Source organism: Mytilus edulis, chromosome 2 (genome assembly GCF_963676685.1).
Source record: "Mytilus edulis chromosome 2, xbMytEdul2.2, whole genome shotgun sequence".
NCBI classification, from domain to species: domain Eukaryota; kingdom Metazoa; phylum Mollusca; class Bivalvia; order Mytilida; family Mytilidae; genus Mytilus; species Mytilus edulis.
This window is the reverse complement of record NC_092345.1, coordinates 72,961,806-73,019,160: the sequence shown is the minus strand read 5'-3', so window position 1 is coordinate 73,019,160 and position 57,355 is coordinate 72,961,806. Positions and strand designations below refer to the sequence as shown.

Here is a 57,355-nt window from a genome sequence, read left to right as displayed (position 1 = left end):
AATATAGTAGTCTTATTTATACAGTATCAGAAAAAACAGATCAAAACACAAAAACTTAACTATAACCAGTGAACCATGAAAATGAGGTCAAGGTCAGATGACACCTGCCAGTTGGAAATATACTTCTTGCAATCCTTCCATACTGGGTACACCAAATATACTAGAACTATTGCTTATAGTTTCTGAGATATGGACTTGACCACCAAAACTTTACCTTGTTCACTGATCCATGAAATGAGGTCAAGGTCAATTGAAAACTGTCTGACAGGCATGAGGACCTTGCAAGGTACGCACATACCAAAAATAGTTGTCCTTTACTCATAGTAAGAGAGAAATTAACAATATAATTTTTTTTTTCTTTTTCCAAGTAGTCCCTGAACCATGAAGATGAGGCCAAGGACAATGGACATGTGATAGATTTAAACTTCTTAACATAAGGCATCTATATACAAAGTATGAAGCTTCCAGGTCTTCCACCTTCTAAAATATAAAGCTTTTAAGAAGTAATCTGACACTGCCGCCAGCCCCAGATCACTATCTCCATGTTGAGTTTTTTGCAACAACAAGCAGGCTTGACATAAAAGATGGCTAATGAGACAAATCTCCACAAGTGACCAAATGACACAGAAATTAATAACTATAGGTCATTGAATGGTCAAAGCCCATACTGCATAGTCTTTTATAAAAGGCCCCCATATGACAGACACAAAACAATGCAAATGAGAAAACTAACAGCCTTATTTATGTACATAATAATGAACTAAAAACAAATATATAAAATACCGCTGGATTGACAACAACACTTTAGTGAACTGCAAATTTATTGTGCTGACTAGTTTCAATTATTGTAAATTATATAAAATATGTCCTGAAGACGTCGATCTAGTAGGCACAATAAACTTGCAGTTCACTAAAGTGTTGTTGTCAATCCAGCGGTATTTTATTTATTTATTTTGACAACCCTGCATACCATCGGGTATCCTCTTAAGTGACTACCTTCACTTCACCACTAAGGCATTGGTTCAGCAGCTTCTTATTTCTTATCTTAAAAACAAACATGTAACTAACACAGCAACAAAAAACATCCTCTGAATCATCAGATAAATACAAATACATCTAAAAAAAATCTCAGATTAGTAGTGGAACAGTTCATGTACATCCCAACAACAAAAAGACATCTAGAGGCGAGTTCATGAATAGGAAAGATTTCATTGAAAACATTATTTCAATCCATATTTAGAAACACAACCATCATAAATAGTTCATAGACATCACTGACAAGTTTTGTTATACTGATCAACTCTACCATCTTATACACTTGATGTGTCAATAAAGAACAACTATAAATAGTTAATACATTTATTGTATAACAACTGCAAAGCACAAGTAACAGAAGCAGTGTAAATAATATATGATTTGATCACAATATTTTAGATTAACAGTTGGTTATATGGGCAAGGTAGATTCAGTATGTAAATTTGATACCTTATATAATCCCTAACATGTGGATATGCAAATCATCTAAAACAACTAGAAACAGATGATGGTACAACACAATATGTTATGGATACACCTTCATAATCATTATGTGTACCAAGTTTGAGAGCTCAAAATATCCAGTTAAAAGTTTAAGAGTTTAAAGGATTCGTTCAAAAATTCCAAGTATCAAGTTTTGAGTTTTATAATACAAAGTGTTAAACTTTTAATCAAACTATTTTGAACTCATACCACTTGCTGAAGATTGATAAGTTGATAAGGTTTTTACTTGGATCTTTGATCACTTTACCATGACATTTGTTTAAGATCATCCTCCTTTCCTGGTGATTATAAATACTACATCTGATACATTAATAGTTAGTTACTGTGTATTCATTACTATTCGTTGGATACCAATTTTTTTGGGAACAGGTGAACCACAAATCACATATTTTCAATAGGCTATGTATACAGAGATAATCAGGAATACAAATTCAAATATCCTTGAATATGCAAGCGTTCAGCAATCCATGAAAATTGCATCCCATGAAAATAAATGAATCCAAAGTATGCCATTTGAACTCCCTCAATTGAATCCTGCTTTATTGGGATATGTAATAGAAATGAAATACTCTCCTCTGATGTGGGAGGGTTATTCAATCTCAATTACTATTGCACTTCTGATTACACATGTGCAATACATATTTTTTTTTTACATCAATTATTGTCGATTTGTAAGCAAAGATGAATCAGCTTATTTCTGAAAGCAATTATATATAAATTATTATAAAACATGTGATTTTTTTTAAGTATCATCTTTTCTGATGGTTTTAAATTGATACCCACAAAGTTAATTTGTGTATAACAACCAGGTTAGATGAATGTCTAGGGCATTTGTATATTTAAAGACATGAACTCTGTATGAATGTATCTATAATACTAAAATTACGAGGTCCAATTTGTTAGCCGTCATCACGTAAAAACGACGAATCAAAGAATTCAACTTTATATATAACTAATATAGTACAAAGGTGTAGATTAAAAATTACACCACTCCAGGCCCTTTTGTTTTCCACGTAATTAATATTGCCAATAATTAAGAAGTTCCGGGTCGAGTCCGATACCGATACCAATAGTATATTCACCTGTTACCGATTACCTTATCTGTACGTTCCGCATCTGACAGGCGCACCACCAAACGGTGTATTCAGGATTAATATGCTATAAAGGGGGTCTCATTGGGGGGTTCCGATCCCGGATCCCGCTTACTGTTTTGTCAGATTCCCGTATCCCGCTTACACTATGTACGTAAGCAATTCTCATTTTTTTGTCATTTCCCGGGTCCCGCTAGACCTCATTTCCCGTTTTCACGACACAATAATTTGACTTTCCCATGTCACGCTTACCAAAAATGGGCAATCCCGCGTCACGCTTAGACCCCAATGAGACCCACTATATAGTATTACACGGGTCATAATCACAGGGTTGACACTACTTAATTTTCAAATTGTTACCTATTGTAGTATTTTAATCAGTGAGACTTTCTAAGATAACAATACGAATACTAAAAATCTGAACTAAAATAAGGCGTATAGGTACAGTTTTCAATTTGTTAGCGGGCATGACGTAAAACAGCGAATCAAAGAATTCAATATTTATAACTACTTTATTAATATAGGACAATGCTGTTGATTAAAAAATACTCCATTCCAGGACCTTTTGTTTTCCAAATAATTAATATTATCAATAATTGATAAGTTCCAGTTCGACGGGTTCAAACAGAAAGATTTGAAAGCAGAGAAAACTGTGTATCTTATAATGATTCAGCATGACTTTATCAGATGACAATACTAATACTAAAATAAGGCTTGCGCATAGTTATATACTTTAATTCAGTCACGGACCCGCGATTTACGGGTGTGTTCTAGTGTTACTTTAAAATGTTCAATGTTAAATAACATAAGTTTCTACCAAGCTATGATATCACAGTTTGCTGACAAAATTGATCAAAATAAACTCATCCAAAAGGTAAAATGATAATCCATTTATTTAACAAAACTCATAAAAAGATATTTTTCATAACTGCACTGAATGTATATAAAAAGACATTAAAACTTAATGTATGAAATTATAAAAATAAGGAAGACATACTAAAATGTTTAACAGATATACAGACATTGCTGTACATATTTTAACATATTTGCATATTTAATGTTAGAACAAAGAAGTCACCAATAAGAATTAGCCATACTTTCATATAAGTATTTTAATAATAGCCATTATCACAATGCATCATAGTTTACTAAACCATAGACTTGATTAAAAATACTTCTTTCTTGATCTAGGTATTAGTATTCTTCTGACTTCAAGATTAGCAGATTATAATTTTCAACCAAAATTTGAAAAAAAACAGGCAAATTTCCATTGGTTTTTAAAATTAGATAACATCTTTTTACAAATAAACTACCGGTATTTTCTATATTTTTTGGTTATAACAAGTAAGATATCTAACTTGAATATCAAATTTTAGTTTATTCAAACCACACTCTTTAATTCCAATGCCTATAAGTTGTTGGAATCCAGGAAATCTTGTAAACTTTTACCCTTGGAAGTTCTATACTTGACATAATATACTGGTATGGTTAAATTGTAATGCTTTATAACAAATAATGACAGAAATGTAAAAACAAAAGATTAAAAAAAATCAACATATGTTTTAAGTAGATAAGAAATAAATAGGGATGATGTGTATTAGGTTACACATTCATGTGATGAGGTCATGACAGCCCAAACAGCCTGTTTAAAAATAAAGTCACTTCTTATTAGATATGATCAGAGAAGGAATGGTTCATGCTCTTAAAAACGATGTTATTAAATATCACGATTTAAGATGTCCGCTTGGTTACTTAATAGACATGACTACATATAAACTAGCAATGCTTGGTAAATGCAGATGTCAGATTGATAGTGCATTATGTAGGCAAGTTTTGGCTAATACAGGATATATAATCTCAATGTAATACAAGTGTTGCAGTGAAGGATCTTAATGGCATCCCTTTTTTATATAATTTTACCCAATTCTATGATTTTTTTTCTGTAATGGTTCACCTCTTTCTTTGTCATACTTATATCTACTGTGAAAAATATAACAGTTTAGAAGGTAATGTTTGTGTCCTATCACTTAGAAATAACAAAGAATGCATGTTAAATATATCAAAATACAATCTATCATGTTAAAATAAAACAAAATAAAAGTAACAAAGATATTTAAAACAAAACCTGAGAGAATAGTATTAAGGGTACCATCAATAAACCTTTTGATCATAAATAAAATATTTAAAAGAATATGTGTTACATCAAACTAAAGAAAATTCACTGTACAAGTAAAGGAAACACACTGTACAACTAAAGGAAATTATTGTACAATTAAAGGAAATTCACTGTACAATTAAAGGAAATTCACTGTACAATTAAAAAATTCACTGTACAATTAAAGGAAACTAACTGAATATGAAGATTTGAATGATTTGCCATTGATAAGTAACACAATGATTAGACAAATATTTGATCTTATCTAAATAATAACATAATATACTGTATGACCACAAAAAGCATACACTTAGCTTTAAAGGTATTACAAAATAAAAATAAAAAACCAACAAGATGTTACAAAGCACCAGTAAAATATAAGCGAACATAAATTAATATCATAAAACTTAACTAAAATAGAAAAAGTAAATTATAAACTGTTTGATAAAAATGACACTGGAGTGACATCAAGATCTACTCCAAATGCATTTTTCCATGGTTCTCTGACTGCATTAATTAATGAAAGCACTCCTGAATCTGTTGTCATAGCTATGTGCCAGCAGACCTCTTGCTGGGATTCCTCATTGAAAAAGGTTAATCTAATTTGAGTTGTATCGTCCTCACAGGTCTCCTGAAAAAAAAATCATTTTGAACAGAAAAGACTAATTTTCTTCACACAGCACTTTCATATTTTGATTTTGTTTTTCATCCTAACATTTATTAAGTTTCTCATCATTTTGTTTGTACATGTATTATGTAAACAGTCTGTTTATCTTAGTTGAAGGGTAAGAACACTAAAATCTTATCAACAAGTACTCTAGTTGGTCATGAACAAACAGTAAGGACTTGTATAAGAGCTGAACATCTTCAATCCAGGCAATTGAGCATTACAATTTTTTTATCCCTATTTTTGGAATTAAGATCAAGCATTATCTGTCATGTAAATCAATCCTAAGAAATATTCTGAAATGTTTGCTGCAAATAACATCAGAGGCGGATTTAGGGGGGGCCCTTTTCTGGAAAAAATTTGGTTGATTATATAGGGAATCACTGAAGCTTGACCGAAGTGGGCTCCCTCTTAGGCAGTCAGTGGACCCCCACTTATGAACATTTCTGGATCCACCGCCACTGATCATCTGTTTTTTTTTATATTCAATAAAAAAAAATATCTGAATGCATTTTATTTAAAAAAAAAATTTCAATAGTTTTCAAGAGAAGATGCTATCTTAAAATGTGAAATATATAAGCTGTTTCCAAACACTTTCAGTTTATCGAACTGATATAAATAGTCAAAGCTAAGTCCATTTCAAATCAGAAATTTAAAAAGCATGTGAGTAAAATTCATGTCCTGTAGAAGAATCTGTGCAAGTTTAGTTGAATAGACCACTTTCGAGTTCATCCGTCACCGGAAAAAACTCGTCAATTATATGCGCCTTTATGACGTCATTTACCAGATAGAGGGGGTCGCCTGTATCCCTACACTATTTACGTTCATCAAGCGTCTTGGTGATCGTCATTGTGCAGGATAAACTAGAAATAATGGTTGTTCTGTAGGTACTTAATGGCAATTCCCTAATGACATCAATTCTGATTGTCAATTTTGAGAATTCAATTTGTCGTATAATTCGTACAATATAGAATTATAGTTTTCCAACCACTCGCTCAACATTGGAATGGAAGTGACGATGCCCCTAAACGCACAAATGACGTTCACTAAAACCAGAGTTTTTGACGGAAATGCATCGAACTCGAAAGTTGTCTATTATGACAAGTCATTTTGAAGGCCATGCTGACTAACAAAGTGTGAGGGTTAATCACACCATTGAGGCCATTCTAACATAGTCAGTTCCCTAATGGCATAAGACTTAACAGATGATCTCAGATATTGGTCAATAATAAAAAAAAAAAAAATAGTGCAATGAGATGAAGACATTGAGTGTTGATTTTTAGGGTTGAATTTGAGATACCGGGTACCAACTTTTTACATATCAGGAGATGTGGTAGAAATACTGCTTACTTTTTTTTTTCAAGGAGGAACAAAGTGTAATTAATTGTAGATAACATAGTGTTAAAGAGGCTGTATTTTTGTGTGATCATTTCACAATATTCAGTGTAAAAGAAATTCAAGGCAAGGTATATATAATAAAACATACCACAGTTGCAATATTGTTGATTTTCTGACAATCTCTTATTGTAAATTGTTGACCTTTGAACTCTGCATCTAAGGGAGCCTGTAACCTAGGCAATGGCCACTGGTAGTTTTCAGTGACAAGTATTAATTCATCCTCTGTGATAGCTAAACCAACTGAGACTCTGATATCCTCTGAAATTGTATGACACAAAAATTATTCTTGGAATCAAGGATGAATTTTTATTAATTATCATAGTTTTACTTTTTTTATACTTAGTGTGAATTTTGCATATTTTTTTAAAGTTTTAGTTCAGTTTGTATGCTTTAATGTTGTAGCTCTGCTTGAGAGTATTTATAGTGATGTTATTGTGCATGAATATTCATTATCTTGTTTTGTGTGTGGGTATTCATAATATACAACTTTATCAGTAATTTGATAGTATCAGTACGTAATGCTACCTTAAATAGATATCTTGAAACTTATCTTGCGGAGTAGTTCTCAATCATATCACATTTCTGTATTTTTTTGTTTAAGTGATTATTTTGTTCAAACAGTTTTATAAAGGGTATATATTTATACCTTCTTCAACCAAAATACCACACAGATATCTGACTAACTCAAATTGTCCATCCTCTTCCTCATCACTCTCTGCTATAGTTGATGTCAAATTCTCCAAAGTTTCAGCATTATATTTACTGATTCCCTGCAGTTTACTGTTCTCACTAAATGCTGTGTCCTGTACAATACCTGCAACCCAAAAGAACAACTTTTTAGTCATAGCACTGGCAAAATAGTTTTCTAAATACCATATAGAGTAGTCATGTTTTGTATGATTTGTTCTTACTACAAGGGTATAGCTTTCAGGATAAGAATATTAATTCACCTATACATTTTTATTTCGTTCTTTCTGTATGGGTTTGAATACTTTGTCTTTTCTGTGGGGGTAGCAGTATAGTGTTGTTTCACGGTTCACCTACATTTTGTTCTTTCTGTAAGGTTAACAGCATTGCTTTACTTATACTTTGTTCTTTCCGTAAGGGCAAGTAAGTCTTGTTTAACTAATATTTGGCTAATTTGCTAATATCTTGTTCATTTAGTAAGGATAACAGCATTGCTTTACTAATACGTTGTTCTTTCCGTAAGGGCAAGTAAGTCTTGTTTAACTAATATTTGGCTAATTTGCTAATATCTTGTTCATTTAGTAAGGATAACAGCATTGCTTTACTAATACGTTGTTCTTTCCATAAGGGCAAGTAAGTCTTGTTTAACTAATATTTGGCTAATTGGCTTATATCTTGTTCATTTAGTAAGGATAACAGCATTGCTTTACTAATACTTTGGGTTTTTTCTGTGAGGCTCCAAATTTGACTCTATACGCAAGATCTTCATCATAAGAATCTTCTATTAACATCTGATAAAATTTGTGAATGTTTGACAAGGTTTAAGATGTCTAAAAAATATAATCATAGACTGAAACTTAATGCTGATATAAAAATCATTACAATGATACAAGTGTTCAGTAAACAGGAAGTTGTTGAGTGATGCATCTGAAAATTTATGTAAACCCTGAATCCAAATTTCAGAAATCCTTGTATTGTAGTTCCTAAGAATAATGTAATGAACTTTTTCAATTGGCTATCATGTGTAAAATGATACAAGTGTTCAGTAAACAAGAATTTGTGAAGTGATGAATCACACAGTTTAGCTGACTAATATAAACCCTGAAATCAAATTGCAGAAATCCTCTTAATGTGAGAAAGATGTGATGGAATATTTAAGGGAAGGACAGATGGGCTGATAGAGAGGGACGGACGGACTGACGGACAGACAGAGTTAAAACAGTATACCCCACTTTTTTAAAGTAGGGGTATAAAAATGAATAATTCAGAAAAACATACTAGTGATTAGATTGATGAAGTATTTACACCTTCCTTCATCTCGTATCAAAAATGTGAAACTGGAACATTCAGTGCTGAACTCAAACCTCAAACTTTGGTAACCAAGACCGATGTCAATGTACTGCAGTTCTGTGATTGGTTGATTTTCTATACATTTCAAGCAGCTTTCATAATCATCACTGAAAGAGAGTTTACATTATGTAAAATTATTTATAGAATTAAATTCTTTTAGATATTAACTTGGAAATTCTTAAAACAAAAGATCTCCTGTGTGTCACTTATTCAGCTGGGCTTCCATAGTTATCAAAATATATAAGCATCCCAAATTTAACAAATCAAAAGACAAAACAAATGCATACTATTATAATACTTAAAATTGTACTGTGTTAGAGTGATTTAATGTATTTAAATGTAGTTAACATTTTTATTATTATATGTCTGTTTTTGAGATATGGTGCATGTTTAATTAATTTGTCAAAAATTGTATATATATCCTATATATAAGCTGTACTTGCTTTTGGAATAACAGTATTATTATCTGTTATTTCATGGTTGTTTAGCTGGTAGGAAATCATTTAAAAAATAGCTCTATATCTTATTGAAATCAAACTCAAGATTAAGTTCAGCAAATTTGATAAATCAAAATTGCTTCTTCTCCTTTATCTTGCCATCTTTTTAATTTTTTTTTTATCAAATTTTACAACAAGACAAAAAATGGACAAATACACATGGGGAAGCAATAAATCTTATTAAAAATGTATAGATTTTTGTTAAAAAAGTGAGACATAAGTTATATGACATTTTATAACTTTTAATAATAGGTGGATGTACATGAGATTTTAGCACACAAGATTAAAATCTCATGAAATTAACTGTTCATCATCTTAACAGAAGATGCAAGTGGCCAATCTATCTATATAATAACATTGCAATAACAACAAGATCCAGCTGGACAAGACTTAACTTTAGTGGCCAATCTATCTATATAATAACATTGCAATAACAACAAGATCCAGCTGGACAAGACTTAACTTTAGAAGCCAATCTATCTATATAATAACATTGCAATAACAACAAGATCCAGCTGGACAAGACTTAACTTTAGTGGCCAATCTATCTATATAATAACATAACAATAAACAGAAGTTACTTACCAGTCTTCTTTGTCAGTGAACTTGAAGATAAAGATTCTGTCAGTAGACACAACCAAGTATCCTGTGAACTCCTCTGTCTCCATATACTGTACTATATCGACCTGTAACAGGAATATCAAAACCTTTTGTACCCTACATGTAAATTATTACATAGCACAGAACAATGAGTACTAATAAAACAAGAAATTCGAAGAAAAAGAGGCACTGTGTGTCAGTTTCTTCTTGATAGATTACTGCCATAAATACATATATAATCATTACCTTAAGAGCACACTGAAGCTTTTCTACGTCATTTTCTTCTAGATAGGTCATGGTTAAAAACAGCTTTAATCTATGATCAATGTTAGTAAAATCTGTATCACAGAAACTCTTTAATACACTATCAGCCTCCATGGAAACATCTCCAGAACCATAGTCTAAATTTGAATTATCCATTGCTGTCTCACTTGAATTTAATACTTCTACAGTCAATGAACTTTCCCTGTTGTCAATTTCTCCTTTTGTGTGCATTGAATTAAAGTCCTTATTATCATTGGTTACAAAAACATCATAAATACTTTCTTCATTTCCATTGTGGTTATCATGGAAACCATTATCACAATTTTTATACGAGTTAACAGTCTCTTGGTGTATATTTTCAGTACTTGGAGATGTAACAGTATTTTCATAAACACTTGAAACCATGCTAGAACATATACTACTTGACAGAGGAGACCCCATAGGAGTAACCACTGCTGCTTCCTCAGATATTTCAGTTAGTTTCCGTGAGACAATATCTATTTCACAATTTTGACTAGAGTTCAAACCAGTTTTTCTGACTGGAAGTGTTAAATTATGAGCAGACTTAGCTTCACTATTATCACTGAACACATCTAGAATTCTATCAGCTATCATGTCATTACTGGACTCAGAAATGACAGCTATACTACTACTTTCATTTGTCGACTCAGAAATGATTCCTATACTACTACTGTCATTAGTCAAAATTGTGATATCACTATCTATTGAAGATCTTTTTAAAACCCGGTGCGAGTTAGACTTTTTAACTCCTGACCACGAACTATTTCTTATATATTCTGGATTTTCATCATCTGCCTGTAGTCTGTCCATATCACACATTGCTGTTCCAGTCGAGTAAGATTTCTGTATAACTGTTTCTCTCTCTGTTCCACTGATCATAGCTGAGTTAGACATCACTGCAGATGGTTCTTTGTTACCTAAATAGATTAATGGTATTGATTTGATGTCAATATTTACAAAATTAACAAACATAAAATGTTCCATAAATCAAGGCTATTTGCCAATTCCCGTAATTGACCCTGTAATTAGAGATCCCTCTTTCAGTTGTCTCCCTTATGAGGGACATTAATTTTCAATTATAATGGAGAGCTAGCAGACAATCAAATTTACCTGTGTGTAATGTGAGTAATCTTAAGGTTTTCAAATCTTTTAATTACATTTATTTGTTGTTAATCTAAATACTTTTGACATCAGAAATCATTTTTTATGAAAAATTAATTAAACCGCCGATACATCACTTTCAATTCATCATGCTTTGCATTAGCAAATGCCAATTTTGTCCAGTATGGAATCAGTCTATGAATGACAAAGGGAAGTAATTTGTTAAAAAAAGTGTGTAATAACAGAATCAAATCGGTTTAAACTATGTTTAGGTAGTATAAATGTAAGACATTCAAGTGCTTCCTTTTTATTTGAAAGTTTCAAATGCATTTTACATGTGCTATTATTTTTTGAAAATACAACACAGGAAGTCGCATAACAATGAGAAATACATAATTTCATATGTGAATTAAACACAATTAGGTGATTAAATTTTGAATGCACTTACCAATTATTTTACATAGTAGTATGAAAAATAAAGAAAGTACTGTTGTTGTGTTTTAACATTCTATGATGACAAGTTAAGTAGATGATTGGTTTAACAGATGCAGTAATGTATTTATAAAGTGAATACTATTTAAATGAAGAAAAGCTCATCACAATTCACGAGTTGATTTTTTTGTCAATCACGAAAATATAAACCTCATTCATTGTTTTAATGCCAAAATAGAATGATACAGGTCAACAGAAACCAAATTTATCATTAACTACTACAAAAATAGATAGGTGCTATGTACATACATACTGATGTACACACTAATATAAAACCTGGTATATCATGGAATTTTATTTTAAATATTATATACATAATCCATGCTGTCTATAACTTTGACTATATTCATATACAAACAGATTACTTCAAAACATATAGAAATAATATTTCCCATATAATCTGCAAGACAATAAAAGTAACATAATTGTTGCTTTCCTTACGATTAACCTAATCTGTTAATGGTGTTGGGAAAGGGGACAATTACCATTATATTCTGACTCATCAGTATCATATATTCCTTTCTGTTCCAATTCTTGGAAACTTTTTTCTCTGTTCTTCCTATATAAATCATGTCCTTCAGTTTTTGGTCTCAACTGAACATTATCTTCAGCATCAGAAGTTCCCTTCAATTCTGGTAGCCGGAAACTTCTATTTCTTTTGACATTATGAGAACTTTGTTCCTTTGTTTTTGTTCTCAGCTGTACTGTGTCTCCTTCTGTATAAATATAAAATAACTACTTTTAGAACTAGGGGATAAACACATGTTATCTTTAATGCCATGTACTTGAAAAATAAAGAACAATAAGTAAGCAACCTCCAATATATATCCATATTTTGTTCTTGTGTTATGCTGTTCCACCAGTGTCTAAGGTGAATGGGAAGATTGAGTGTTCACAAACATGTTTAACCCTGTTGCATTCTTTATGTGCCTGTCCCAAGGCAGTCCTGAGCCTGTATTAATGTGGATTTCCTTGGTCTTTCATATTTATTTTTAGTAAATTGTTTTGTTAGAAAAAAGGCTGTTATTTTTCTTGTTTGAATTATTTCAAATTTTTTATGATGGGGCTTTTATAAGATTACAGGGTATGTCTTTTCTCATTGTCGAAGGCCCTACGGTAGCCTTTAATTGCTTAATTCCATTTTTCAAGTTCAATTGCTAATTCCATTTTTCAAGTCTCACATCCCAAGGAGGAAGTTTAGTATCCTAAATTAAAAATAAATTGTTTCGCTGAGCGATGCCTGATACGACTGCAACAACTGGGGCAAATTTGGACACAATATTCAAGCTCGATACTGTTTGAATTTGGATTGTGATCAAATTTTTGACATAGTATAGGTTTCTTACACAACATTAACGTCAATATCTTACAAATGTATTGCACAATAATGTGCAATTAAAGATTCTTCTTGAAATTTTACCAAATTTGATATTTGAAAAATTTTGAAAAAAAATTTGAACCCCCAAACTTTGTGAATCCCCCCTTTTAGCAATTACCCCCACACTCAATCCCAGCATTTCTTTTGTAGTATGGAACCTTGTAGTACAATTTCAGAGAGATCCATACTCTTAAACACAAGTTATTCTGGAAACTAGAACCAGATGCTCCGCAGGGTGCAGCTCTATACGACTGCAGAGGTCGAACTCTGAACAGCTGGGGCAAGTATGGACACAACATTTAAGCTTGATACAGCTCTGAATTTGGATTGTGATTAAATAGTTGACACAACATAGGTTTCTGACACAGAATGAATGTGGTCTAAGAACTTAAACTTAAAAACGTAAAAATTTTAAATTCGACATTTACCTATTATGGTCTAATATCCAAAATCTAAATACATGGTTCGATTCAGCATATCATAGAACCCCAAGAATTCAATTTTTGATGAAATCAAATAATGTTCAATTTTAGACCCTTTAGACCTCAATGTAGACCAATTTGATAACCGGGCCCAAATATTAAAAATCTAAATACATGGTTAGATTCAGCATATTGAAGAACCCCATATATTCAATTTTTGTTGAAATCAAATAAAGTTTAATTTTGGACCCCGATTTGGACCAACTTGAAAACTGGGCCCATAATCAAAAATCTAAGTACACGTTTAGATTCAGCATATCAAAGAACCCCAAGAATTCAATTTTTGATAAAATCAAACTAAGTTTAATTTTGGACCCTTTGGACCTTAATGCAGACCAATTTGAAAACAGGACCAAATATTAAGAATCTAAATACACGGTTAGATTCGGCATATGAAAGAACCCTAATGATTCATTTTGGCTTTTCATCAAAGTTTAATTTTGGACCCTTTTGGCCCCTAATTCCTAAACTGTTGGGACCAAAACTCCTAAAATCAATTTCAACCTTCCTTTTGTGGTCATAAACCTTGTGATAAAATTTCATAGATTTCTATTTACTTATACTAAAGTTATTGTGCAAAAACCAAGAAAAACGCTTATTTTGGACCTTTTTTTTGCCCCTTATTCCTAAACCGTTGGGACCAAAACTCCCAAAATCAATCCAAACCTTCCTTTTGTGGTCATGAACCTTATGTTAAAATTTCATAGATTTCTGTTTACTTATACTAAAGTTATTGTGCGAAAACCAAGAAAATGCTTATTTGAGCCCTTTTTGGCCCCTAATTCCTAAACTTCTGGGACTAAAACTCCCAAAATCAATTCCAACCTTCCTTTTATGGTCATAAACCTTGTGTTTAAATTTCATAGATTTCTATTTACTTATATTAAAGTTAGAGTACGAAACCAAATGTCTTCGGACGACGACGACGCAAATGTCATACCAATATACGACCAAAACATTTTCAATTTTTGCGGTCCTATAAAAATGCTTGTTTTTGGCCCTTAATTCCTAGACTGATGGCATCATAACCCCCAAAATGTATCCAAACCTTCTACTTGTGGTATAATTTCAGAGCAATTGAAATACTTTTTTTTTTTTTTATTTGTTTTTCAGTAGTCAGGCTTTTACAATCCCTTTACATCACCACCTGACTATGGTGTTAAGGGGTTTAATATATACAACAAAAAATTGACTACATTTTTTTTTTTTTCTTCTACTGTGAATATATATTATTTGAATATTAACATTATAATAAAAAGGGGAAAAGAAAACACACACACATACACACACACATTCTCGCAATTGCATTAACAAAACATATATATCAACTTGTGTATTGCAAAGAAAAATGTTATCCTTGTAAAGATCTGCTCTTTATAAATTAAGTTTCATTTTTTTTTTTATTTTATATGATTTGAATCAAAAGTAATTATTACTAATCAGTAAAAATGTAATCTACTGGGGCCCAGAATTTTTGAAAATAAGGTGTGGTACCATTTTTCTTTGCTATATAATGTTCATTTTCCTGATATTTTCTTATTTTTGCTAAAAGTCCTATAATACTTGGTTTCTTTTCATACAACTTACATTTGTATATATAGTTCTTTGCAATAATAATGATCAAATTCAACAGTAAACTCTCATTTTGAAGACCAAGAAAAATATGCTTCTTAGATAATGTAAAGTTCACAAAATATCTTTTCAATTTTTGTGAAAAAGATTGCCATATAAAATGTGTTATTGAACATTCATAGAATAAATGCTCCATGGTTTCATCAGAAATCTTACAAAAAGTACAAAGCTTTGAATCTTTAAGTTTAACTTTATACAAGAAAGTATTTGTTGCAATTATTCTGTGTAAAAATTTGTATTGAAAAGTCCCTAAATAAGTGTCTTTACATGATTTTCTTAAAATAATATAATATTTTGACCAATCTGCAATTTCAATACCTAGTAATTGCTCCCATTGTAAGAACTTTTCTGTTGGCAGTTGCACATTTCTGTCAACAAGATCTTTGTATACAAACTTTGCCTTTTTATTACACAATAATCTTTCCAAAAAATTATCAATACAGTTAAAAGTTTCAAAATTTACATGAGCAATGTTTTCTTTAATATGTTCTCTCATATACTTCGGAATCTTTGCAATGAGACCATAATATTTTAAAAAATTATTTGTTTGAAGTCTTGGTCCTATCTGATCAAAATTACAAAAGTCCTTAGTCTCTAAGTTAATAAGGTCAAACAAAGACTGCACTCCCCTTCTCTGCCACTGAATAAAGTACGGAAAATCTACTAGAGGTGCAAAATTTAAAATATCTAATGACAAAATATCTTGAACAGAGATATTGGTAGCAGGCCTTGCTACATGAAAGCTAAAAAATACATCCTTCCAAAAAGGATTACTAAGACTATCAGAGATTTCTCTGAGTTTCTCCTTTTCAAAATGCAATACTCTTTCTCCACCATACTGTTCAAGGCTTTTTAATAACAATGATTGCCAACTACCATATAAATTGGATGAAAACCTCTTTATCCAGCCAATCTTAAGGTATATATTAAAATAATGGATATTAATCATATTTAAACCTCCTTGTGGAATATCTCCAATTAAAGTACTTCGTCTAATTCGATCAGGTTTTCCATTCCATATGAATTGAAAGAATAAAGTATTCAATTCATTTAATTTTGACTCTGGCAAGTTGGGTAGTGCAGTCAACAGGTGAATTAATTTTGGAAGTGCCAAAGTCTTAATAACAGTAATCTTTCCCATTAGGGTTAATTTTCTATGTTGCCAACTCTTAAGAATGCCTGACACTTCCTTTATCTTTTTGGAGAAATTAATTTCTGGCATACTGTCAAGATCTAAAGAGAATTCAATTCCCAAAAGCTTAAAATTTGAAGAGCACCACTGAAGTTTTAAATCAGGACAAAGAATCAGATCTGAATACTTTTTATTCCCAACCCACACAGCTTTAGTTTTAGAAGAATTAATTTTTAACCCAGATACTTTTTGGAAAGAGTCAAAACAATTTAAAGTCTCTCTCAAAGAGGTTTCAGTTCCATCTAAAACAAGGAAAGTGTCATCAGCATATTGACTCAAAAGGGATTCATTTTCATGAACAAAAGTTCCCTTTATTTTGGGGTTTGACCTTATTTTCATAGAAAGTAGCTCAACGCCTATAATAAAAAGGTAAGGGGAGAGAGGGTCACCTTGTCTACAGCTTCTCTCCAAATTAAAGAAGCTTGAAAGATGGCCATTATTTATAACACAACTTGATGCTTTCAAATAAAATACTTCAAACCATTTGCATATAGATGGTCCAAAATTGAAACTCTTCAATGCTTTTTTCAAAAAAGACCATTCAATAGAGTCAAAAGCCTTTTCAAAATCTACTAGTAGTAAAAGACCAGTTTTGTTATGTTTTTCTAAATAGTGCATCAAATCATACAATAAACGTGTATTCTCACCCATAAATCTATCCTTTATAAAGCCTTTCTGATAGTCACTGATAATAGATGGTAAAACAGGTTTTATTCTATTAGCAATCACAGCAGAAGCAATCTTGGTGTCAGTATTCATAAGGCTAATTGGGCGCCAATTAGCTAAATAACGTCTATCTTTATCTTCTTTTGGAATACATGTAATGACACTTTGATACTGAAATTTAGAAAATTCCCCATTTTCATAGCCAAAATGTAACGATCTAAAAAGAAAAGGTCCAATATCTCGCCAAAAGACTTTGTAAAATTCTACAGTATACCCATCTGAGCCTGGACTCTTTCCATTTGACATAGATTTAAGTGATTCTGCACATTCTTTAAAAGAAATATTACCCTCACACAAATCCTTCTCATCTTCTGTGAGTTTAACATTGTGCTTGAAAAAGGATTCATCATCACATTCCAGATTTTTACTTGAGTATAATGTTTTAAAAAAATTCATTTCTTCTTGTAAAACTCTAGATTGATCTGAGATATGTTTTCCTTTTTCGTCTATGAGCTCAGTTATCGTTTTTTTAATAAAATTTTTCTTTTCCAATTTACAAAAAAACTCTGAACACTTTTCCCCATTCTCTTGCCAGTTAGCGTGGGATCTTAAAAAAACACCTTCAATTTTTTTCTCTCTAATATTTTCTAATTCTAACTTTTTCTGGTTTAAAGCTGCATGAATTTGACCATCAGGAGATATGTTCATACAATTTTCCAAATTTTGAATGTCATTTTCAAGTAAAAGTGTTGCAGCTTTTTCCTCTCTCGCTTTTTGAATACTGTAACCAATAGTCAAAGATCTAATTTTCATTTTTATCAACTCAAAAAATACTTGATCATTGCATGAGAGTTTAACATTTAAAGGATCGTCTATGTTGCCTGATTCATAATATTCTAAAATACTCTCATTTATACATGTTTTAACTTTTTTGATATAGTCTAAATCTCGTAACAGTTGGGAGTTAAATTTCCAATATCCCTTTCCCCGCTTTGCTAAACTGGCAGAAAAGGTGAAAGTAATAGCAGAATGATCTGTCTTATACCCAGGAATAATGCTAGTATTTTTCATGAGTGAAAACAGATCCTCTGTGACTAGAAAAAAATCAAGCCGACTTTGTTTTATGGGTGAGCATTGACGCCATGTATATTTTCTATCGTTTGGATAACAAGTCCGCCAAGGATCTAATAACTCAAGACTTTCTACTATTTCTTCAATCTTTTTTCGTGAGTTTGGGTTTCTATTATGAATAATATTGTAAGTGTCTATGTTTGTATCTTGTACAACATTCCAGTCCCCACATAATAAAAAGCTAGTATTTGAAAATGTTGCCATTTTCTTATATATTTCATTAAAAAATGAAGGTTCATCAGTATTAAATCCATACAAACAAACAAAAGTAATGCGTTGACTTGACAAGGATAAATCTAAAATAATATAACGACCATCTATATCAATAATAGAATTATGCACTTCAAAATCAAGACCCATTTTAAACATAATACTGACACCTGCACTTTTGTTACTATGATGACTGAAAAAACATTTATTTCCCCATTCCTCTTCCCATTTTTTTTCAATATCTTTATTACTATGGGTTTCTTGAAAGCAAATTACTGAAGCATTTTTGCCCTTCGCCCAATCAAAAACATCTGTTCTCTTTTTTGAATTAGAAAAAAGACCCCTTACATTCATAGACAACACTGTTACAATATTATCCATTGTCATATAAAACAAAACAAAATTTCAAAATTGAGCAGATACATTGTAACTTAAAAACAAATACACAATCATAGTTTATACAATCATACACACATTCAACAATAAGATGACACTTTGGCATAGGTACCTGTAAAGTCATTTTTGTACAACAAAATTTCATTTACAGTATGGCATTTTAATTATTTACGATATAAAGATAGTTGGCCCAAGACCACAATTAATGACCCCACTTTTCGTTGTTCACGAATATAGTTCCCTTTAATTAAAGTGTATTTCTTCTTAAATTTTTTTCTTTCCTTTTCTCAAACATTTCTTAGCTTTTATAAGGTGGAAATGAAAGAAGAGAGGTGAAATAAATTTTTAGATGTTTAATTTTAACTGATTTTGATATGGAAAGAGTGATTAGGTCAGGTGCAAAAAGGTGATATTTACAGTTTTCGGAACATCTCTTGACTTGTCCATAGGGGTATGGATGTGTATTGGCTAAATTTGTAAGTTGTATATGTGCAATTTTTCTGAAACTTGGACATATTTTTGGACTTGTACTGTACATTACACACACAAAAGATCTGCCAAAAAGAATAGGTCAATTTTTTTTAATGAGACAAAACATTATAAAGAACTAATAGAGGAATTAATTGTGGTCTCGGGCCTAAGAGGCTGATTCCCAAAATCTTGAAAATAAAGAATTGACCAACTTTATTGGCAGAAAGTCACTTCAAATGATAAATACTAGTTGATTATTGTATTTTTAACTTATATATATCATGATTCTGGGATAATGGGCACTTTGGGGGTATTTTTGGCCATTTTGATGCACTGAAAAACCTTTGACCCCTGTTTCAGCCCTTTCTGTCAATTCTGTTGGACCCCTTTTTATTTTTAGAATATATTACTACTCTTATGTCTTTCTAAAACAATATCTTCAAAATGGATGCATTTTTACAAAAATATAGACAAAAACTGAATGATAGCTCTGCACCTGGCTATAATGGGCAGTGTCAAATTTGGACAGGTTTATGTACACCTAATGGCAAATATGGGGTTATAAATTGTAAATTTCCAGATGCCAGAGGGTGGAGACAAATGCATGTGCACAGGCTTGCCTACATGGTGCATCATCAGAATATTTTTATTGATAAATCTTATGATGTTTCGCACCTGTGCCACAATTCTAAATGTATTACTGTCGGGCATCTGTCGTTGGAACCTCATGGCTTCAACAACAGCCGACAGTCATGCGTTTCAACCTGTTCCTGCTTGGGCCACCCAGAACCCCTCCCTCCCTGTAGAGTGGAGTTGAAAATGGATAATAATAATTTGGGTAAAATATTAATTGGGTACATTTATTTTTATAACTATCCAAGGGAAGGGCTGGCAAAAAAATTGAAATGAGGGAGAAAAAGAAAAGAAATTTCAAGACTGATGTACAACAAATTCAGATTCTTTTTTTAATATTTGTGTGGCCCTTAAAAGGACCTTTTATGATTCTGTTTGCTGTTGGTCTTTAGGTGGATCAGCTGGTATCTCAGTCAGCAGCAGGTCTTGGATTGAGCTTCGGTTTACAGTAGCTGTCATGGTCCTGGAAATGTAAGGCAGGTTGTGGATCTAATTGGTCTTTGCAGTAATAATCGTGCTTTTTATTCATTTCCCTCCATGTTTTGTGTTCGGCTAACTTTTCTGCACTCTGCTGTAATCTCCTTTCTTGAACTGCTGGTCTCAGTTCATAATCCTGACTGTATTTGAAGTTGGTGTCCATTTTCTTCAGGTAAAGTTGACTTCTAGTTGAAAGGTCTACTCCTAAATTCTTACATTTCAGTTGGGTTGAAGTTCCTGGCATATTGTTATTTCGATGCACTCCTGAGGCAAGTCGTCCTTCCATATTTTTGGAGTAAATTACATTTTTTGGCAAATTTACACTCATTGCTCTGTGAACTCCTTCATTTTTATTTGTATTATCATACAGTTTCATACTTTTAACAGCTGCTTTTGTTAGTTTCATTTTCAGGATTTCTTGTAGTAAAAATTTGTCTGTTTTATCCATTTGCAGGGCAGTGATTTGGTATGTGGACAAGTAATGGGAACGACTCCACCAGTTAAGTGCAGCATCACCTTTGCAGACAATGGAATGTTCCTGACACAGGGTGCAGTCACCATCATAGCAGCGAAGAGTTGCATCTAGAACTTTTGGTAAGTCTTTACTCATATCGTGAATGTTTTTGTCGTACTTTTCCATCAGTTTATTAATTATCATGGAGCATCTGCACTTAATATCTTTGCTAAACACTGTCTTTAGTTGTCTATTTTCTTCTTTTGTTTTACCATGGAACATTCCCGCACTGTATTGAGCACGATTAGAGGCCCTGAATTGAGACTGCCCCAAATGTACTGGATCTGCTAGTCTTTCTACCTCCCACATTGGTTCCAGAGCTTTAATAGCATCTTCAATACCTCTAGCTGAACGTCCATCTCCATCTGTGGTCACATACCGTACAAGAAATTTCTGTAGTCCTAGCTGGTTCCCCATCTCTTTTCCCAGCTCATACTCTGACAGGGCAGCAGCTCTGTATAAATTTGAAGTACATTCTTCATGACCAGGACATTCTATTGGAAAGCCTTTCCCTCTAAGCCAAGCCCCTCTCCAGCACATCTTGTTCTGCACAACTGCAGCTACAATAAACTTTCTGTCTGTCATTGTTTCAATACCAAGTGCGAATGCTTGAGTGGCATTCTGACCCGGCTTCTTTTTACTAACAATTGTATTGCTGTTGTATCTAGCATCCACAGTTATGTTGATTTCATTTTCTGGTACACCTCTCTTTCTGTTCTCTTCTTTTACTAGTTCAAGTTTCTGTGCCATGTCTGTTTTGTTGAGATTGACCATTTCAGCTGCTACTCTGTTAGATGTGCGTTGCATACTGCTTCGGCATGGTGGTGGTGTGTCAACTCCTGCAAGTAGTTGCTGCACCGTGGTATTACCAATTGGGCAATCCTGCAAAGCAGATGCAAGGGCTACATTTGGTTGTCCTGGGTTGGGTCCTGGTTTGCCATTAGCTATTTCTTTATACATCTTCATTCTGTCTCCAATAAAACCACAGGTTTTGCATTTCAGGGTATACTGCCAGCAAGTTCCCCACTTTTTCTGTTCATGATAGTCCACATTCATCCTAGGACAGGATGGTGACTCCACTTTATGTTTATCATAAGTAGTGTTGATCAAGCTGGTTGTCAGTTCACTGTCTATCAATCTCATACCAGAATGTAATGCGTTGTTTTCTTCTATTTTCAGGTTAGCATTCGCTTGCGGTCGAAGAGTACAGATGTGACCAGTAGCCTTTTCACAGTCAGGAGATTGTAAAGTTTGCCGCACGTAGGAAGTACTTGCACTAGCTGAATCAGGGATCTGTATTGGCGTCCGGCTTCTGCTTCTACCACTTGTGCCTACAGGGAACCATCCAGGATTTCTTGGAGAGTTGTCTTTCTTTGACCTCTTCTTGCCTTTGCTGTATGGGGTATAACCTTTAGTGAACATTTTAAAAATTTAACTGGATCCGTAATATCACAACTTGGACTGATAGCATAAACTTTGGACATCCTTATATTTATAATCAAGCACTGTATGATATCTGCTTTGATGTACATGTTTTCTTTTGATGCAGTCTGTGACATGGATTTCAAGAGACCACCTTCAGAGGCAACTTTGAATTAACAGAGTTTTCTTAGCAGTATCCAACTAAGCCAATTAATGTACTATTAGGGGTCCAGATAAAGATTGTTTTATCCAAATCTATTGAAATAGGTTACTTAATCATTTATTAAGAGATTAATTGAACAAAGAAGCATATTTATTTTTTTTATTAATGTTTTAGATAATTTATTTCTCAAAATTCAGGATAATTTTTAATAACTGTTTTTTTTTACAGAAATCTGTTAGAAAATTAAATTCTTTTTATCTATAAGGATAAACAAAACAGAAAACTTCACTAAAAAGTTTATTTTAGAGGAATATTTCAAGGAATAAAGAAATTACACAAGTTTGAAATTGTCTTTACATGTAATCTGACCTGATGTTACACTTGAATATTGGTACCTCAGGTAAATAGGCCAAGTACCTGTGAACTATGACTAATTAGTGTTTATGTTATATTTTACTTATTACAGATAAGATAAGCAATTTTTTAAGATAAGTTTTGAATGTAAATTTTCTTTTTAAATATTTTAAATGGATTTTTTTATATCTAGTGTTGGTATGTTAGCTAAATTAAAAAAAAAAATTTTAAAAAAAATTAATTTCAATTGAAAAAACATATTTTTTTATAAATTTTCTTTCAGATTCTAGAAATATAACCATTTAGCTACTATAGACATTTTACTTTTTTAAGATATCATGTTTAACAAGAAAGTTATTAAACTTTTACTTTTCCTAGTAGTTTCATGTTTTTATAATTTCAAGCCAGAAAATACCTACAATTATCAACCTGAGGGTAGTGTTATTAAAACTATCAGAACTGCCATAAAACTTGTCGGATTGATTTGATATTTGGTATGCTAGTTGGATATAGAATAAACTTAATGCGTGCCATTTTTTGGGGCATTATATTGAAGAAAAAGGGTCTAATAGGCCCAAGACCACAATTAATGACCCCACTTTTCGTTGTTCACGAATATAGTTCCCTTTAATTAAAGTGTATTTCTTCTTAAATTTTTTTCTTTCCTTTTCTCAAACATTTCTTAGCTTTTATAAGGTGGAAATGAAAGAAGAGAGGTGAAATAAATTTTTAGATGTTTAATTTTAACTGATTTTGATATGGAAAGAGTGATTAGGTCAGGTGCAAAAAGGTGATATTTACAGTTTTCGGAACATCTCTTGACTTGTCCATAGGGGTATGGATGTGTATTGGCTAAATTTGTAAGTTGTATATGTGCAATTTTTCTGAAACTTGGACATATTTTTGGACTTGTACTGTACATTACACACACAAAAGATCTGCCAAAAAGAATAGGTCAATTTTTTTTAATGAGACAAAACATTATAAAGAACTAATAGAGGAATTAATTGTGGTCTCGGGCCAGTTGTATTCTAAAGACAATGTATTAATTAGTATATTTAGTTGAGAGATTCATGACAAGTAAAAAGAATAAAAGATTTTTGTTATCTCCCTTTGATTTGTAAAATAATTTGAGTTATCTCCCTTTAATAAATATACATTTATCTTCAAATTAAGGAGGGTTCACAAAAACAAAATAAATAGAATTATATAAAAAAAAAAGTACTTTGAATCAAATGTGAATTAAAATTATTTAAATCAAATTCAGAGAGAGTCACATAAGTAAATAGATTGATAATAATGCACAGCCCAGATTTTTTTAATTGTATTACTATCTTTCAAATTTTTTACAGTGATGAAATATTAAGCAATGTATCAAATAAAGAAATGAATGTCTAATGACCTTTTTTGTTTTTGTTTTTCAGTTTTTGTTCAATATTGTCAAACAAGTCAAATCTAATTCTACTTCCATCCTGTTGCTTGGCATAGACATTGCAATTATAGAACCAGACGTTTTCAAAAAGTTCACCATTTTTTAATCTTGTCATAAGTCCTAGGTTACGCTGTGTAATATCATCATGGAACTTGATGTCATTTTTTAGTCCTCTCTTCTGTCTCATAATTTTAATTTTCAGTTCAGTATTGCGCACTTTAACAATGATAGGTTTTATGTGTCCCTCTTTCCCTGGAATTCTGTGTATTGCCTGTACATCATCAGGTTTAATATCTACCTTCAACTCTTTGTTTACCATCTTAACAAACTCATCTCTCAATACCTCATGGGGCCTTTCTGGGTAGTTAAGCATTCTGATGTTATGCTTTCTACTATACTGTTCATTATAGTTTCCAAGCTTTATGGCATCAATTGCTCTATTGTTGTTATCACTTACTTGTTCCTCTAATTTCTCTATAGATTTATCTTTTGCCCTCACACGTTCTCTCAGGTTTTCATTGTCTATCATCAGAGAATCCATCTGATCTTTTAACTTTCCAGTTGTCTCCCTTACTTTTGCTTCAATTTTCTCTGACAAATTCTTTTCAAAAGTTAATAATAACTGTTTAACAATGTTGGTAACAATATCTTTTAAGTCTTTTTGTTGAACCAAACAATTAATTGCACTACTTAAATCATCTTTAGTAACTGTTACCTGAAGGGCCTTTTTGATTTCACTAAGAGTAGTTTGAATACTAGTCATACTATCAGTACATTCCAAACTTTCATCTGCTACATCTGAATGAGTTCGTTTGTTCTGCTTTGGTGGTTTTTCTTGTGAAGATTCTTTAGCTCCAGGCTTTTTAGCTGCCAACATTGTTTGTACAGTTTTAACAATTGAAATACTTATACACAAGTAATAATCCTTAAAGTAGAAAAATGCTTGTTTTGGGCCCCTTTTGTGGGCTCCTAATTCCTAAACGGTTAAAACCCTCTTGAAAATTTCATAGAGATCCATTAACTTAAACTAAAGTTATTGTCTGGAAACCAAATGTGTCTTCGGACGAAGATGACGACATCATACCATTATACGATTCCCAAATTTTTTTTGTAGTCGTATAATTAACCAGTCCTTCCCCCCTAGAAGAAACTAATTTTATTCTAAAGAGAGTTTTAACAATTGAAATACTTATACACAAGTAATAATCCTTAAAGTAGAAAAATGCTTGTTTTGGGCCCCTTTTGTGGGCTCCTAATTCCTAAACGGTTAAAACCCTCTTGAAAATTTCATAGAGATCCATTAACTTAAACTAAAGTTATTGTCTGGAAACCAAATGTGTCTTCGGACGAAGATGACGACATCATACCATTATACGATTCCCAAATTTTTTTTGTAGTCGTATAATTAACCAGTCCTTCCCCCCTAGAAGAAACTAATTTTATTCTAAAGAGATGTCCAACCCATGAGAGTGTAAGTTGAATCCAAGAATAAAAACTTGAAAAGAGAAATGAATCCAAGAATAAAAACTTGAAAAGAGAAAGACAAGTATTTAACCCTAAGAGAGTTGAATCTATTGGAATAAAAAATCCGTTCCATCAACCAAAGAAGAAGGTCAAGTCATCATCACAGGGAAGAAGATGCCTCTCACACCATAAAGAATAGTCCAATCTAACAATCTACAGTACAGTCCAGTCTTCCACCATTGGAAGAAAATTTAGTCTTTAAGCAGAAAGAGTAGAAAATAAATATAAAACATACCTGTAGTTCCATCTAATTCATCCATACCAATATTTCTATTATCTTTTTCCTTTTTTGGTGAAGATTTGGCTACAGGAGAACCTGATATTATGTTACTGAAAAACAACATTCATACAATGAATTATAAACTATATGTGATGTTTTATCAGACTTATTTCCTAAAATGACAGTTTTTTATTGGTTAATACAATGGTAACTTTTAACTCGTAACACATGGCCAGCTGTTTCAATTCATTTATCGTAAATTCTCTTACTTGTATAAGCAAATGGAAGGAAAATTGGCATTACAAAAATTAATAATCAAAGAACAATAATAACAGATAAATATAGGAAGATGTGGTATGAGTGCCAATGAGACAACTCTCCATCCAAGTACAATTTATAAAAGTAAACCATTATAGGTCAAGGTATGGCCTTCAACTTGGAGCCTTGGCTCACACCAAACAGCAAGCTATAAAGGGCCTAAAAAATTACTAGTGTAAAACCATTCAGACATTTATTATTAAAAATTAACATATTTATATGTGGTATGTTAAAATCTATATTAAGTACGGTATATTTACATTTCAAAATGTATAACAACCCATCTGAATATGTTAAACTAGAATTAATGGAAATTTCAGTCTATTTTGACAAGGTGATATGATATTTCAGCCCATGTTATCTTTATATATGGTGATATGATCATCAATTCTAAATTTATTTCATCCCAGATATTTTAAGGAATGTTTATATAATGAATGGACCGCTGATTAATATCCAGTTGCAAATTGAATGCATATTCAGAACGAGAAAATGCTATAGTGATATGAATATGAATCTTGCTTTATACTAGACAGACACTCTGAGCTGTTTTTTTAATGTGCTAGTTTACAAAGTAATGGTTCACAGGAAGAAATGTGACCCAACATGGAAACATTATTCTGACTCTGAGCCAAACAGTCTTTGGTGTTACTTCTAAATGCCACATGCTAAGCAGAGAAGCAGCAAATACCAATTTTAGTCTATAGTTTTTCAAGCTCAAAATTTTGTACTCATAGTATTGAGTAAGTTTCATGACTGATGGCACTGGCGATTATATGGTTATAAGATGCTCTGATGAATAATAGTAAAGTTACCCATTTATAAAGCCTTTGCTGGGCGTCCCTAGGAAATTATCACCAGATACATATGATCCTATTGGTGTGTTCTGTAAAGATGTTGGTAATTCTTTGGTGTCCAGTTCCACCACCATTTCACTTTTACATTTTGGACATATGTACTGTGTTGAATCTCCTGGAAAATTATATAAAAAGGGTATTTTTATTTGAATGTTTTGCAGATAAATAAATAACAGTATTTTAATGGAATGAGAAATACCATTTTGAGCATGAAACTATTAAGAAAACAAGAGGTTGTCAAAGTGAAGGCAAACCAGATTTTTTAACTTTTATTTGTGTCCTTGCAAGGGCCATAACTTCTAAAATGTAAAAAGTGACAATCATCAATATTGAACTTGACCTCCATTTTGTTATCAGTAACAACATATCAAAATTTGAAAAGCTTTGCTTGAATGGTCCTTGAGTTAAAGCATGGACAAGACTGGAAACACCATTTTTTAATTTTTCAACAACCACATTCGAAAATCCAGTTTCTAAACTAGAGGCTCTAAAGAGTCTGTTTCTCTCATCTTTGTAAATGTGAATGTTCAACTATGGCCACTCTCAAACATTGTAGTCAAGATAAAAATTCACATCACTCAAATATCTTATTTGTTGATTTTGTCTTGCTGATCCTTTTTGCTGTTTACGGTTTTTCTATAATCACTAAAGTTTTCCCCCAAAATGTAAACTGATGGTGAATTTTGTGCCGTATCATAATATAATATGATGTGCAATTTTTAAAATTCAAATTTATTTCTTGACATTATACTTAATATCAACTTACCTTTACTCATACTAGAGTAGGAATTAAAATGTTTTTTATCAGGAACCTGAATTTTTATCTCTGCGGTAGATTTATCAAACTGATTGGAGCATTTCAAACACTGTAGCAAATCTTTCATCTGTCTCTCAACATCTTTGGCATCAACAAAGGGTTGAAGTAAATTTTGAAATTCCTAAAAAATATTAAAAATCATATTGTAAAACACTAAAATCCTAAATTATATATAATGGATAAACATTAAGAAAGACAATGTCCATAGCCAATTAGTTTTGGTTATACCCTGAGGAAAGACAATATCCATAGCCAATTAGTTTTGGTTATACACTGAGGAAAGACAATATCAATAGTGTTGGTTATACCCTGAGGAAGGACAACATCCATAGTTTTGGCTCTATCCTGAGGAAGGATATCATAGCTTTTGGATATATCTGGGGTAAAGACAATATTCATAGTTTTGTCTATACCCAGAGGAAGGACAATATCCATAGTTTTAGCTCTATCATGAGGAAGGATATCATAGCTTTTGGATATATCTGGGGTAAAGGCAATATTCATAGTTTTGTCTATACCCAGAGGAAGGACAATATCCATAGTTTTAGCTCTATCATGAGGAAGGATATCATAGCTTTTGGATATATCTGGGGTAAAGACAATATTCATAGTTTTGTCTATACCCAGAGGAAGGACATTATCCATAGTTTTAGCTCTATCCTGAGTAGGGATATCATTGCTTTTGGATATATCTGGGGTAAAGACAATATACACAGTTTTGGCTATATCCTGAGGAAGGACAAAATCCATAGTTTTGTCTATGCATGGAGAAAGGACATATTTTGGCTATACCCTGACTCTGATAATATCCATATTTATCTTAAGCACTTTCAGGTTATGAATAAGACCTGAGAAAATGAACCAAAAACCACATAGATAAAAACAAAGTACAATTACAAATACTTTGGACTTGATTCACCAGTCAACATCAATAGCAACAATTCATTTTATTATCTATATTGTCTTGACTTACTTTAGCTATATCAGCGTCCTCCATTACATATGTTATTATCTATAATGTCTTGACTTACCGTAGCTATATCAGCGTCCTCCATTACATATGTTATTATCTATAATGTCTTGACTTACTTTAGCTATATCAGTGTTCTCCATTACATATGTTCTATCTCTTCTATCCTTCCTTGTATAGTCAAACTTAATCTTACAAACAGGAAGTGAAATCTCTTCGGATATATTCTCGTGATCAACTGTTTCCATGGAGATTAAGAATGACACCATACACTTTAAGTCTAGAAGTTCCACAATTTGACCATTTAGATCTTTCTCTATTAGATATCTGTTGTTAACACTGATGATAAGCTGTTTTAACTGTTCTGAGGGTAACATTACAATAAAAGGTTCACTTTCAGCCCCTGTTAAATAAACATGTTACATTTTTATACAAAGTTAATTATATAATATATACTCCAAAAAACAGATCAAAGACTCAAACGACAAGAAATCCAAGAAAATTTCTATAACAATGGAGAATGATCTCTACTAAATCTCTAAAAATACAGATGTTGTTTTTCATTGGCCATAATATCAGTCTAGTTTTACTTTAAAATAAAGAAACGAGCACTAATATTCATAATACCATAATATTCCGACTCTTCTGCTTGAGAAATTCTATTCCATTCTGATCCTTGAAGACTTGTATCTTTATAAATACTATAAACACTATGTAATTTGGGTTTTCGTCTCATCTGCACAGTGTCTTCTTCGCTAACTGTAATCAAAACAAAATTTTGTATAATTCTATGAAGGTTTGACAAAATTAAAATGTGTAAAAAATCTTTAACAATAGACTGAACCTTTAATGTTAAGTATAGGATCCTGCTGCTAGCACAATGCAGGATTGCTATGTCTCTCCTCAATACAAATTTTACCAAAAACTGTTTTGAAATAAAATCATGACTTGTTATGTTTTTAAATACGTACAGACTTCATATGGACAAGATAAATCTTATTATCTTACCTCCTATACATTTCTAGGAATATGATTGGTTAAAAGCGTCCTCGTGGAAACCGTGTATATTTAATATTAAGTTAGTTGGGAGGCGGGGCTTATTTCATACACGGTTAGTAGTGAAGTTGCGTCCCTTTAAATTCCATATAAAGTAATAAGGAGGCGTGGCTTATTTCATACACGGTTAGTAGTGGTGTTACGTCCCTTTAGAAAAACAAAACAGTACTGAGAAAAAATCTTAAAGGTTTCAACAGACGAAGAAAGTGATGATAAAGTGAAATAAATTCATAAAACACATTTAAATTTAACAAGTTGTCATTGTTGACATCTGTTTTTATAGGATCAAAGGAAGTAGTTTCTTAATCATGTTAATGCTAACTATTGAAAACCTGCTCATTTTGATAGGTCATCACCACTAGTCTAAATTTTACAAATTAAGATAGTCAGTAAGATAAATTTGTTACATATTGTGCTAGTGACCTAATACGGTATATATAAATTTGCTAGCAAATACCCCGGCACATGGCATTCCCTAATGGCAAATACCCCTGCAGAGAAAAGAAAATCTCAATATATAGAAATTGGTGAAAAATACCATGTTTTTCATCCAATCAAAATACAGCATTTTTACATAAGGTGGAATTATACTTTAAATCCTAAATTGTTAATTTCTACTTAATATATTTTTGAAAGTTTTAAACATTCCAGTAAAGGCCTAGTAGGAATAAATTGATTGTTTGAGTCATGAAGGCTTTTCTATCATTTTTTTTCTTACAGTTTCTGTCTGTCTATTATAGTTTTCAAGGTAAAAGGTAAACTACTAACATTTGCAAAATGACAAAAACTGCTTTACAATGTCATATGACAATTTTGGTAGAAATGGAAAGGGGGTACATGTAGATCTGGTCTATCTGAAAAAAATAGCATCCCTTTTTAATGTAAATTAATTCTGATTTTATAATCTATGAACAATAAAATCACTCACCTGTTGGTTCAGGTAAAACTTCAATATCATCTTCTGTGTCCTTGTTTGTGACCTCTGTGTAGTTCTGTGTCTCTTTGTGTGAACCAGATACACTCAGATTTGCTACACTTTCATTTAAGTAGATGTCATCCTCTGTTTTATCAACCTCTTTACTACTGGATGAAGAAGCAAGTGTATCTTCCTTTTTGGCTGCTATAACTTGTAACCAGTTGACATCATAATGATCACGGAGCATTTGGATTTCCTCCTTCATTGATTGAGCTGTATCAGGTTCATCTTCTTTTTCTGGGGAGGGGGCTTAAATATACACATTCAAATCATATTATACAGGTATATACAAAAGATGATGAATTTCTGTAATTTATACTATTAATACATGTAAGACATGATATATTCCTTTATCTTTAACTTTTAATTACTGTGGATTCATTTATTTTTCGTTGGTACCAATTTTTTCGTGGATTAAGGAAAACTTACATATTTGTGGATATTCAATTTATACATGGTTTTGCTGAAGTCTGTATACAAACCTATAGAAAGTTATGTCATTCCTTGAACATTTAATTTCGTGGTTCACCTGTACCAACAAAATTCCCTCAACTTGGTATCCAAGGAATAATAATGAATCCACAGTAGTAAAGAATTCTAAGCATTTTCAGATTGTTAATCTTCTTTTTACCCGCCCCTTACAAAAAAGATAAGGCAAAAGTTGATGGTAATCATACTAGCCATATGAATCATGACTAACAAGCAGTTCTTTATAACAAAAGGATTTTTCATATTACACACCTCTTGAACTTTCTGGTGAAGAATATTCATTCATTGAAGAATCTATTACTTCTTCATCAGAAATAAGGGCTGTTTTTGGACGAGCCTTTTTCTTTCTTCTTGATCCCCTTGGAGATCCTCTCCTTAAATTTGTAGCTATATCATCAGACTCATCAAAATTGTAAGATGACGAAACAACTTCCTTTTGTCTTGTACCATTTATTGTAGAGCTTTGTGATTCCCATGATGGTCGTCTTGAAAGGTTCATCACACTTCTTTGGGTAAGCTAAATTTATTTAAAAAAAAATAATATAAATCAATTTAAGGTGTTAATTTCACACATAAATATTTTCAACCTTATCCTACAAAGTATTTGGTAGATCTCTAAACATGCTAAATAATGAATTATATCAGTGCAAAAAGGCTAGGAAGGCAGTTTCAGTTAAAACAATTTTAGCTAAAGTGTTTGAAACAGTCTATTAGTATTCCATTTTTTGTGGAAACACACTATGCACACAACTAGAATAAAGGAAGGTAAAAAGAAGAATATAAAAGATATATAACACAGCATATCTAATTGATAAAGTCACATGTCAGGTATCAGTAGGTTAAATCAAAGTTTTAATGAGTTTCAAGAAAGTGTCCTTCCATAAATTTTCTGAAAATCAAAAACTTTAAAAATGTTACCACAATAGTTCAATTATTCAGCCAATATTAATAATTAAATGATAAGATCCAGTTCAGATATCTTTTAGTATTAGGCATTCCATTAAAATTTCAATTAAGGTGGAACATTGGCATTTATTGCCTTAGATACAATTTTCTTATACTTTGCCAGAATGTAGATTTTACCATGCTTTTTAAAACTATATTATAAAATGTATGGGTCACCATGCTATTTTGTATGCTACAAGACATGCAAACTTCCCCAAATTTGCATAGATTAGATTGTTCATGAAAAAACATTTTTTGTGAATAAAAAGAAATAAACAAGATAGAATTTTGAAAATAAATATGAGAAAGGTTTTAAAATATGTCCTAAAATAATAAAATAAAAAATGGTGCCACCGACTTGTTTTCCTGCTACAAGTACAAATTGAAAATTTCTCTATCATGCCTCCGTAAAAATTTGCTATTTGAGTGATCTCCCCTTAAATGGCTAAGTTGACAATGATTTTTACAAACACAAATATTTGGTACATATATATATAATCAGCATGAATAATGCAATAAATCACTGTTTTGTTTCTTAATTACACTAAAACAGTCTAACCTGTTAATTGGCAATATGTCTCAAAATTTACAGATTTAAGCAAAGAACTAGACCTATTGTGAACTGCTATTTTACAATCCAAGTTGGTGGTATACAGATTATCTACCTTAATTTCACAAAAGTTTCATCTGGAAATCAAAAGACAGACAAACTGATGGATCATTACGACTAGTATATAACCCTATCCTCCCTTTGCAACTCTTGGGCTTTAAAAATACATTTACATATTTCATTATTCAGGTTTAGAGATTTCCAAACTCTTACCAATTTTCTTATTTGTTCTATAAGATTTACAGGTGGCCTTAAAAGTTTTCTTATTCATTCTATAAGATTTACTGTAGGCCTAACATTTTCTTTATACATTTTATGAGAAACTAAAAGGTTTAATGAGTATCTTTATTCATTCTTTGTGATTTACCGGTTCTTTAACTGGTTTCATTTTTCATTCTCAAAGATTAAATGGAAGTCAAACATATTTTTTTATTCGTGCTTTGAGATTTACTGAATCTGACTAATTTCTCTTTACTGAATCTGACTAATTTCTCTTTATTTTACTGAATCTGACTAATTTCTCTTTACTGAATCTGACTAATTTCTCTTTACTGAATCTGACTAATTTCTCTTTACATCCTATGAGATTTATTAAGAATTCTTTGGTATGTTTACTCTATACTTACTAATCGTTCTGTTGTTTAGAATTGTTTAGTATGTTTACTCTATACTTACTAATCGTTCTGTTGTTTAGAATTGTTTAGTATGTTTACTCTATACTTACTAATCGTTCTGTTGTTTAGAATTCTTTAGTATGTTTACTCTATACTTACTAATCGTTCTGTTGTTTAGAATTCTTTGGTATGTTTACTCTATACTTACTAATCGTTCTGTTGTTTAGAATTCTTTAGTATGTTTACTCTATACTTACTAATCGTTCTGTTGCTGTAATTTTCTTCCCATTTAAAGTAAACTGAAAGAGAAGTTTGGTTATTTTACCATTTCTATCTAGCTTGTTTCTACCATTTCATACTTGTCCTTTTAATTTTATGCTGATAACTTACAAACACACAAACATTAGAATTATTTGACCTTCCACACTGCAACTATGCTTTTTTTATTGTAATTTTTTTCTCTTGCATATTCATGCAATATTAAATCTGCTTGTTCATCCATTATAACACCACACGGCTTAAAAACAACTACACCCAGAGAATGCAATAGGCCCATGGTATTCATTTTGAAACTGCTGTAAGGCTGGTTAAAGAACAACTAGAGGCTCTAAAGAGCCTGTGTCGCTCACCTTGGTCTATGTGAATATTAAAGGAAGCAGATGGATTCATGACAAAATTGTGTTTTGGTGATGGTGATGTGTTTGTACATCTTACTTTACTGAACATTCTTGCTGCTTAAAATTATCTCTATCTATAATGAACTTGGCCCATTAGTTTCAGTGGAAAATGTTAGTAAAAATTTATGAAAATTGTTAAAAATTGACTATAAAGAACAATAACTCCTAAGGGGGTCAATTAACCATTTCGGTCATGTAGACTTATTTGTAAATCTTACTTTGCTGAACATTATTGTTGTTTACAGTTTATCTCTATCAATAATAATGTTCAACATAATGACCAAAAACAGCAAAATTTCCTTAAAACTAACAATTCAGGGTCAGCAACCCAACAACGGGTTGTCCGATTCATCTAAAAATTTCAGAGCAGATAAATGTTGACCTGATAAACAATTTTACCAATGTCAGATTTGCTCTAAATGCTTTGGGTTTTGAGTTATAAGCCAAAAACTGCATTTTACCCCATGTTCTATTTTTAGCCATGGCGGCCATCTTGGTTGGATGGCTGGGTCACCGGACACATTTTTAAACTACTAACCCAAAACATGATTGTGGCCAAGTTTGGATTAATTTGGCAAAGTAGTTTCAGAGGAGAAGATATTTGTAAAAGATTACTAAGATTTACGAAAAATGGTTAAAAATTGACTATAAAGGGCAATAACTCCTAAAGGGGTCAACTGACCATTTCAGTCATGTTGACTTATTTGTAAATTCTACTTTGGTGAACATTATTGCTGTTTATAGTTTATCTCTATCTATAATAATATTCAAGATAATAACCAAAAAGAGCAAAATTTCCTTAAAATTACTAATTCAGGGCCAGCAACCCAACAACGGGTTGTCCGATTCATCTGAAAATTTCAGGGCAGATAGATCTTGAACTAATAAACAATTTCCCCCCCATGTCAGATTTGCTCTAAATGCTTTGGGTTTTGAGTTATAAGCCAAAAACTGCATTTTACCCCATGTTCTATTTTTAGCCATGGTGGCCATCTTGGTTTGATGGCCGGGTCACCGGACACATTTTTCAAACTACTAACCCAAAAGATGATTGTGGCCAAGTTTGGATTAATTTGGCCCAGTAGTTTCAGAGGAGAAGATTTTTGTAAAATATTACTAAGATTTATGAAAAATGGTTAAAAATTGACTATAAAGGGCAATAACTCCTAAAGGGGTCAACTGACCATTTCAGTCATGTTGACTTATTTGTAAATCTTACTTTGCTGAACATTATTGCTGTTTACTGTTTATCTCTATCTATAATAATATTCAAGATAATAACCAAAAACAGCAAAATTTCCTTAAAATTGCTAATTCAGGGGCAGCAACCCAACAACGGGTTGTCCGATTCATCTGAAAATTTCAGGGCAGATAGATCTTCACCTGTTTAACGATTCTGCCCCATGTCAGATTTGCTCTAAATGCTTTGGTTTTTGAGTTATAAGCCAAAAACTGCATTTTACCCCCTATGTTCTATTTTTAGCCATGGCGGCCATCTTGGATGGTTGGCCGGGTCACCGGACACATTTTTTAAACTAGATACTCCAATGATGATTGTGGCCAAGTTTGGTTTAATTTGGCCCAGTAGTTTCAGAGGAGAAGATTTTTGTAAAAGTTAACGACGACGCCGCCGGACGCCAAGTGATGAGAAAAGCTCACTTGGCCTTTTAGGCCAGGTGAGCTAAAAATCAAAAGAAAGATTTTTTACCAACTCAAATAATATAAGTACATTTACAAAATGCAATTTGACTGGAGTAAGGAAATTTATTTCAGTCATTTGTGTTTTTAACTTTAACCCAGTTGTGACTGTAAATGATTGTTTCCTGACCCTTAAACTAGTGCAACAATAATATATAAGCATACAACTTACTTCTAAATTATTTCCTGAAGCTATGGAAATATACTGTACTGTCAGTGGTCTGTGACTATCATGAAAGGACAATGGATTTCCCTGTAAACTTAACTGTAAATAAGCAAATATTTGTGAGTCATACTATGTTTTAAGGTAAAAGACATACAGTTATTTTGAAGGACAATAAGTATTTTTTTTAAAAGCTAAATGAAATAAGAAATTTTTACAAGTGAGATTTTTTTCCACTTTTAAAACATATCTTATTTCAATAAGTCTGTTAAGGTAGTACCTAACACTACAGGAAGATAATTCAGTTAAAATCACCTGAACATTTTAATCACATTCTATTGTTACTGTAAGAAAATATTAAAGTCATATGAAACCTAAAATTAAACAAGAATGTGTCCCCAGTACACTTGCACTATCATTTTCTATGTTCAGTGGACCGTGAAATTGGGGTAAAAACTCTAATTTGGCATTAAAATTAGAAAGATCATATCATAGGGAACATGTGTACTAAGTTTGAAGTCAATTGGACTTCAACTTCATCAAAAACTACCTAGACCAAAAACTTTAACCTGAAGCGGGACAGACGGACCATCGGACGAACAAACAGACGGACAAACGGACACACAGACCAGAAAACATAATGCCCCTCTACTATCGTAGGTGGGGCATAAAAAAATTATGCATATGTTTTTTATAACAAAATGAATAGTTTTCATTATTAAACTTATGTACATATACTTTTTTCTGAAGAAAATTCTTCAATTTGTCCACATTTAGAAGAAGTTTACTTTTTTTTAATTGCTTGCTTCCAGGAAGAAATTCGCAGACATATTTTTCATAAGCAAAGTGACCTTAACATGAACCTTCTCGTAAAAATATGGTGATAGCATTACGCATGGATCTGTCACTGAAATAAACTATTATCTGATTTAACATGTTAAACACGTGCTCAATATCCATGCTTTTTTGTTGATTGTTTACTAAAAGGTGACAATCGGTAAACTTGGGAGTCAAAACACGGCATTTAATGAGCTACCATATTTGTTAAATCATAACAGACAAAGAGAAAAAAAATTGACAATTATACGATATATAATATCGTAAAAAATTTAAAATCGTGCACAGAAGACTAAGTTAATGATATATACATGCATTGGTTCAAGAATTGGATAAACATTATTTTTCACCTATCACTTGTTTCATATGACTTTAAGCTTCTCAATGATCAAAGTTGGTGTTCGTCAAACTGCTATAAATCCAATGATTTTTTTCTGGTAAAGTGTGTGGTTTCTTGAATTTTTATATTTTTGTCAAAGGATCATAGTATGTATTTTTTTAAACTTTTTGGAATTTCGGGTCCTCAATGCTCGCCAACTTTTTATTTTTTTGGCTTTATAACTATTTTGATCTGAGCGTCACTGATGAGTCTTAAGAAGACGAAATGCGTGTCTGGCGTATTAAATTATAATCCATGTACCTTTGATAACTATTAGGAAAATTAAACGAGCCAAATTAATTTAATTTAAGGTGTTTGGTACCACCTTCACAAAATACTAATGATTACACTTAAATTTTGTCTAAGTTTAGCATATTGATGTCCATGAAAAATACATAGAACTTCAAAGAATTAATGCTCTGGTCTAACTTTTGTCTGCAGACATGTTATAACAAGAATGTGTCCCAAGTTCACAGATGCCCCATCCACACTATCATTTTCTATGTTCAGTGTTCAGTGTTCGACAAAAAACTTAAACCTGAAGTGGGACAGACGAACGAACGGACAGACGCACAGACCAGAAAACATGCCTATAAAATGGGCATAAAAAAATACAAGAGAAAAACTAAATACTTTCCTGGGAAATTCCATATTTGCTACTTAGTTTTTCAAGTAAGTTATGATATTTATAGATTATCATTGATCATCTCAACGCGATTGATATTCTTCGCTTGAGCCAGTACGGCAAAAGTGAAAAAATCAATCGAGTTGAGATAGTTGAGATGACCAATGATAATCTGTTTATCGCTATTCTACCTATGACAACTTCAATTTCATTAGCAGCGCCACGTGCCCCCTTATACACCATTCACACTATGCCTTTTTAAACTGGGTTTGACCCAAATTAGTTAATCCAGGTTAAATTTAGGAAGTGTGAACGCCTTAACTAGGGGCGAACCCGGATGAAAATTACCCCTCATTTGAGGTGGAGTTAATGTGGGGCGAACCCAGAATAACTATCTCACTTCTAAATGTGAACGCACAGTGAAGTTAATGTGAGATTGTTGCTATAGTGATGTTTGCTTAATAAGACTCTTCAATGTGACTTTACTATTACTTGACGTCATATATATCAAATGACGTCATATTTTGATAGATGTCCAGTGACCGTATTTACTGGGTCACAAATTATATAACCCACATTAAATTAGTGGCAGCAAAAAGAATATAATTTTATAAATCTATGTTGACAAACGATTTATCCTACATCATTTCCGTCGCTTTTTTGGGCGAAAAATGGGTGCAATTTTGATAAAGTGATGTTATTTGAAAACAAGGAAAGTGGTTGATGGTGATTGAACTCATCCAAAGTGGCCAGAAGTGCAGTAAAAAATTACAGACTTAAAAATAGTGCATCTGTGATGACACAAGAGGCTCTCAAGAGCCTGAATCGCTCACTTTCATTTTTTGGCATTTATCTTTCGTTTAAGAGTTTAAGTGTCCAATTTCATCATAGTTTATTTTTTTGGTTTAATGTATATTAAGTGTTTGAAAATGCAGTTTTAAAACCCCTTAAACGGTTTTGTAGGACTATGACAGCCATCTTACACCTAAACCCCCATGGGCATTTTGAAATGTTGGCAGGTATGCATATCGTTAATCAATTCAAGATTATAAAAAACAGCAAAATTCATATCATTCAACTAAAGTTTGGTTGGAATTGGTTCAGTAGTTTCAAAGGAGAATATTTTTTAAAGTTAGAAAACATTTATAAACAAAGTGAGTAAAATTGTCCTTTAAGGGCAATAACTCTTTCAGGGGTCAATTGACAATTTTGGTCATATTAAACTTATTTGTAGATCTTACTTTGCTGAACATATTTGCTGTTTACAGTTCAACTTTACCATTAATACTATTCAAGATAATAACCAAAAACTGCAAAATTTCATTAAAATTACCAATTTAGTGGCAGCAACCCAACAATGGGTTGTTAGATTCATCTTAAAATTTCAGGGCTGATAGAATGTTACCTTAAGAAATCTTTTACCTCATGTCAGATTTGCTTTAACTGCTTAAGTTTTTGAGATATAAGCCAAAAACTGCATTTTACCCTTATGTTCTATTTTTAGCCATGACGGCCATGTTTTTTGACGAAACAGAAAATAAAACACAAATTTTATTCTAAATACCATAAGGATCATTCAGCTTAAGTTTGGTTTGAATTGGTTAGGTAGTTTCAGAGAAGAAGATGTTTGAAATAGTTTACACCAGAGGGATGACGATGAACGCTGACGACGACAGACGCCAAGTGATGGCTAAAGCTCACCGTTCCAAAGCTAAAAATGTAAATATGTACAGTGGACGGATGCGTGTTACAATATTGTTGCTAACATTTCTATTTGTGTTGAAAGGGAAAATCCCAACCCGGGTTAATTTTTTTCAAGTGTGAACTGGGGTAATTAATTTCGGGTTAATTAACCTGGGTTTGACCCTGTGCAGATTTTAAAGTGTGAACACGGTATTAGTTTCTAGCAATAAATTTTCATATCACTTGACTCCGCTGAGAAAGGAAACTATCAGTCAGCTAGATCAAAGGAAAATTTCGTAAAATAGCAATAAATATATTTAATAATTGTAAGGAACATATGAATTTCATAAAGCTCATTCTAAAGGCTCTTTCACAGCCAACTGTTCTCAGATATGACTTACCATTCTCAGCTTATTAAGCTCTGCCAGGCCAACCAAACATGAATGATCACATAGACAGTTCTCAGATAAGTCCAGTTCTTCTAAGCTATTTAAATCATCTATACCTGCAATATATTTACACTCATTTGTATATATGTACATATAAATTCTTACCTTACATAAAAGTAGGTTTGTTAATCAAATAAATTTCGATTGCCTGCCACGGTGATAAAAATGAAAATATCTTAAAAAGTGTCTTATGCTTAAGTTATTCTGCCAGAGTAGAAACTGTGATTGCTCAAAATTGGGACAGAGATTTCTACTTATATTGAGGAGTTTCTGAAAGGATGTATTTTAAAGGGAAAATATTTTAGAGGGGATATACTTTTCGCTTTTAGACCATTTTATTGAAGGTTTGTGACAAGTTTTTCATATTATCAGGGAAATTTAAACCATGAAGTCCATACTGTTGCAGTTGTTTTATCATTCACTTATCATCAACTTCAAAATACCTTTTTATATATACATGTAGTGTGAATGTGACAAAAGAAATCCACTGGAAAAACCTGCCATGCTGGATTAACAATTTCTGACATTTACAGAACAGTTAAATTCCATAAAAAAAAGTCAGGTATAGAAAAGAACCAATATGGAAACTGAAGGAGTAAAATATATTTTCAGGCAAAGTTGACCTTAAAGAGCTTTGAATATTCTCCTTCAGTGCCTTTTGGACATTTTCAGCTTAATCATTCAAATGTTAATTACTTCAACTTCAACGTGGCTCAATCCAAAAACAAATGTTAAACACACACGTTTATAACTAAGAAGTGACAACTACCAATTTGCATATATTACAAATAATCTATGACTAGATACAATACCTTCTATATTATCCAAGTTATTATTTCGTAGAACTAATGTCTTTATTCTTGATTTTGTTGTCAGTGAAAAAGATGGAATGCTATCTAATCTGTTAAATCCTAAATTTACTCTTGTAATGTCTGTCAAATGCTGTTAGAAATACAGGATATGAAAATTACTTTGTTATAAACAATATATCTATTTTCATTAATAATTTTGAAAAATATAGGAAATATCATACATGGTAGACATCTAAAACATGCATTGTGTTAGTCAAAGCAGCTCAACATTAACAAATTTTTAGACGGAGCGTCAATATTGCTGAACATCACTAAATGACATTACAGCTTAAAAATGTATGTTTTAATACCATCAATGAAATTCAAAGATCAATATATAAAATATGTGAATATATAGTTAATTAATTTCATCCTCTGATCTATGATTACAAATGTAGTTCATTATTACATTTGCTTTCAAAAAGACATTAACATTAAATGAAAATATTTTAAAAATAAACTCAAATATATACATTTGTGAAGATAGGTTCTTAACCAAAAAGCTTTTAACATATTTATTTGTCTTATCAGATAAAATGAACTTTTGATGCTAGATGCATGATTTATTTTAAATAGTTGGTATTGGCTTTGAACTAGCTTTCAGTAATTGTGAGTACACTCAGATCTGTATTTAGTGTTTTTTGTTTGTTTGTTGGAATGTATGAGTACCCTGCAAAAACCAATTTGTGTTTTTGTTAGATGAATTTCTGCTTTGAATAGATTTATTGAGATAAGCTCTTTTCAACTGATTTTTAAAGTCTGTTATTATGTTGCACTGTTTCACCACTACCCCATTTTAGGGGAGACTTTTTTGTTGTCATTTCCAGGCCTTTTATAGCTGACTTAGTGTTTCCTACAGGTGGTTTTGGCGTGTAATGGCGCCCTGCCGCGATTTCTCGACGCCCTGCCCTATTTGGGAAAAAAAATTTGCGCCCTGCCCTAATTTTGTCGAAATTCCTGACGCCATGCCTTTATCGTCGTAATTAACAACCGGTACTGAAAGACATATTTTATGAATACCGCTCGAGTTATTTCCCTTCAAACGTAAACAAAAGTTCACTAGGTTGCCATTTTGTAATCAATTTCGTAATCAGCTGATTAGCAAACTGCAATAGATTGAATAGTGAATACAGATACTAATCATGCCATCAACAAATCGTATGAAGCGAAAACGTGAGGAAGAAAATGAGAAACAGGCCGCAAAATGCAGAAAGCTTTTATCATTTTTTCAAATGTTTGTAGATTTTTATTACAAAATGGTTACGCACTTGCAACGGTGTTAGTTCGGGGCTAAAAATAAACTTTTGTCAAAGGGATAATTTAAGGTTAAAGTTGAGTTAGGCCAAGGATCTCATGAAATCACTTGCATATTAATTACTTTCAATTAATTCATTTTTTCATCAAAATATTTTTTTTAAATTTACTTCTTAAATAGTTTTTAATTTGAATTAATTTAAGAAAGGAACAATTTATGAAAAAACTTCCAGATTATTGAAGATATTCTTGTTTTATGTGTAATTTATTTATTTTCAGCACCAAAGAGGCACAGAAAAGATGATTTGGATATCAGGGAATGTGTCAACCTGTTTTTAGGGAAAAAAAGGAGGATTTGTCAATGACAATTGCTATGACCAAAGCAATATTTCTATATATATGACATAGTTCTTTCTTGTTTTTAAACATTTTTAAAGAACTGATTTTGTTTTTAATTGTGTTTATTGTTTTAAATATTTCATATACATGTTTTAAACACTTTTTCTTGTTTAACAATTTGTTTTTATGATTGATTACAGATGTATATATCCTTTTTATAGCATTAAACTAGTATGTTTTAAATGAATCCATTTTATAGAAATTGCCTGTTTATAAAGTAAGTGGCCTAAAATTGTTGTCCATCGCGCTTAATGTGCCCTCTGAGCTAACAATTACCCTGCCCTTTTTAAAAGCTGAAGGAAACACTATGACTAAGCAGTATGGGTTTTTTCCATTGTTGAAAGCTGTACATTGACCTATTGTTGTAAATTTCTGTGTCATTTGGTCTCTTGTTGAGAGTTGTCTCATTGGCAATCATATATACCACATTTTCTTAAGTATACATTTTATGGTTAAAATCTGCAATGACAGTACGATAGCTATGAAACATTCTATATCTTAAATAAGAATTACCTCTAAATAATTTTCTGTTCTCTCTAAATCGTTATGACTTATGTCTATTACTTCTAATACAGGTAGCAGTCTCTGAAATTAAATGAGTTTTAAAAATATATTAATGCAACTCATATCCTGTCACAGTTTTCATAGAATCACTTTAAAATTTCTGTATTTACCTTAACAGTAAATATAATCAAAGAAATCCAACAGAATATATATAATATCATATATACGATTACAACAATAGAATATGAAACAGAGGGAAAAAAATCAGTATCGTTTTGATTACAACAATTTTTATATAATGAATCAGTAAAACAAAAATTTGAATTAGAAGCTGTTTGGACACAATAGAGGAATATCAATTTCAAGTCATTTTATTTGCTATGACTGCATGCATTCTATACATTTGTACATCCATCTAAATGATTTTTTTATCTGCTATACATTGGAAATTGGGATGAATAAAAGAAGTAATTTAAAACATTTTCTTTTAATTCATATACAAATGTATGCAGTTTCACATGCTTTAGTTGCTTGCAAGATTTCATAAAATATCATACTATTGCCCATTTACTTCTCCGCAATCAGACTGAAAGACTAATCCTGTTTCCATGCTCTTTTTCTAGTAGCGTTGAGTTCTTACAACTTTTCTGTATCTTTAAGTATTTTTGTATTAATATACCAAGGAAATAATCTATCCTGTGGCCCCAAGAGTTTAATGTTTATTTCATTCAGCACAGTTCTGGTATGTACGATGGTGAAGTCATCATCATAATGATTCTCAATGTCATCAAGGTTTAACCTTCTGTTTCTAAAAGAACATTTAGTAGAGACTTTCAGTTTTGTTTGCTTTGATATTCTAAAGCAAATTAACAGAAAGGACTGTTCTAAAGGGGCTTCAAGAGAGAGGGCAAAATATGAAATCAGAATTCATGACAATAGAAATATGTCTATTGTTGAAGACATCTGTTGACCCCTAGATATTGTTTTCTCTAATAAGTATTGTTGTCATGCTCTCTCATTGACATTTACCCAACATCTGTATTTTGTCATGGATACAAAATAATTTCAGAAATGACATCAAGTTAACTTACCAAAGATGAGTCTAATTTCCTCAGTCCATTATAACTTAAAAATATAGATTTTAAACATGGCCAAGACATTGGTGAGCTTTGATCTCCTCCACAGGCTTCAAAAAGATCCTGAAAAAATATTGTACAATTATTTCTGTGACAATTACTACAAGATATTTTCACAGGATTCAAAAATCTAAATTAGGGCTATTCCAGAAAAAAATGTAAGGGGGGAAGGGGGGGGGGGGGGGGGGGTGGAAGGCAGTTTTTGTCAGCACCCGCCACCCAGACAATTGTAATTGAGAATAATAGTACATTATAGTGTGAAAAGTTGCTCTGATACCCATCACCCATGTATTATTAATACAATGTGCCTTCCAACCCCAACCCCTTCCATACATTTTTTTCTGGAATAGCCCTTATATCAAAATGAATCAGAAATATTTTTAATTCTATCAAATTTATCTTCCTACTAGGCATGAAAACAGTTATGCATGATGTAAAATTAACTTCTTTTAAACATACAATTCATAGTTTACAATTACTCTAAAAATATGATTTTGAAATTATTGTTATACATTGAATTATTATTTATCTAAATGTTCAATATATTTACTTGTAAGGAATTAAGGCATCTTGAAACAATAATAATTTTTATTTGTCCCCGTAGCCTATGTAGTCCTTCTAACATATGAATGGGGACTTTCTTCAGTTCCAGGACTTCAACACTGCGAAACCTGGATATCAATATTGGACCTTGCATAGTTGCTGTACTGTGTGTTATCTGTAAAGGAAGTTACATCATTATTATTGTTTGTTATTACAAGTCATGGTCCTTGACTATAGTGTGGGTATAAAATGTTGAAATATATTTGCTGTTGGTTTAAAAAGACACCAAATAAAGAAAACAATTTATTCATGCTTAGGTAGCTGTCACACAATAACATTTAGAACATATTTAAAAGAAGTTCTACTTGTGACCAAAAATAGAGCTTTTTATGCAATTATACTAGCCAATGAATTTACATGAGAAAATTTGTTGTTGAATGAAAAATATATTTTGACCATTTTGTGCCAAAATTAACATATGCATGTATTTAAGGGTCGTGGAGCACATAGTATGCTTTAATATGCAGATTTTTTAGAAAACCAGTGTTAATTTTAGAAGTCGGTGAATACTGGAGAGTTATGTGTTGCTACATGTACAAGACTTTCAACATTGGTTGACAATTGCCATGTAGGTGATATAAGTGTACAATTCATAATATGCACGGTTCTCTTGTAGTTAAAAGAGAGCTGTGAAAATTCACAAATTTGGTTGAATTTATTTATTAGGATTTTGAATTGGTGCCAGATGTAACTGAACAACACTGTTTGTATGACCAAGAATTTTTACATAAACCTTCTTCTTATGCTAAATTACTAACTAGATATCATTTAGAAGAATTTTTAAAATTCATATTTATAGAGACAGATGCCAAAAATTAAAAGTACTGAATGCAAACATATATATAGCAAGCAAATTTTTTCACCATCCTTTTTTTTTCTATTAGTACAGGTTTACATGTAGATATTCTAACTTGATAAAAAGAACAAGATCATAATAAATAAAACTTATGAGCTAATCTACAATAAATTGTTTAATAGCTCTAGAAAGCAGAATTAGCGGAAAGTCTTCAACTTATCTGTCAGAAGGATATTAAAGCTTGAAATTATTATTTGAGAAAAAAATCTGAATCTTAATTCTTTTTAATTATCTCTAAGGGTTAGTTTGGAGTGTACAGATTTGATACATGTATATGATAAAGGCAGTAAGGCACATGTACATATATTTCCCCAATTCTTATTCAATTTAAATTACACATTGATTATTTACATTTAATTATTTTGAGTGTGGTTCATTTAATTTCAGTTCTTCTTTGGTAAGAAATCTATTATGACGTTAAACTATCTATTGTGACGCAAAGACAAAAGGCAACAATGCCTGATGACTTCTCATAGAAGAACACATATTTTTGCAGGTGTTAGAAAAGAAGGATTAAGATTGTCCGCATATCGTCTAAAAATCTTTAGAGAAACAGATTCCACCACTAAATCTCATGCAATACTTAAGAAATAATTCATGGGGGCTTGAATATATCGTGATTTTACCACAGGTTGGCCCTTTAAGACAAATATTTTATCTTTTGGAAAGAAGCGCTCTAGGTGGAGGCAAATATTTGCCGTTCCCATAAATTCCCGCACTTTCAGATTTGCGTAAAAGAACGGAACAAACAGAATAAGTGACATGCTCAAACTATTTACAATAACGTATTTATATAGATTTGGATGAATTTTAATGATAATTTACTTATATGTCTTCTATGTATAAAAAATATGGGCTTATACCACATTTTAACATCGTTTGTTTACGTTTCCTTGTTGTGATGATTTTCGGTATTAGAAGCGTGTATTTTCCCGTAAAATGCTTAAATTATTACGTCATCATTCTATGACGTCGGGTACTTCATTCATAAAAAAACATTTGACGTGGGAGTACGATCGGAACAGCCAATGCAATATATTCATATTTTACCACGGGTGTGTACTCAAAGCGTTTGAAGGGCGTCATGTTAGAATAATTATTATCCACTTCTGACAGTTAAATATAAAACATTTAAAACGCTCTGCAAGCCTTGTGTTTTATATTTGAAATTTAACTGTTTCTAGTGGATAAATATCACTCTCGATGCAGCATTAAAATCTATATTATATATATATTTAGATTAAGATGAAATTTGTCCTGCAAAATACATATAATGAACATACTGAACAATCTGAACGTATACATTGTATTACCTTAAGTGAAATAGTCTTTGTAATAAAATCATGAAGGTACTGAACATTCAACTTCCATTTCTCCATCTGGTCTCTGTGTGACCTATTACGACTGGGCTCATTATTTTTGGCATCGCTGTATCGTCTGAAGGAAACATTTAGTAAAGACAAGGACTGTGTAGTAAGGCTTAATTTACTTTCACCATTTAAAATTCTGTCACCTGAAATTAGGATTACAAATGTATATGTTATATATGCATGATATGAAAATACAATAAATACAGTTTTGATCATTTTCTCTAAATTAGTAGACAATATGATTTCATAATAAGAATCTTGCTCTTCTGTTACATATGTCACTCGTCTTTAACATCCCATGTTAGTATTAAAGAGATGATTTCTAAAAAGGGTTGTGAGGGTCATACTGGTGCATGTCATGTACATGTATGATGACCTGAGGGATATATATATGACTGGATTGCTTCTATTTAGATGTTGATACTTAGCCAGTCCTAAGTAGTTGAGCAAGGAAAGGACTTTAAGTTTTTTTTAGCTCATTAGGTTACTGCACTAACTTGAAACAGTTAAGACAGATGTCCTTAGTCATGTTAGTTCGAGTCTCAGAAGAGAAGATTTGATTTTCTAATAACAATCATGATCTCCAGTTACAATTAAACGTCTCTGTTAAAATCAAATTTGGATCCTAGAACAAAATTATTAACATTATTTATAGTATTACCATTTTTTCTGAGAAGTAAAGCCAGTTGATCGACTAATTCATATTCTTTTCCTTTCATCTCTTCAAGGGAAATACATGCACATTTGATCTTGAGTTTAAAGCTGTGTAATGTAGAGAAATGTAATGTTTATAAATGTTTATGAGGATACCAGATATTACTCAGGAAATGTACATTTGAAGTTTGTCTGTACAGTGTAATCTGATATCCTGTCGGGTTGTTATTCTTCTAGTTTACTTGTACAATGTTTATGAAATGTAAAATACGTGTTTTTTTTAATAAATTGATTGAGTGTGATGTGTAATAGTATGTAAGCTATTTAAAAATCCAGCTTCTATGGGCATGTGACATCTTAGTTTTGCATTTATTTTGATGCGTCTAACCGACACAGATTTCTATGGATCTCTTTAATGTTTTGATTTATCATTTCAGGGTCAAGGTCAATTTGTTGAAACTTTGTTGATGATTTCGTAACACACTGTCGGTATATATATATATAAAAAAAAACTTAAACATTATAGAGCCCAAGTGGATACCGAGATGGCGGAAAATAACACGAAGCCAGGTAATAACAGTCTAGCCCACCATGAAAAGCAGTTTTGAAACTTTCATTAGATAAAATATGTGGGATGAAAAGTCTATTATAATTTATACATAATATAATAGACTTTTCATCCCACATATTATAATTTTTGTAACTATAAGACATCAGAGGGGGTCTCATTGGGGGATTCTGATCCTGGATCCCGCTTACTGTTTTGTCAGATTCCCATATCCCGCTTACACTATTTACGTAAGCAATTCTCATTTTTTTTAATTTCCTGTGTCGACCCGCTAGACTTCATTTCCTGTTTTCACGGAACAATAATTTGTAATTCACGTGTCATGCTTACAAAAGATCGGCAATCCTGCTCACGCTTAGACTCCAATGGGGCCCACATCAGTCAAGGATATTAGAAAAATGTAACATACATGAGGGTAGTAAAGGGGGGGGGGGGGGGGTAGGACCTTTTTCGGGACTATGGGATCGGGTGTTTTTAAGCTTGGGATTTCGGGATTGACCCTTTAGGGATCCGGGAATTCTTTTTTCTAATTTCGGGACTTTGGGATTTAGATTTTTTTAAATCGGGACCTCGGGATTTCGTGTTTTTAAGCCTGGGATTTCGGGATGATGACCACTCCTACCCCCCTTCAGTAACAATAAAGGTCCTACCCCCCTCAGTAATGTCCTTTAACTTCAGGCATCAGACAGTCATTTTTCGGCTACCCTTATCGTCAAATTGGTTGAAATTTTAACATGAATCTTCAAAATATCTGGTTGGTCAGAGGTCTCAAATAATTATCGTTACCATCATTTTTGGAAAAAATTTAACGTGATTCGTCAAATTTAGTCGATGTTTATATCGTCTAAAAGAAAGTGTACATTTTATCGTCATACTCCAAAAATTACTGTTAATGTCATTTGGCTAGAATTTTTACCGTTATTAGTCATGAAGGTACCCCCATTATGACCCTCATACAGTACATTTGTTATTGTGGACTAAAAAATCAAAGAACTGTCATAAAATATGTATATTGTATGGTACATGTTTCAGAGCCAATCAGAGGTCCAATATATAATATATACATCATTTTTTTGTTCAAATAGTAGATATTACTGAATCCAGGTTTCATTTTCGCCCTGATACCTGTTCTTCCATGGCCAGGGTCCATTCGTCCTTATTTATATTTTTTTGCATTCAGTTTCATTGCAGAGTGTTCATTATTTAAACAGAGTACATTAAAGTTTGCTAAATAGTCGCTTTATATTTGTATTGCTGCTACCAAACAATGTCAATAATTATAATTTCCTTTCATCTGCATATATAGTAGAATACAGGAATGGCAGTGTATTTATGAATTGTCATTTATCTTTATTCATAGTTTTAACAATTTAAATAAGTCTGGTCAGTCATTTTATGCAGTATGATAATAAATGAACGTATGAATCCGTTTCATGATTTACCTACATGATTGTTTTTCTACTCATTCCAAGGTGACTAGTTCATCAAAACAACATGTTGTTTTATTATTAATTCATCAAAGACATGCAATTATGATTATTACAATTAGTGAGAACTATTATTATGAACAACTAATTGCTCAAAAAAGGCAATATTCTTCCATTAACTAAAAACAATTTCCATGTATTTTCATGAATTTGAGAATTTATACCATATAAATATCTGAGTATATTTAGTAAACTTTAATAACCATGATAACTGTAATATTAATATTTTTTTAATAAAAGCAATGATTGTATAGTAAGATACAAATCTTTGATAAAAGTAAGCAGAACGAATCCAGGGTGAAGGGACTCTATGCAGTCTATGGGTGAATGAACTCAGGGCGAACAGATCCAATATATATTTTTCGGGACTATGGGATCAGGTGTTTTTAAGCTCGGGATTTCGGGATTGACCCTTTAGGGATCCGGGAATTCTTTTTTCTAATTTCGGGACTTTGGGATTTAGATTTTTTTAAATCGGGACCTCGGGATTTCGTGTTTTTAAGCCTGGGATTTCGGGATGATGACCACTTCTACCCCCCCTCAGTAACAATAAAGGTCCTACCCCCCTCAGTAATGTCCTTTAACTTCAGGCATCAGACAGTCATTTTTCGGCTACCCTTATCGTCAAATTGGTTAAAATTTTACCATGAATCTTCAAAATATCTGGTTGGTCAGAGGTCTCAAATAATTATCGTTACCATCATTTTTGGAAAAAATTTAACGTGATTCGTCAAATTTAGTCGATGTTTATATCGTCTAAAAGAAAGTGTACATTTTATCGTCATACTCCAAAAATTACTGTTAATGTCATTTGGCTAGAATTTTTACCGTTATTAGTCATGAAGGTACCCCCATTATGACCCTCATACAGTACATTTGTTATTGTGGACTAAAAAATCAAAGAACTGTCATAAAATATGTATATTGTATGTTACATGTTTCAGAGCCAATCAGAGGTCCAATATATAATATATACATCATTTTTTTGTTCAAATAGTAGATATTACTGAATCCAGGTCTGTTCACCCTGATTCATTTTCGCCCTGATACCTGTTCTTCCATGGCCAGGGTCCATTCGTCCTTATTTATATTTTTTTGCATTCAGTTTCATTGCAGAGTGTTCATTATTTAAACAGAGTACATTAAAGTTTGCTAAATAGTCGCTTTATATTTGTATTGCTGCTACCAAACAATGTCAATAATTATAATTTCCTTTCATCTGCATAGTTTTAACAATTTAAATAAGTCTGGTCAGTCATTTTATGCAGTATGATAATAAATGAACGTATGAATCCGTTTCATGATTTACCTACATGATTGTTTTTCTACTCATTCCAAGGTGACTAGTTCATCAAAACAACATGTTGTTTTATTATTAATTCATCAAAGACATGCAATTATGATTATTACAATCAGTGAGAACTATTATTATGAACAACTAATTGCTCAAAAAAGGCAATATTCTTCCATTAACTAAAAACAATTTCCATGTATTTTCATGAATTTGAGAATTTATACCATATAAATATCTGAGTATATTTAGTAAACTTTAATAACCATGATAACTGTAATATTAATATTTTTTAATAAAAGCAATGATTGTATAGTAAGATACAAATCTTTGATAAAAGTAAGCAGAACGAATCCAGGGTGAAGGGACTCTATGCAGTCTATGGGGGAATGAACTCAGGGCGAACAGATCCAATATATCACCAGTTCTCAGAGTAAAACGAAGTTACAGTCAAGTTGAAGTTCATATAATCATTGAATTATACAAAGTAAAAGAGTTTGATAATGTAAGTTTTGGTATGGCACAGGTAGTATTAACATTATATTTTGATATGCTCATTGAATGCATTTTATCAGTTACCTTAAGCTTAGCCATTCCTTTTTGAGTAAGCATAATGTTAGCCAAGGTTCTGCATTGAAGACTGTACTTTGACATATAATGGTTTACTTTTACAAATTGTGTCTTGAATGGAGAGTTGTCTTATTGGCACTCATACCAAATCTTCTAATATTTATAAACAACAAAATATATTGCTCCATTTCAGAACCTAGGTATGAACCAGTTTATCTGGATCGCCCACCTATAGAGCAATGGATGGCTGAAGAACGGGAAAAAGCTTGGTTAGAATATCAGGAAGCAAAGAAAGAGTTTCCAGAGTTGACCAAGCCAAACAGTAGACCAATTGAATTTATGGTTCCCTATGTAGGTAAGATCTTTGTATGGTACATGTATGAACAAATGATTAGGAAGAAAAAAATTAAGTTCTTTATAATTTAATTCTGGCCTCTCACTTATAGACTGGTGGATTATGAGAAAACTTAATCGGTTGAAAAATTATATTTAGATTTAAATTTTTTAGATTTTTATGTAGAAAGGTGTTAGAAATGGTAAACATCAACAAGACAGTTTATGTAACCATCAATCAACACCAGTAATAATCCAAAAGACATCTTGTTCACATAGTATCAGGGTGTCAATTCTTCATCATACCAAAATAACAGTGTGATTAATTAGGGTTTACAACATAACTGTTACAATAGAGGGTAATTTTCTTGTGATTTTGTTTGCATAGTTTCTATCACTCCTCTATGGTTGTAAAAAGAACCTATTCCCAACAAAAACATGAAGAATTCATTTAAAACCATGCAGTATTTTAAAATTATTAACCTACCTCATCTTTTTATGCACCTCTTAATACAATAAGAGGATGAAATTATGTTTTCCTGTTGGTCTGTTAATTTTATGGACATATTTCCATTGATTGTAAACATGTATATAATTTACAGGTGGAAAATAAAACAATAATAATAAAATTGCTGATAAAATTATGTGATAGGACATATACAATATCTTTGCCTTTGAAATAGCAACCCTTTAATATTTGTTTTTTTTAACAATATTGTGTGTTGTGAAGGATTATATTTATTAAGTTTATGTGCCCCTTTGGACCTCATTTTCATTTCTTGTTCTTGTATTAGTTAAATATATTATCATGGAATTTTTCAACATTCCTCAATTTGACTTTTCTTTTGTTTTAGGGCTTCCTGTAGCAGGTGGTTTGTTTATTTATGCCATGTGGGGGCTGAGGACGAGAAAACTGGACCTTCCTATGTATTTAATTCACACACGTTTGGCTGTTCAAGGAACAATTGTTATGAGTTTTGCAGCTATAGGAATTGGACAGTCAGCTAGACATATTTTAAAGACATACTTTAATATTGGAGATGGAGCAATAAAATGGGGAAAAAGATAATAAATTGTAATTTTTGTTTCTCATCAGACAGCTATTTTAAAGAGTTAACAGTCAGAAAATGATCAGTTTCGGTTTTGAATGAAGATAAATATGGTTTCTTTAAAGCTTTAATAAGTCGTGGCATTTTGACAGAATTTACTGTATGTGATGAAATTATTTAGATTATGGAACTATGTATAACCATGATGTGACGTGTGAAGGCAGTGATAGGAAATATAATTAAACCTCATATTGTATTTTGAAAAGTGTTCAATATACTTTTAATTTTCACATTAGTTACCGACTTAACTAAGGCAGATAACTCTAAAAAAAATACAACTACAAGTATGCATCTATGTTAAAAAATGTATTCTATGCCTTGCCTGTGATATATACATGTATGTTGTTTGAAAATAACTTAAAGAAAAATATTAATGACATCCAATGTTACAAATATTTTGCTTTAAGTTTTAAGTATTAATTTTGAAACAATGTTATGTTAACATAGAACTTCTGAGATAGTTGTCATTGTAGACAGACAATTGATAACACTCCATTATGACCATATAACTTATTTGTTTTTAAGGGGGTTAAGATTTTATTGTGTAGATCACATGCTTTCTCTATTTTAGGGATTTTTCCATACTGGTAATATGGATTCTGCTTTTGGATGCAAGACGAATAGATGTGATACTGGAATATCAGATTTACTTGATTTATTTTAATGAATTTGCTTAATGTTGAGATATTTTGACAAGTGAAAGGGTTTTAGAAACTTCTATTTCAGAAACTCTCAGCAGTTAATTGAATATTTTTTTCAGTTTGAATTATGTTGTTACCACACTATTGATTAAAAGTTAGTATGGTTGAAATTACTGTTGGTGTACATGTTTTAAATGTTAATTTGCAAGATTTTGGAATCTATAGTTTATTTGTGTTTTATAGAATTTAGTTTATATCTTGCCCATTGATTGAGTCATTTTTCTGACTAAAATATTATGAGAAAGAAGTCATGTTATTTGGACAAACAGTTATTGATTTACAAAGCCACTGTAACTTTACATGCATTCTTATGTTGCATTTTAAGCAATTAATATAAAAAAAATAAATAATGTGTATACATTTTTGTGGTAAGTTATTTTATGTATGTAAATAATGTTGAAAAAGATGTAGAGATGCAATTGTTGAATATCTTAAAAGTGTTATGTTGAAAAAATGTAGAGATGCAGTCATCAAATATTTTAAACATGTTACTTTTAAACTATGCTTGAATAAACAATCAAATAACATTCATTTTAATATTGAAATTAACACTGTAAGACAAACAGTCACCTGCTATATTGACTCAACCTTATTGTGAGAGTCATAAATAATAGAAGCAGAGTCAATCACTCAATCACAAAACATTAATTGTACAATTAATGTGGTCAGAAGGACATGTATACATCAAAATCAGATTTATATCTTAAAAATATAGTTTATATTTTACTTATATTATCTGATAAACTTATCTCATCTTAAAAACTTCACATAGATCAATTATGAATGAATGATGAAAATTAGTTGAAGGTCAGACAAAATTAACCTACAATCATATAATAAACCAAATATACTTAACCTATTACTTATTAATGAAAAACTGACAACATTACATAAACCAATGAACCATGAAAATGATGTTTGATGAGACCCATGTCAGTATGTATGTCGATGAGACCCATGTCAGTATGTATGTCGATGAGACCCATGTCAGTATGTATGTCGATGAGACCCATGTCAGTATGTATGTCGATGAGACCCATGTCAGTATGTATGTCAATGAGACCCATGTCAGTATGTATGTCGATGAGACCCATGTCAGTATGTATGTCGATGAGACCCATGTTAGTAATTATGTCCATGAGACAGCAACCTAACATCTTTGTCATGATCTGGTTCCTGGTTTTAAAACTTAAATCTGTGCAGGGGAGTACAAAATTTGTTCTGAAACACAAAATCCAGTATTAAAATGTCAATGTTTCTTAAACAATAAGGAATGCTCTAAATTAAACATTTAAATATTTGATTTGAAATGTAAAAATTCTTTTAAACCATTCCATAATAGCAGGTGTACACCTTCATCATATTTGCGATTTGGTCATGTGAAGCTTCAGGGGTCTGGTATGAAAACTAGGAGGAGTTGAATACACAAAACTTGTGTCTCTTACAAATTTTTAGGAAAAATTAGAAAAAATCCTGATACACAGTTCCACTATGAAGATTTTACTACATGTATCACCTAAGCTTAACATTAGCAATGTTCTATAATGATGATGTAATGGTCAGATGGACCAGTTCAGACAGATATGTACACCTTAAAATCCTTCCATAATATAGTTGACCTGTTGTTTATAGTAACTGATGAACTGACAAAATTACCAAAACTTATCATTGATGAATGAACCATGAAATGAAGTCAAGGTCTATAATACCTTTCAGATGGCCATGTACACCTTATTATTGTCCCATGTACCAAGCATAGCTGAACTATTGCTATTAGTATTTGGAAAAACATTCACCAATGAACCTTGAAAATAAGATCAAGGTCAGATGATACAGACTCGACCTACATGTTTGCTTTACATTCATTCCATACACCAGGTACAATTGACTTATTGCTTATAGCACTTGAAAAACAGACCAAAACACAAAAACTTAAGATTGACCAATGAACCATGAAAATGAGGTCACGGTCAGATGAAAGCTGCTAAGCTGCCAGACTGACATGTACCCTAACAATCATTCCATACACCACATATAGTTGACCTACTGCTTATAGGATCTGAGTAACTGTATTAATCATTTGACTTTGACATTGAACACTTATGCATGAAATGAGGTCGAGGTCAGGTGAAATCTGTCTAGTGGACACATGGGCGTTACAAGGAATCCATACACCAAATATTGTTATCCTACTACATTATCCTTCGTTCCACATATACAATGTAGGCAACTCTCCTCATAAAAAAATAAAAATACATTTGTGTCTGTATTTTTATCTGTATTTAATTTTTCATTTACATGTTGTACTGTACGTTAAATCAATCATCCTTAATCAGAACAATAGTTGTATGTGTGAGTGTATGCGAGTGGGAGAGAAAGCTTTTTATTTTTACTTTATGTGATTACATGCTTGTTATGAGCCCTATGATTAGGAAATAAAATATCTTTAACTAATCTTTATCTTATGTACTCATAAATTCATAATAAGTAAAAAATTCACATGACAAAAAACCCTTAATTTATTTTCAAGCATTTGCTAAACCATGAAAATTAGGTCAAGGACAATGAACAGATGGCAGACAGAAACTAAGGTATCTGCGTACAATGTACGAATATTCAGGGAAACTTCTAAAGCTTTATACAAATTGATTACAGCGGTGCAGACAGATAGTTATACCAATTGTGTCTTGTCTTCACGAGTTATTTTTTGTGGTCTGTAGTAATCTTAAGTTTATGTTTAATTTCACTGTCACAGTTTAAAGGAGGGTGGAATGCCTACAAACATATACATGTACCACATTCTTTAGGTGTCTGTCCCAAATCAAGAGCCTGCAATTCAGTGCTTATGGTTTTATGGTTCGTTGGAACATTTTGTCATGTCAAAATCCTTTATAGCTGACTATACAATATGGGCTTTGCTCATTGTTAAAAGCCATTTAGTGACCTATAACTGCTTAATTCTGCTGGAAGGTTTTTTCCGTATCCGGATATGGATAGTAAACTGCACATTGCCAGAAAACAAAGAAATAGTGATGGCAACGTTAAATACGTTAATAAAGTAATGCAAATAGACAAGAAATAATTAAAAATAAATTAAAAACATTGATTTACAAAATTTTAATCTGCTAACCGAGTCCCTGTGATTAAAACTTGATCTGCAACTTGTCATGATAAAACAATACACAAAATATGAAATTAATATCTTCAAGCACCAAGAAAAAGTGGAAAATTGATTTGCTGGACTGACAATTAGACAAAGAGACAGATGGAGTGAAAACTTAAAGTCCCCTTCGACCTTGTTGATAGGGTACTAAAAATATAAAATGGCAGAAATATTCACTATGATA

General features: G+C 31.8%; 2 protein-coding genes across 2 annotated transcripts; one reads left to right on the top strand and one right to left on the bottom strand.

Moving 5' to 3' along the window:
• Window positions 1-3,500: 3,500 nt before the first annotated feature.
• LOC139512885 (serine/threonine-protein kinase 11-interacting protein-like) lies at window positions 3,501-48,363 on the bottom strand. Its single transcript, XM_071300829.1, has 23 exons — window positions 47,957-48,363; window positions 47,239-47,438; window positions 45,017-45,184; window positions 44,422-44,529; window positions 43,340-43,411; window positions 41,135-41,264; window positions 40,275-40,378; window positions 36,359-36,451; window positions 34,069-34,110; window positions 31,895-32,159; window positions 31,106-31,402; window positions 29,749-29,880; window positions 29,241-29,524; window positions 28,101-28,272; window positions 27,293-27,449; window positions 26,175-26,269; window positions 12,348-12,578; window positions 10,231-11,186; window positions 9,970-10,070; window positions 8,816-8,994; window positions 7,497-7,664; window positions 6,939-7,108; window positions 3,501-5,416 (listed from the first exon to the last, which is right to left on the bottom strand). Exons 1-23 carry the CDS (start codon window positions 48,012-48,014, stop codon window positions 5,216-5,218), a joined length of 4,383 nt encoding a protein of 1,460 aa, XP_071156930.1. The 5' UTR covers window positions 48,015-48,363; the 3' UTR covers window positions 3,501-5,215.
• A 16-nt stretch (window positions 48,364-48,379) lies between these two features.
• On the top strand, window positions 48,380-54,535 carry LOC139512886 (uncharacterized). Its single transcript, XM_071300830.1, has 3 exons — window positions 48,380-48,519; window positions 52,059-52,220; window positions 53,053-54,535. Exons 1-3 carry the CDS (start codon window positions 48,495-48,497, stop codon window positions 53,265-53,267), a joined length of 402 nt encoding a protein of 133 aa, XP_071156931.1. The 5' UTR covers window positions 48,380-48,494; the 3' UTR covers window positions 53,268-54,535.
• Window positions 54,536-57,355: the final 2,820 nt, after the last annotated feature.

Excerpts from the sequence above, each read along its gene's own strand:
- LOC139512885 (XM_071300829.1), bottom strand. The coding sequence starts at position 48,014 with ATGAAAGGAAAAGAATATGAATTAGTCGATCAACTGGCTTTACTTCTC. Across the intron at positions 47,439-47,956 it reads TTTACTTCTCAGAAAAAATG|GTGACAGAATTTTAAATGGT; the intron begins GTAATACTATAA and ends TCCTAATTTCAG. Across the intron at positions 29,881-31,105 it reads AGTTTTACCTGAACCAACAG|TTAGCGAAGAAGACACTGTG; the intron begins GTGAGTGATTTT and ends TTTTGATTACAG.
- LOC139512886 (XM_071300830.1), top strand. The coding sequence starts at position 48,495 with ATGGCGGAAAATAACACGAAGCCAG. Across the intron at positions 48,520-52,058 it reads GGAAAATAACACGAAGCCAG|AACCTAGGTATGAACCAGTT; the intron begins GTAATAACAGTC and ends GCTCCATTTCAG. Across the intron at positions 52,221-53,052 it reads ATTTATGGTTCCCTATGTAG|GGCTTCCTGTAGCAGGTGGT; the intron begins GTAAGATCTTTG and ends CTTTTGTTTTAG.